This window comes from Glycine soja, chromosome 5 (assembly GCF_004193775.1).
Source record: "Glycine soja cultivar W05 chromosome 5, ASM419377v2, whole genome shotgun sequence".
NCBI lineage: Eukaryota > Viridiplantae > Streptophyta > Magnoliopsida > Fabales > Fabaceae > Glycine > Glycine soja.
Genome location: NC_041006.1, coordinates 8,000,263 through 8,053,015, shown reverse-complemented (window position 1 = coordinate 8,053,015; position 52,753 = coordinate 8,000,263). Strand labels below are relative to the sequence as shown.

Here is a 52,753-nt window from a genome sequence, read left to right as displayed (position 1 = left end):
AACCTTACCTACTCCCTTACCTACTGTGAAAGATGATAAAAGAAATGGGAGAGTGTGAACAAAATGATATGTGAGAGTGTTGAGTGAGGAAAAATAGAGAATAAGTGATGTGTGTATGTTAAAAGTGTTTATAGTGTTCATTTTTTGTGTGGTGTGTGTTAGAGGGGGGGGGGGGGGGGCATAATGTATATCGTGAGTGAAAAATTTTGGAGCGCATATGCAATGTGCATACGGTCTTGTAGTGTTGAACAAGGGGGAAAAAAGTAAAGACTCACAAAATGTTTGATTATTAAAAAATATTTTTATTCTTTAATATATTTATTTTATATCAATTATTAGTTAAAATTAAATATCATATTTGATGCTTAAATTTTTCGAGCTTGCAAATTTGTCACCTTATTCTTTTAGTTTATGTAAAAAAAATCATTTTTTGTTCCTAAATTCTTTTGTTTAGCTTCTTAAAAAAATTATTTTTGTGCTTTTACATTAATAATGAGTCTGCACTAATAACGTGACATTATTGCTAACATGGCACTAGTGGCGTGACATTATGCTAATGTGACATGGGCTGATATTATCATGACATGATTTATGCTAACGTGAAACATGAAGACATCGATGATTTAATTTTTTTTTAAAGTAGTTTGACAACATGGACTAAAAATGAATGGTTTAAAACTTTTAGGGACTATTCCAAAAACAAAAAATAAATAGGGACAAAAAATGATATAGTGCTAAATTGCATGGGCGAAAGTTATATTTAAGTCTTTTTTTATATTGGATATTTAATCTCTAACCGCTAATTAGAGATTAATTCGTCAGGACTATGAATTGAATCCCTATCAAGTCTAAGAAACCTAACTATCTATTAATTGTGTTAGATCTTGTTGGTTGTAATATAATTCTTTAAAAAATAGATAATAAATAGCTTATAAAAATAAATAATAAATAACTCTATTTAAAATTTTCTATATATTATTAAGAAAATTTGATTTATAAAGGAATATTTTTGTAAACAAAATTGAAATTCCTAATTAATAAATATTTAAGAATTTGATAAACTTATCAATAAAATATCTTATGATGTTATTACACACTTTTAAGAAATTAAATATTAAACAATGATGATAAAAAAATGTACTACTATATTTCAAAAGATTAGTATATTTTTATTTAAAAAATTAAATTAATTTAGTACAAAATTAAAAGTTAACGACAATTATTATATTGAGTTTTTTTAAAAAGGACATAAAAATATAAAAAATATTCAATAAAGTTATCATAAAAAAACTTATCACCAAAAATCTTAAAATAAATAAAAATTTGAAAAGAAATACTTTTAAAATCTTAAGGTTGTGTTTGTTTTAGGGTATAAAAATATTCCCAAAAAAAGTAAACTTGAACACATCAAGTTCTTATGCTTGTCACAAGTTTTGAAAAAAAAAATATTCATAAGAATCACTGATTACAAGAATACAAAATCTTCATATTTACCTTTCATATTATTCATAATGTGAAAACTTAATAATTTACATTTTTCATGAAAATGGAAGTTACTTTCTATAATAATTACCTTTTCCAACTTCACGATTCAACATTTCTTTTTTTCACTTTTTAATTAAATATTTTTTTTAAAATTACTAAATGCCTACCAAGTATATTCATGAAAATAATACTCTTAGGCCTAATATTTTTAAGAGCAAATTACAATAACACCCTCTATGTTTTTCTCAAATTACGCAAACATCCCTTCTTTTGAAACCTTTTCTTTAGCCCCCCCCCCCCCCCCCCTCCTCCTATAATGGCATAAACTTATGTTTAGTTTTGAAAGTTGAAACCTAAAATTACCACTGATTACACAATTACATACACAAAACATTTCATACATATTACAAATGCACCCTCTATGTTTTCAAACATTACACACAATAATCCTATCTCGTTTTAGATATGGATTATCAATTAATAGATCTACAAGTCCCTAGTATGAGTTGTAGCGCATCGATGTGCACTGATATAAGTTTGATCGTGCCTCAAATATCTCCAATGATGTTTTTGTGTTGGGGTTTAGAACTTGGATGGTTGTTGGAAAGGATTGTCGTGAGTCGAAGGTCCTTGATTTGAGTTGTAGAGGACCAATGTATATTGATTTGAGTGTTGTGTTTGGTGTTTAAATGTGTTTTATAAACCCCAATTCGTTGGGGCTTTTGCTTTTGGGAACATCGATTAGTTAGGGAGTGAGGAAGTGAAGAAAAATAGAGAAGGTAGAGGAGTGTTGGTGTTGGCGGTGTGGTTAGGGAAGATTAAGAAGAGAAGAGAAATTAGAGGAAGAGAACGGTTTGGTAGGGAAAGAGATAAGTCTCTTTGACCTGGAATAAAAGCTTTAAAAATTTTCATGGTTTGAGCTCATATTTGTTGGTGATTTGTGAAAATTTGTGGTGCCGAGTCTATACTCTCAGAAACAATGATAGTGCAAATTGACAATCCAGATCTGAAACAACATAGGGGTATTGAGTGTAATGTTTGAAAAACATAGAGGGTTTGTATGTAATTATGGAGATGGGGTGTTTTGGAAAAAATATTCTTTACAAATCACATAATAATCATGTGATCAAGGAAAATTAATGTTGTTTGGGACATAGGGAGTGTCTTTGTAATAAGAATGCAAAAGTTAGGAATTTTTTTTGTAGATTGAAAAATAAAAGGAGATCCGTGTGTAATTTGAGTAGAACACATGAGATGTTGTAACACCCCATTTTTTCATAAAATAAATTAAAAATATAAAAGGCACAGAGTACCCTAGCTATAAATAGAGATATATTAGGCCATTTTTCATACTGACGTCTCAAATTCGTTTTCCCTTCTCCCCTTCCCAAAACCCTTTCTCTTTTTCCTGCATATACTCAAACCTATCTTAGTAAAACAACGATCTCAGAAACGTTAACCGTTGGATTGTTGTTAATTTTGAACTTGAGGTTTGGAACTTATTTACGCACACACCCACCGTTGGTATTTTTAAGATAATGTCTATGGTGGAAGAAATGTCCCTCTTACTGAGCTTTTTCTTTTCCTGTATACACTCAAACTTGTCCTAGTAAAAAGAAGATCCCGAACTCCTTAACCGTTGGATCATCATGAAATTTTGACAACACCTTCACAACTCATGTTCTCACAGTCTTACCGTTGGGATTTGTGAAATAATGTCTTTTAGAGAGAAACTAGTCTCACACGTTGACAATGAAATGAAGGTTACAATCTCTTCTCCTTCTCTCTAACGCTTGAAAACCCTAACAGAGAAAATTGGGGAAAAACTTGAGAAATCTTAGGAAACAGTTAGAGATGTCATTATCACTGTTGGACTACACACGTGAGCCCTTTTAGAGGTAAGGGATGAGTTTATCGCAATTGGGGTTAGAATGAACATGTGTAGGGATCTTTAGAGGATTAAATTGAGATTTATTTTGAGATGTTTATTGAATTATAATTTTCCTTTACAATTATAAATACGATATTGTTGTGTTTGATGAACCAATTAATGTCTTGATGTGAATTGGTTGATAAACTTGAGTGCTCTTGGTGTTTTCATGTTTTTGACCTATGATTTTGATTCATTGATTTTAATATGATTGTGTGGAATTGTTTGAGGGAGTTTACTCCCCATGTTGTGAGAAGCATTTTGTATAAATTTTTATATTGAGATTGTGAAATGGTGATTCAAATTGTAAGTAAGTGATAGATTGAACCTGTGATGAATGGTAAGTACATGTGTATTAAGATGTTGTATGTATTGAGTTGTGAACTATGAACTGTGCAATCACACAGTTATAAGACCCTTTAAGGGTGACGAGTTTTTACGCGACGAGTATTGTGATGGGATCTACTGTGGAAACCCAACGAGTTGAATCACTTTGAGGCGCGATGAGTTAAAATGATTTTGAAAACAATTGAGTAGTTGTGTGTATTGCATAGTCATAGGTAAAGTGTATATGATTCATAAGGTGTGATAACATGTTAAATTGAGATTATATCATTGTGATTGAGACCGAGTGTATGTGATAAAATAAGTATGTATTGATTTATAATATATATGTGCATTGAGATGTATGTGATAAATTGAGTATGTATTGACTTGTTATATACCTGATTTTTTTAATTCAGTTTTTAGTCCTTGAATAATGCTTGACTGGTCAAGACCCCTCAATCTTTTTTTTTAAGCTTTTTAGTCCTTGAACAAAAGTTTGAACCCCATTGTTTTTAATTATTTAATGGGTTTTAGGGAATAAAAACTAAATTTTAAGAAATTTAGAGACCTTAACTGGTGAAACTTTTGTTCAAGAACTAAAAAAATTAACAGAAAAAAGTTGAGAACCAAGACCAATCAAACTTTTGTTCAAGGACTAAAAACGAATTTTGAAAAAGTTTAAGGACTAAAAACTTAGTTAATTCTTTTTATTATTTAAAACACACTCTTTGTTTAAAAGAAATTAAATACAAAGTTATGATATTGTCAAGCATGGGGATCAACGGATGCAAGCTAATCAATTCCCTAAATCTATGAACCCCTCCAACCAAATCTAATAATTATTTCAGATTAAACAGATATCTTAAGTTTTAGCCTTTGGTGTGTATTTATGCTAAATACCGAGGAAGGACTTTGTCTCCCATAATAGTCTTATCTGACTTGAATAAGATTACCTTACGAGGATACATGTAATTTCTACATAAAAAAGTTATGATATTATAGTATGTTCTACTATTTTTTTAAAACATTAATATATTTATTAAATAAAAGTAATTTATTTAAGAATGACTTTAAAAAATATTACATACTTTTAATTTTAAAATCTTTTTTTATTTAACTACCTACATTAATGTACCTTTTAATTTTTTTTTCAAAAATATCTTCTTATTCATATGTTTAATTTTCATTTTTTTAAAATAACACAATTCCTGAACATACATTAGAATTATAATAGTGATATATGTTCTCAAAAGAGTTAACATTTTAGTATACTTCTTGATCTAAGGTGGTGTAAGGAGGTATAGCACACTCAAATTAGACAATTCTTGATCTAAGGTTTGTTACCTATGACCTGTAAGTTTTCTTTCCTATTTTTTAAATGCAATAAGCATAGTTCAGTGAAACAAGAGATACCCAATGCACATGAGCCTTTTTCTTGCTAAGAATCACAAGGATTCAATCTAGGAACATGCCTTAGGAATTTCTACACATTTCTTGAATTATTATAACCCAAGGATTTATAGGACATAAAGGATTTCCCCATATAAAGCTTTGCAAAAAGACCCTTCACAAATGTGACACCCTTTATCCCACACATATATGTACTAATAATAAAAGGAATAAGAAATCATAATTAATTAAAAGTTTTTAAAACACATTTAAATAAAAGCATTTTAAAAGGGTAAAAGGCTCACATTCACAACACTATTACCAAGTAAAACTTGTTAGAAACATTTTTGGCTCAAAAGATCATGTAATTAAACAAAACTCATGCCTCAATGTCACATCCTATCAGAGCATTGTGTCCCGACGTCCTTCAACACAAGGTTCCTTAAAGCAATTTACCTAGTCATATGCTTCAATGAACACAAAGTTCAAGATCATCATAGGATCCAAACACAAAAAAACACACGGGGAGTGAGTTATCATATTCCTAACTACTAGAGAGAAACAAGACAACATGTAGATATACATATCATATAAATGAAATATAACTTACTTAAACATAGCTCACGTCATTCCACCACTTTTTCGCATAACATCACATCATAACACAACACGTCTCATTCATTTTCACATCATTCATGTACTCAAGGATCAAAACACAATATCACTAAATCAATCAATATCGATCAATACACAAGTGTTATGCAACAGATACACAAACACTAAATCCTATATGCAATGTGGTATCGTGTCAATGAAAACCCTCGTCGAACACCTAGGAGTACATGACAAAACAAACTACACACTAGTAAGTCAGGTCACTCTCACTAGGTAAAATCATAGGGAGACCAGTCAGGATCACGCTGTTTTACGAGAATGTTTCAACCATGTGGGTTTGGCACAGGCTTAAAAGAGCATTCAAACTGGGTGTATTTACCCCCAAGGCCTAGACTCCAAAGAGTCTGTTAGGGTCTCTCCCTCTTGATTTAGGTCCAACCTAGAAAATACTTTAGCACACATTTTATCTATGAACTATACAAAACACACGAATCGTCAAATTGTTCTCTAAATAATTTTATTTCGTCGTGCTTGTGATTAAACTCGTCGGGTCCCCACAGTGGTTCCCATCACAATACCATCGCGCAAAAACTCGTCGCCCTTAAAGGGTCTTACAATTGTGTGATTGCACAGTTCATAGCTCACACAACTCAACATATAACATCTCAATACGCATGTATCTCACCATTCATCATAGGTTCAATTTGTCACTTAGAATTTGAATCACCATTTCATAATCTCAATAAAACAATTTATACAAAATGCTTCTCACAACATGGGGAGTAAAATCCCTCAAACAATTCCACACAATCATATTAAAATCAATGAGTCAAAATATAAGTCAAAAACATGAAAACACCAAGAGCACTCAAGTTTATCAACCAATTCGCATCAGGGCATCAATTGGTCCATCAAACACAACAATATCGTATTTATAATTGTAAAGGAAAATTGTAATTCAATAAACATCCCAAAATAAACCTCAATTTAATCCTCTAAGGATCCCTACACATGTTCATTCTAACCCCAATTGCGATAAACTCATCCTTTACCTCTAAGCGGGCTCATGTGTGTATTTCAGCAGTGATAGTGACATCTCTAGCGGTTTCTTGAGATTCATCAAGCTTTTTCTCTGGGTTCTCTGCTAGGGTTTCCAAGCGTTAAAGAGAAGGAAAAGAGATTGAAGGTTTCATTCCACTTTCTGTGTGAGATGAGTGTTTCTACCTCCTCAGACATTAATTTAAAAATCCCAACAGTGAAGATGTGCATAAATGGATTCCAAAGGCGGTGTCCAAATGTTATAATGATCCAACGGTTAATGAGTCTGAGATCATAGTTTTACTGGGACAGGTTTTGGGTCTCTGTGGGAAAAGAGAAAGCTACGATGCGAATGGCATTTCTCTGTGGGAAAAGAGAAAGCTACGATGCTTCATAAATTCTGATGGTGAGAATGTTCGGAAATGAGTTCTGAACCTGGTGCCCAAATTTCATGACGATCCAACGGTTAACGAGCATGAGATTGTTGTTTTACTGAGACGGGTTTGAGTATATGCGGGAAAAAGAGAGGGTTTTGGGAGGGGGAGAAGAGAAAACAAATTTGAGATGAAGAGAAAGCGTGAAGATGTATCGTTAGTCTAAAAACCGGTCTAATATATCTTTATTTATAACTAGGATACTCTCAGTCTATTATTTACTCTATTTATTTATTTGTTTTATAAGAAAGAACTCTATTTTATTTCTTATCAAATGAATAAATAAAATATCTTTTTTCTGTTTTCTTCCAAATCACTGTTTTAGTTAATAAAGTTATTTCTCCTTATTTATTTAATTATAAAAACCTTAGCATTTCACAGTAGAGATATAACAATGTTCACATCCTTATCAAAACTACTTCTCATTTAGAAGCAAGAAAGACATACTTATGTTCTCCACATTTATAAGTGCCGACTAAAATGCTTTGAATTTTTGGCTTTTATGTTTCTTGATCACTCTTAGTGAAAAATTTCACTTCAATGAGTATTTCCACAAACTCAGATTACTCCCCCCGAGTTTTCTAAGAAAGTGTCTCTTTCTCTCAATTTCCTGAACATTAGAAAGTGGTTCCTAATGACTTAATTTGAATACCATGAGTTTTGAACATCTGAGCAAATGATCATATATGGACATTTTGTTCTAAAGGCCATGTATGAGAACGGTTTCACATGCTATAAGTGTATGCAAATAATCTTGAACAAAGTCAAGGATATATATATATATATATATATATATATATATATATATATATATATTCTAGCATATATGCACAGTATAATCCAGATTGTTCCAAAACTCAAATGATAGACATGAAAAACAACAATGGAACATCTTAATACAGTCATGTATGATATGGTTCAATATTTGAAAATGATGTGGTTTAGAATATATAAAAACACAAGTCATAGAGAGACTTCAAGACAAAAACATGATGTGCACATCTAAGAGATACAACATTTAAAACCCACATGGAAGAACAAAAACAAGTAATGAAGAATCTCAGTTTGCATGTAATTTATGTTTTCACAAACACATCAAAGTTGCCAATCTTGCCATGAATGGTCCACACACAATGCAAGCTTGCTTAATTCTTTTCAAAAAGGAGTTCAAGCTTTATATTCACTTTCACAAACAAGTTTGAAAACAAGTAACTTGAAAAACAAGACAACTTGTATGTTTGCAAACCAAATTTTCTCTTTCCAAATATGATACCAACTTCTCTTATTAGAATGAGAATGGGCAGAACCAAGGGTTGTGTTTATGCAGCAAATAGAAACACCCTTGAATAAGTTTTTGGCAAACAAGTCTTGAAAACCAATTAAGTTTTAGTTTCTCAAGGAGAATGATCTCACCAAAAAGTTTTCAAAACCTTTTCTTTTTGGACCAAAAACAAGCTATATGAATATGCACTTTCAAACATAAGTTAAAAATACCATATTCAAATACAAGCTAATAAAAAAAATATAACAATGAGAGAAGCATCACATTTATCAAAAAATGAACTATATTCTGAGCACCCAACCCTCATCAAACAAGTAAATATTCAAGAGATGTTAAGTTTGCATAGTACCTCATTGAGTATTGAACATATTTGTAGCATTTATGAGCAGTGGACTATAATTGATTTAAGTTCAGCTTCTAAAGTTAAGGTGTAAGTTCATAACTCTTTTCTTTTTGTAGAATCTCCATGAGCCTTTGCAACTTATAGCCATGCTCTTTATCTTTAACTTCTCCTTTAATCTTTTTGAATGAGGATATTCATATCTTTTCATTGATACCTCCAAGTATGATGTCATACATAGGATTTCATAGTCAGAAGATGTTTCTTCTGAACCTTTCTGAGCGGTGTAGTGACCATCCTTTTCTCTTAAGCACAAACTTAGAATGCTTTTAAATGAATCTAAGTAGTTTACACACATAGATTATTTTATTCACATGACTATACATGAAAGCATTCTTGATCTTCAAATGAAAGAGCTTGATGCCTTTATAAGCAGCTAAAATGAGTCAAAAATTGATTGCAATAATATACTACAACTTTTCATTCAATGTGCTTCTAAAGGCTCTTCACACTTGAGTAACGTGTTTATCTTTCAGTATAGGAGCCTGAGATTTTTCTTGGCTCTTCTAAATGATCTTCTTGAGGATAGAGAGTGAGTCTCACATTCATAGTGACCCATTCTTCAAAATATAGAAGCCTTTTCCAATTAGTATTCATGGAATTTTGTGGTAGCTATTGTTACTCTCATCAACATGCCAAACCATACTCTTAGATATCTTTGAAGACATGAACAATCTTTTCAACTTGGGAATCAATGGAAAATATCACAAAATTTTTGTGGGTAGTTTCGTTGGTGGCTTGGTAGGAGTTGAACCATGACCACTTTCAACTTGTTTATCATTTTGTTGCCACCTAGATGTTTTGCATACTTTGCATTCTTCTTTATCTTCATCTTCCCCCCAATATAACATACAATCTTAAGGGCATGAATGTATCTTGGTGTAGCCAAGACCAAGCTTGTTAATGAGTTTCTTTGCCTCATAACTTGATGCTCGAATTTCAACATGTTCAAAGGCATCATGCAACAACTCAATGATCATTGATATTGTTTTGCCACTAACTTGACACAAAACTTTGTGTGATAGAACTTCACTAAGAAATATAATTTTGAGTACTTAGTGCATCTATCATACAATGGTTTCTATCCGTTTTTAAGTAAATCATAAAATTCTTTAGCATCACCAGTCGTTCTATTATGAAATTCTAGCTTACCTCTTTTATTACTATCTCTATGTTTGGTTAAGGATGGAATGGGAGCTTCATTGCCACACATTGTAGAGAATCCACATGCAGCATTTATCATATCTTGCATAGCATCTTCATTTGTTATCGTCGGCATACAATTTTCATTTGCCATGCTCTCTAGAATCATAGAAGGTCAGACAATTGGTTCTTATAATAATGTTTCCCCATGACGATACCAAAATATGTATCCTTGTGGAAATGGTTTACATAATAAGTGATCATACACTTCTTCTTGAGTCATCCACTTCCTAAAACTACATTTACTACATGGACATATTATTGTACCAACACTTGAGCTACATTGGAAAGAAAAATCTAAAAAGCCATTCAATCCAACCAAATACTAAGGTGAATTGCATGACATTTTAATCCATGATTTATCCATATGTGAACACAAATATGTGTAACCAATTAGCTTAAGACATTTTTATCACTAATAAATGACTTCATGTCGATGAATAGTACATGGAAATCAACTAGTGGTATAGACCTAATATCAAATAAAAATGTACAAGTCAACTTATTCTTGAAAATGTTAATTTAATTAATAAATAGTTTGCCTAAACTTTTAATGAAAATTGGTACTAAATGACAAGTAAACACATTTTGAAATTTGAAGAGCTAAAAGATAATGTGTAGTTGATTTCTTTATATTCCTTTCTTTTTATTTCTATATTTGAGCATAGAACATATGGTAAAACATAGGAAGTACAAACTGACAAAAATTTATACATTACTAATAGCTTTTGTGGGTAATCCAACACAATGCTTATTGAGTACCAACCATAACACAAGATGTGGCAAAAATAGAGAACAAGGACCAGTCTACATCAATATCTAAAAAACCATTTAAAAATTATATTTTAATTAAAAATAATTTTCTATTTTTTAAAAAAAACACACAAACAAAGCTTCCTTTTCTAGAGAACAATCTGAGACCATTATCTATGCTCATAATTCTCTTCATAATCATATCAATTACCTACCAAACTAAGACCACTATGTTTATCCCATTTAATTGTTTTCTTTACTTGTTACTATATTGACAATTTGAAACATACAATCAACACCAGGTCAGTATAACAACTACATATGAATTGCAAGCTAGCTTCCACATCCTCTAGCATATTTTATACTTTCAAATAGGTCATCTAATGTGTACCAAATATTGAACATTGAACTTAATTAGCAATGTCTTTTAGAGAAGGGGGTATTAGCAAACAACCAAACATAGACATGCGTTGAATAAATGAAAATCAAAATGTAAAGTGTTAATGGTAGTTGAAAATGAAAAAGCTGGTTGGTGGGGTCACACATGTCTTAAAACATAATTTTATGAAAAGGAAAATACTAAAGTAATATTATCTAAAGGTCCACAACATGGAAAATAGGGGAAACATGCTAACATTGTCAGGGGATCAAAAGCACATAGGAATCAACTTAACCCAAAAAATATAAAGTTTAGTTCATTGTTCATATGATGCTATGACACTCATTTTGTCATCACACCACTATATTCCCTCAATATCAAGCTGCACATTGTGAAAAAAATGGTGAAGACCACTTACATCAATATTCCTTCAATTTTGTAAGCACCACTTCCCCCATTGCACCACCATCGTACCACTTCCTTCTCTCCCTCATATCCACTTCCCGCACTGCAACACTTCACTCTCTCCCTCGCAACCACTTTCCCTACCACACCATCTGCAAGGTGGCACTGTCATGGTTCCCTAATTAGAAGAACTTTGGCTTGTGCACCCAATTCTCCATGTTACGACACTCTCCGTAGCGCTATCGAAGGCCTTCACACTTTTGTTTAATTGTTCTGCACACCACCGACGCTCCTTAGACACCATGTTACTTGCTCTTGCACACGTGTCAATGCTTTAAATTGCATTCCCAAAGCAATTATCCCCGAACTTGAGCTCCATGCGTGGGCAAACATTCATTGCCATTCGAAATGTCATTTCTTATGACCCCTCGAGATTTCACACCTTCGTCATGCAGAGTCGCCTTGTCACCACCAAGGCAAAACTAAGCCATTGATCTTACTAGAAACAAAATTGAGCCACCCTTTTTCATTCGCCTAGTACCCAAATCGTACCCCAAACTCAAAATTGGAAAATATAAATATGAAAGGAGAAAGAGAAAATGCACTTATCAATTTAACTAAGCAAAATGACAAAATGGTGGAATTCTAAACCCGCCAATATTCATTGCTCGTCATTATTATTCAATAATCCCCATGTAGAAATTTCTCAAAGAAGGATATTTTAATCTTCTTTATTTGAGTTCCCCTTCCTTCAACCATCATCAAATTCGATCTAATATGTACAGATTTGAATATCTAATTTCAAAATCCACAACACTTTCTCGAGGCCATCATTCGCGGCCACCACACCAGCCTCCTCATCAACGTCTATTACAACAAACTACAATTGTCAAACCCTCACCAACATTAATATGCACCTTGTTGCCATCGAGTACATACCTTACCTCCCAAATGGTCAATTTTTTTCAATTCACACTCTCCCCTATCCATCATCACTGTGTACGGTGCGCAAGTTGGAGGTGGCAATTAGGGTTTTCAGTGATGTTGATGAAGAGGGGAAGATGATGAAGGAGTTCATACATCTCAAGTTTTCGCGACAACAATTTGGTAATCGCGACCATTGGGATGCAATTGAAGGTTGGAGAATATGATTTACGTTAATGGGAAGTGTTGATGAATTGATAGTGTGTGATGGTGTTAATCATTGAGGAAGGTGTCAATCATTGAGAATGACATGAGGTATGCAAATATAAGACTCATGAATAATGTTCATTATGATAGTGTTATAGGATTTGCTTTATAATTTAATATTATTTTTTATTTTAATTTAATATTTTAAATACATTAAAAAAAGTTTTTTTAATGTTGATTATTTAATTGTCATGTCATTACTTAATTGACAACAAGGATCTCAAACAAAATTTTTAATGTATCAGGGATCAATCATAAACACAAATTATTTGGGACTAAAAAAATTTGCTTGTTTATCAAGGATTCAAAACATATTTTAGCTTATTTTTATTTAAATTAAAATAAGAGAAAATTTTATCTAAAAACAAATAAAGAATAAGGGCGATTTGTAACCACCAACTAATTTCTAACCCAAATTGATTTAAGCTACTATGAAAAATGTGAAAATTTTAAAATTATTCTCCAATAATACAATCAGTTTAAACTATCATTAATATTTAATCCTTTTTTATTTTTTAAGCTAAAAAGAAATGAAAAAATTCTAACAAAATATAATGGTTGTTGCAACCGCCACTACTTATTATGTATACCAATTTCTTAATCTCCATTTAAAATTGTGTAAAATTAATCTCTTTCTAAAATATAAAAAGAAACTTAAAATATCCTTAAAAATAGTATAGGCGGCCACAACAACCACTATTAATTATGTCTTAATTATTTAATCTATAAAATATAAAAAAATAAACTAAAAAATGCTCAAAAATGTTAGAGGAGGTTACACCTGCCACTATTTATTATGCATTTCAATTAATTCATCTTTAATATTGAAAAAGAAACATAATTTTGTTTTTGGAGGTGGATGTAACACCTTTTTTCGTAAAATAAATTAGAAAGAGTTTTATTAAAAAATTAATAGAGTTTTAGAAAAATAATGATGTTTTTATAATTAAATAAACATGGAGAAATAATTTTATTAATTAAAATAATAGTTTTAAGATAATAAAATGAATATGTGTTTTTAGAAAATAAAAATGATATTTTATTTATTCATTGACAGGGAGTACAATAGAGTTTATTTTTATAAAATAATAAAATAAAGAAAAATAGAGTAAACAATAGGTTCAGAGTACCCTAGCTATAATTAAGTCAGCTTTAACATTTATGATATGTTCTTACTTTCTCTTCCTCCCAAATTTGTTCTCCCTTTTTCTTCTTAAAAAATCATCTCTTTTTTCCGCATACATCCAAACCTGTCTCAGTAAAACTCGAATTTCAGACTCATTAACCGGTGGATCATCTTGAAATTGTAACACCACCTTCGGAACTTATTTTCTCGCATCTCTACCATTGGGATTTGGGAAATAATATCTACAAAGAGAGAATTTCCCTTGCACAGAAAAAGTAAAATTGAGGCTTCAATCCCTTCTTCTTCTCTTTAACACTTGGAAACCCTAGCAAAGCAACCAAAGGAAAAGCTTCATGAATCTTAGGAAACCTCTAGAAATACCGCTATCACTTCTTGACTACACATGTGAGCCTGCTTAGAGGTAAGGGATGAGTTTATTGCAATTGTGGTTATAATGGACATGTGTAGGAATACTTATAGGATTAAATTGAGGTTTGTTTTGAGATATTTCCTATATTTTAATTCTTCCTTTACGATTACAATTTTGGGATTGTTGTGTTTAGTGGACCAATTGATGCCTTGATGTGAATTAGTTGATAAAATTGAATGTTCTTGGTGTTTTCATATTTTTGACCTATGATTTTGATTTCTTTGATTTTGATATGATTATGTGAAATTATTTGAGGGGTTTAATCATATGAACATAACATATTGATATTATTACTATGTGACATATATATGATGCATGAGGTGTGATAACATTTTATCCTAGGATTATGGAAGTGTGATGAACTATGTGTAAGTAACAAGTTGAGTATGTGTTAAATTGCAAGATCACACATGTATTGAGATGTGTGCATTGAGTTGTGAGCTATGAATTATACAATCACACAATTGTAAGACCCTTTAAGGGCGATGAGTTTTGCGACGAGTATTGTGATAAGATCTACTATGAGAACCCGACTAGTTGAATCACTTCGAGGCACCACGAGTTAAAATGATTTTGAAAACAATTAAGTAGTTGTGTGTATTGCATAGTTCGTAGGTAAAGTCTGTATTTGTGCTATGTATATATTAATATTGTGTGATGTATATATGATTCATGGGGTGTGATAACATGTTGCTTGGGATTATAACATTGTGATTGAGATTGAGTGTATGTGATAAATCGAGTATGTGTTGAATTGTAAGATACATGTGTATTGAGATATTGTACGCATTGAGTTGTGAGTTATGAATTGTACAATCACACAACTGTAAGACCCTTTAAAAGCGACGAGTTAATGCGCGACGAGTATTGTGATGAGATCCACTGTGAGAACCCAACGAGTTTAATCACTTTGAAGTGCAGCGAGTTAAAATTATTTTGCGAATGGTTGAAGAGTTGTGTGGTTTGTATAGTTCATAGATAGAATTTGCATGTTAAAATGTTTTCTAGGTTGGACCTGAATCAGGAGGGAAAGGCTTGACAAACTCTTCAGAGTGTTGGCCTTGTGGGTAAATACACTCAATTTGAATGTTCCTTCAAGCTTATGTTGATCCCATATGATTGAAGCGTTCTTGCAAAACAAAGTGATCCTAACTGATCTCCCTATGATTTCACCTAGTGAGAGTGACCTGACTTCCAGTGTGTGGTTCGTCTTATCATGTACTCCCAAGCGCCTGACGAGGTTTTTCGTTGACATAGTATCACATTGCATATAGGATTATGTCTTAGTGTATCTATTGCATAACGCCTGTGTAATGATCATTGTGACTTGTTACGTGATGGTGAGTAATGAATTGTGTGAGTGTGAAATGTTGTGTTGTACTTGAGATGTGTTGTTTTGAACACATGATTAATGTGAAGGTGTGAAATGTGATTTTGTGATTAAATCCTTGGGACAAGTGATGTTACACAATGAGTGGTAAAATGATGTTAATTGTGCTAAGTTAAGCTTGTTATACTTGTATTATGTGTGTGTGTGTGTGTGTGTATATATATATCTATGTACATATATGAGCTTTCGTTTATCTCTATATGTTTAGGAATGCGATAACTCACTCCATTATGCTTTTTGTGTTAGGATCATGTGATGATCTCGAATCTTGTGTTCGTGCAAGCAAATGGTTTTAAAGAACCTCGTGTTAGAGGACGTTGGGACATAACGCCTTGATAAGATGGGACATTGGCATGAATGTATATCATGCAGGTTTTGATGATGCCAAAAGTTTACTTGATGAGCATGGATTGAATCAAGTCAAAGAACATGATTAAGAAAATCTAAGATAAGGACTTCGTAAATTTGTTAAAGGATTCTCAATTTGATTGCTATAGTTTGGCCTCAAAATCTTTACTGCCAAAATTCTTTTATTAAAGTTAAATTAGTTCATAAATCTCTTTTTGAACTAGTAATCGATTACTAAGTTTGTGTAATCGATTACTAGAGAGTTTGTGAAAATGACATATTAAAAATTTTGAACTGATGAACCAACGACACAAAATTATTTGAATTTTGATCTATGTAATCGATTACCAGCGAAGAGATTTCAGAAAAACTATTGAAAAGTCACAACCCTTCAAAGATATGACCGTGTAATCGATTACAAGTATCATGTAATCGATTACCAGTGAAAAAGTTTCAAAAAATCTTTTGAAAATACACATCTCTTCAAACTGTTTTGAACAGGCACAATGAACCTATATATATGTGTGTCCTTACTTCGAAAATAAGAGAATTCTTAGAGAACTTAACTTTCAAAACCTCTCTAAACATCTTTGGCCAAACTCTTGCAAATTATTGAGAATTCTTCTAGGAACTTCAAGTTGTATCATCGGCTCTAAAAGAGATATGTGAACCTTTTATCCACGTGAACCTTTTTATGCTTAGAAAATAAAATCTCTTTTATGTAATTCCACATTTCCATGTATTTTATTATATAAATATTTTATATCGGGGTGGAGGGTGTCACAGTGGCCACAACTGTCATTATTTATTATGTATATCAATTATTTTATCTATAAAATATAAAAAATAAACTAAAAAAATCCTCAAAATTATAGAGGCGGTTACAACTACCACTACTTATTATAAATTTCAATTATTTTATCTTTAAAATTGAAAATGAAACTTAAAAAATCCTCAAAAATATTAGAGGTGGTTCAAACTGGCATAAAGAGAAATTGCCTGCCACAAAACTTTGAAATTTAATGTTAGACTTGTCAGTTTGTAATTTAAGCTAAACATAGTGAAATTAAATGTTTGAAATTTACTTTGAAATTAAACGTTTGCTTTAGGGCGGATCCTTGGCAACCGTCACCAAATGTCAATTTTGGTGTAGTGATAGGAAGAAATCAATGAGAAAAAGTTTCACAGAAAGGTAAAATTGAAATTACTTCAATAAATCACAGGGTTAATGCCCAATCCCAAAAGAAAAAAAAAAGACTACTCACAGGTAGCCATGAAAACAAAGCAAACAAACAAAGAGAGAAGATTCAAACCACAAGAGGGAGAGTGATTAAGAACACCCAATCCATTGTCCTCCAAGCCATCTCAAAACTAAGTTGGAAACCCTAAAACAGACTCTAAAAAGCCTATTTAAAGAAGTGGGGCAAAAAGGGTTCAAGCCCAAATAAAGTAAAACAAAAATGCAAATACAAGTTCTATCACAGAGTTTGTTACACAATCGTGCAATTTTTTTGCATGGTCATGCGAATTATTGTCCACCAAAAAATCAACATATGAAAAATTTGGCATGGTTGTGCAGTTCTTCTAAGGGCTCCAATGAGCTTCATTTTGCCTCCATAAGACCTCCAAAGCTCCAAAAGTCAACCCGCATGATTCGTAATGCACCAAATCACTCTTGGGGCACCTCCAATCCTGAATTGGTGAAAAAAGACATATAAACATGCAAACACTAAGTCCTAAATGATAAATAAAGCATGAAATTTTAGCCAAAATGACACCTAATAATGACCTAAAATGAAATGCATCAAACATGTGAATAAATTGATAGGGCAAGTCATTGACCTTGAGGCTAAGAAGAATAAACTCTTAGAAGATTTAGAGAGTTCTCATTTGGTAGTTTCCAAAGAGATGAAATGAGATTGCCAAACTTGTGGCCAAGGTGGATGCCTTAGATAAAAGGTTGAGGGGTTCAAAACTCAAAAGAAGGACATTGATGATTTCCCTGTGAAGGTTGTGGTAGATTTGAGTAAGAAGTGTGAATTTGAGGTTGTGCACGTTTTAGGAGAGGTCAAAAGGAAGGATGAGAAGTGGGTCCTTACAGGAAAATCTTGTAACAATTTGAGATGACCTTAGCAAATGAGCAAGCTTGGTTAGGCATGACACATGACTCAATAATGGGTTACTAATTTAAGGTTAAGACGGTTGAGGTCAACCTATATGACACTTTGTGTTTAATGATGTAATTAGTTATGAGTCCCACAAAGAGAAATACATCTTGATTTACCCTTCAACAATTAATTTGCACAAAATCTTACCTAATATGTTGCCCAAGTTGCTTCTTTTTCCTTTTTTTTATTGTATTTTCTTAGAGGGGATAATTTTACAATTGACCTATATATATTTTTATATTTTAAATATGTTGTATGATTTTTCCATTGTTATTATATAAAAAATTAAGAACACAAGTGGTAAAGGGCTACTCAATTTGTTTAAGCTTTTTCTTACACTTTTTTTTTATAAATAAAATAAGAAGTTTTATGATTTTCTAATGTGTTTGTCTAAATTATTTTTACTTAAAATAAGTTATTTTCTTCTTTTTTAAGAGACAAATCCTATTTATTTCTTAAAAAAACTTATTTTAAAGTTTTATTTCCCTAAGTTTAAACAAACTCACTTAGTACCAATTTATTTTCTCTTTTATCTCTTATATCTTTTTAATTAAAAAGTTATTATATTGACCAATTTATTAAATTTTACCATAATTACCTAAAATATTATATCAACAATAAATTTTAATTAGTTGATTGAATAATTTTTTTATACTGAAAATATATAGATTAAACTTCTTATTATCTAAATTCATCACATTTTACATTACATATAAATATAATTATTTTCATATCTCATATTTAATTTTTTTTATATACTTATTTCAAAATATTTTCCTATATTTTTTTTAAAAAAGCCAACGTTATCTTAAAAGTTAAAAAAAATAAATTTTCCTTTTGACTCGGGGGAAAACCGGAAAAGTAAGGTTTAAGTTATCAAGTACAATAATGAATTTAATGAATAGGCAAACGACCAATAAACGACGACGCTTCATTCATTAGGCTAAGAGAATATCTTCATCTTCCTAACAAGACGAGAAGCTGACAGCGAATCATCTACAGAAGCTAATCAACCAAGATGTACGAAGAAAATGAAAAAATCCTTTGTTTCCGCACAACAAAACAAAAAATAAAATAAAATTCAACGCGTTGAAAATTCAACAAACACGCATTTCACATTCGTGTATAGTATGCACTAAGTACCAACTACACTCGCACTTTCCAGATTCGTTCCCACATTAATTATTACTTAATTAATTATAGAACCGTCATAATTATCATTATTATTTTTAACATAAATTGGTAATAAACTACACAATATACAAAATTCAACACCTTCCCTTCCTCCAATCCAATCCATCTAATCTCATATCATTATTTTTGTTTATTCAAAACTTCGAATTTTGACTTCAGCATTGCAAGCTCAGCATGGGGGTGAGATCAGAGTCATGAGGTGAAATTCCGATCTTTGAGGTGATACCCATTTGGTTTCTGACCCTGAAATTGAGCTTGGATGGGGAAAGTTTGGATTTTGATGGTGTTTGTGTTGGTGGGTGTGGTTGGCATTGTTGAAGGGGCAAGGAAGCACCCATCATCAGGGAGGAGGATCCACACTCTGTTCTCTGTGGAATGTCAGAACTACTTCGACTGGCAAACAGTGGGGCTGATGAACAGTTACAGGAAGGCCAAGCATCCTGGACCAATCACAAGGCTCCTCAGTTGCACTGATGAGGAGAAGAATAAGTACAAAGGGATGCATTTGGCACCAACCTTTGAGGTGCCCTCAATGAGTAGACACCCCAAAACTGGTGACTGGTAACAAAGATTTAATAGTTATAGTAATCAATGTTGCAAAGTTGATTTTTTTGGGGCGGGTGTGGGGATAGTTGGAAGGACAAATGTTAGATGCAGTTTCGTAGGTGTTTTTGCCTTTGTGGTGTTGTTCTCGAATTGCAAGTGGAGTTCCTTTGGTAATTCGTGTAATAAAGGTTTGTATTAAAGGTCAACATAGATTACTGAGGCGAAGCTTCGATTCTGATTGGAAATCGGCACCAAAAACACCTATGAAACTTCATTTATGTTTTGTTCCTTTTGGAATTTGGAGTGTGGAATGTGGATTGGTTTGTGTGGTTTGTTGTGGAGTGAGGTCAATGACATTGGCTTTGGTTCTGGTTGTCCAATTGTATGTTGGTTAGTTACTAGGACAGTTTTTAACTCAGCATGATGTGTTGTTGTGTAGCAATTGCTGCTGTTGATCTTTTCTTAGGCATGTCCAGGGGCAGGATCTGTGAGTTCTTGAAACTGTGTAGATATTGAGGGTTGATGTGGTAGCTGAATTCTTTCTGTGAATTTTGCTGTAGCTTTGTGTGGTACTACAGTTGTGATTGCTATTTTGACTTGTGAGGTTGAAAATAAGTTTTCTGATGTCAACAATATTCAGTTTTTCCTTATACACAAGACCATTGAGCTTGTACTTATCACTAGTTACAGTGCAGAGTAATGGATGAGTAATTTTGATGCTCTTGCTTCATTATGAAAAGATTTCTGCTAGTACTTATTGTGTAAGGGGCTGCTTGATTTGAGAAAATGTTTTTAGTTTTCATTTTTACTTTCTTTCCAATTTTCAAATGTTTGTATAGGAAACACTGAATCAAACTTTTTTATTGATTTTTGTTCTCCCTTTTTTTCGCATAAACTTTATATCATGATTTCAAAAGTTTATGCAGAAAAAAGTGAGAACAAAAAAATTAAAACAAAAATCAATAAAAAATTTTGATTCAGTGTTTCGTATACAAACATTTGAAAATTGGAAACAAAGTAAAAACAAAAGTTGGAAACAGAAAATGTTTTCTCAAACCACAAATGCTGCTAAATGTTTGTTCCTTCCCATATCATATCACCCCTCTTAGAGTGTTTTGAATTTTAAAACGTCCCTTTGACAAATACAACACGTGCCTATCTTATTACAAAAAGCAGAACCATTTGCTGAAGATTACAGGACGAAAAATAAATCTTCTATCTACTATGCAGGTACCCTGCAATAAACAAACCTGCTGGGGTTGTACACTGGCTTAAACATAGTAAGGAGGCAAAAAATGTTGACTGGGTTGTCATTCTGGATGCAGACATGATAATTCGAGGGCCCATTATCCCTTGGGAACTTGGTGCAGAGAAAGGAAGGCCTGTTGCAGCATATTATGGGTATTCACTTTGTTCACTCCTTTTCTTTTAATGATTTAGTGTTAGCCGCTAGATATTTACCATAACTTCCATTTCAGATATTTTTGGAAGGAGGCTAATCGACTAATACAGCTTACATTTGGCTATTAACAATTTATAACAATATGGAAGTTCTGGAAGCCTTAGCATTTTACATTTACCTTGGTCTTAATGCATTCACATGACGATATGAATCAGGGAATAGGGGCTTTTTAATACACAAGCTAGAGAGCTTTTCTTGAAGTTATGAAACTTGATTAAATCTCTTAAAAGGAGTACTTATATCTTGTATTTTATATTAGTGTTTCTTTCTTTGGCTCACCATTGAAACTTGGTATATATCTTGTATTATTTCTCCAGGTACTTAATAGGTTGTGACAATATTTTGGCTAAACTGCACACAAAACACCCAGAACTGTGTGACAAAGTTGGTGGGCTTTTGGCCTTTCATATAGATGACCTGCGAGTTTTTGCCCCCTTGTGGCTTTCAAAAACAGAAGAAGTACGGGAAGATACGGTTCACTGGGCGACAAACATAACTGGTGACATCTATGGGAAAGGATGGATCAGTGAGATGTACGGATACTCTTTTGGTGCTGCAGAAGTGAGCTCTATGCCTTAACATGATTTTTTATTTCCAGCATTATAAACTATATACTCACTATATCTCTGCGCCAACTGTCCAGCACTTCATTGCAGTGTTAAACTATTACTTTTCACTAATTATTTTGCTTGTTGCCTTCTGTCCTCCCATTTGGGTTCCCTCTTCTTCTTCACAGGTTGGACTTCGGCACAAAATCAATGATAACTTAATGATCTACCCAGGTTATGTTCCTCGCGAGGGAATTGAGCCAATTCTTCTTCACTATGGGTTGCCATTTAGTGTTGGGAATTGGTCATTCAATAAACTGGCTCACCATGATGACGGAATTGTATATGAATGTAACCAGCTCTTTCCAGAACCTCCTTACCCAAAAGAGGTATGTAAGCAATTATACTTGTTTAAGGAAACTAGTGGTATAAAAGAACAGGTTTTTTCCCCTCATGGTGTGCTCGTCTTGTGGGAGAATAAATTCCTGTGTTATCGAAAAGCATGTGTGTTACACTAATACTTTGTCATTTGTTAATAAGCAAGAATATATTCCCATGACCTATGCATTTATAATACTCAACATTTTAACTTCATCTTTTAATCCAAATATACTGAATTTATACAAATAAATAAGGCATCAGGATTTTCCAGTTTTGCTGAAATTGGAAAGCATTTATTGCAGGTAAGACAGTTGGAACTTGATCCTAATCGAAGGCGAGGACTATTTCTAAGTTTAGAGTGCATAAACATTATAAATGAGGGTCTTTTATTACAACATGCAGCAAATGGTTGCCCTAAACCAACATGGTCTAAATACTTGAGCTTTTTGAAAAGCAAAGCTTATGCAGAACTAACTCAGCCAAAATATGTGAATCCTGCTACTTTACAAATGATGGAGGATATCAAAGAAGAACATGTCGATGATGGTGCTGGAAAGCCACATCCCAAAATCCATACCATTTTTTCCACGGAATGCACCCCGTACTTTGATTGGCAGACTGTAGGACTTATGCACAGTTTCCGTAGAAGTGGACAGCCTGGAAATATCACTAGACTTCTCAGCTGCTCTGATGAGGACTTACGTCAGTATAAAGGCCATGATCTGGCTCCCACACATTATGTCCCTTCTATGAGTCGACATCCATTAACAGGAGATTGGTATTTTTTTTTTTTTTGGTCGGTTTCTTTCAATTTTCAATCCCATTATGTGAACTATTCAGTTATTGCTTGTTATTTCTGCACTGACATTTAGTGCATGATTAGGACAACTTTATGGAATGATCATAAATTGTGCTTGATTTGATGTCTTAAAATTAAGGTTCTGGGTTTAGTCTATCAATGTTATGATTTCAAAATAAATTGTGAAACTCGAATTTAAGTTATTTTTTTAATACTGTAAAACTTCTGAGCTTTGCCTTATGTTTGCTATAATATACAAGATACCTCATGCTTCAACCCGTATCCTGCAGTTATTGAGAGCCTACATCTTTTCAATGCTTCATGTGGCTGCATGATTTAGACTATAGGTTAAAAAACATGATAGCCTGTCTGTTTTATTTTAGGTACCCAGCAATTAATAAACCTGCTGCAGTCCTTCACTGGCTTAATCATGTAAATATTGATGCTGAATTCATAGTGATTCTTGATGCTGATATGATCTTGAGAGGCCCAATAACACCATGGGAGTTCAAAGCTGCTCGTAGTCATCCTGTTTCGACTCCCTATGAGTAAGCCTAGTGAATTTGATTTATTTTTATGAGACTTGTTATTGTTGATATTAATGCAATGTTGTTGACAGCAATTGGCATGTACAGTACATACATGTTTCTGCTGATGTCTGTTTTATCTTGTGTATTCAGCATGATGACTCATTTATATGTTTTATTCTTTATATACTAGCTACCTTATCGGCTGTGATAATGAGCTTGCAAAATTGCATACTAGCCATCCCGAGGCTTGTGACAAGGTTGGTGGTGTTATCATTATGCATATTGATGATCTCCGGAAATTCGCTATGCTATGGCTGCATAAAACTGAGGAGGTCCGAGCTGATAGAGCTCATTATGCAAGAAATATAACAGGAGACATATATGAATCTGGGTGGATTAGTGAGATGTATGGTTACTCATTTGGTGCAGCTGAGGTATTTTGTTTTTACATTCTTACCAATGCATACTGAGCTTACATGTTTATATGATTATGGGTGTTATAGTATAGTATTAGAGATATAACTTCTTTCAGTTCCAGACCTGGCCTTTGCAACCTTTTCAATTAATGCTGACCTTTTGGCTCTTTGATGGGAGGTGGTGTCCTATTGTCATTTGCTAGCTACATGCTCACCAACTTGTTCTACCCTTCAAAGAGCCAGGACAAATATGAGTATGAACCCTTTGGCTTTCAGTCGAATGGCTATCACATCTATTCTAGGAACAAATCAAATCCCAATTTTCAATTATAGCTATTTAAGTCATTTCACTTTTTTGATTATGAATTTTTTGTTTTACCACACGCAAGTGAATCACACTAATGTAATAAGACAAACACACAAATTGAACATAGGTTAGTTTTTTTGGATGGCAAAAACTCGAATCATCATCATCTTATATATATATATATATATGTCAGATTACATTATCTTGTATTTATTATTATATAGAAACTTATGATTCTGATAGATATGTAATTACCTAATGATCAGTAATTGATTGATATGTAATCAATACTGATTCTGATTTCTCCATTATAAATAAAGATGAGATGTGGTCATCTAAGACACAACTTACAACAGTACAACACTGTTATATGTATCAGAGCTTGTTATTCTTGGTTGAGGTATCACAAAAATCGTGTCTCACCAGGGACCCACTGTCCCCGGTGGGTCCTCTACTCATCATCTCTTTCCAGCGACATGTTTAAGCTTTTTCGGTGAACTTTCTGGCCAACAACCTACGGATCTGAACTACCTTCCACTGATCTACGTCACGCCATTGACGGTGTCTTGAAACAACCACCAACGTGCTCTCACGCACATCCTTTTGCTGTGCCAAACAATCCCTGTTCCCGGTATGTCTGGTCACCAATCCGACTGTCTTTTGCAGACCAGGCTCACTGGACAGAGGAATCCTCGCAGCCCCTCTTTGTGGTGAAAAGTACCACATGACTGCTCTGCCCTAGTTTGACAGCCTTCCCAACGCGCTTTCGTCAGTGCCTACCTGTGACCACTGTCACTTGTCTCCAGCAACCCTGACGTCACAATTGTGTCGCCGTCTGCTGCCACATGCACCCCCATGCACTTGCATCTCACGCTCTTAGTGCATGCTCTTTTCACAGATGAACAGTACCCTTCACAACTGCAGACCTCCATTGGATGCCGCCGAGCCATCATTTATGCGGCACGACCACACGGCTAGAATCGCCTTTTGTTTCTATTGAGTTTACCATATTTGTAAGAAGCTTGGGGCATATGGCATATATGCTCCAACTTGAGGGGAGTGTTAAAAGATATGATTAGATCTTTAAGTAAATATGGAAATAGAGAATAACATAATCTTACCTTAATTACACTAGATATTACTCACCTTAATTGTATCATTATTCTCATTATAAAAAAGGCTTAGCGTGATCATCCATGACAACACACAATAGTAAATAATTCTTATCATATATATATATATATATATATGTTGTAGAAAACATGATATGTTCAAACACATAAAAATAATTTTATTTGGATATATTAGAAGGATAGGAATAGATTTCCCAAAAATAAAGCCTTAAATTAAACATAAAACTGTTGTGGGGTAAATGGAACTTTATTTTAATCTTGTAGGAAGAGCTAAACTTCATGTATTTAGGGTATGGTTTGCTATAGCATCTTAAACAATAAGCCCCTTCCTAAAGGAGGAAGCAACAACTTATAAATCACAAATGTCTTTCAAGATTACCAGGGTTCTGTGCTCCCAAAAAGACTACCAGGGTTCTGTGCTGTTGTGCCTTCTTGCTATCAATGTTTTGAATACCTTAAACAAATTGATAGTCTTTCAACAGTAGTTGGACCTGTCCCCCTTTGCCAAATAAAGAAAGAAGCATATCATTTATTGGTGTAGGGTATGTAAAGCAGGGAAAAAGTGCTATAGTTTTTTATGGGTATTGCTACATGGCTTAATCTTAATCATTTTATCTAGAATAAGAGACAGTAATAGAAACATCAAAGGAGAGTACTCCAGAAATAAACAGTGCCCTTCGTGTTCTTTCTTAATTGATGGAGCAGTTTGTTGCTTGATAGCTTGAACATGGATCGAATACAAACCCATGAGATATGTAATTACTTACATACTCAACATGTTGTGTCATACCCTAACTAGTCTATCATTAATAGTATTATAAAAACTGTCCAGCCATTGCCACGTGTCGGCTGGACAGTTTTTTAAGTTTTTTTTTTTACTCTGTTATTCTTTTTTCACTTTCTTTTGCTCAAAATCTGTGCAATGCACGGGTTTCAATGCTAGTTATTTCTTACTTGTCTTTTAGGGGTTTCAATGATAGAACTTACCTTGGTCAATCGTCAATTAACAATAGCTACATCCTAGCATAGGCAATTGAAGTAAAACCTTTAACGCTATTGCTTAAGAAAGGGTCAGACACTTTTCCCTACTTTTGGGAGCAGAACAAAATAATTTTCTTTTTAAGGGTAATGCTGACAATATCGAATCTTGATATTCTGACCAGATATTAAGGTTAGATCTACCTGAATTTCAAGTAGTCAAGTAGTTCCCTTGAGCATTTTAGATGTTCCATCTTTTCTCTAGTTTCCTATAGGTATACCACTGTGTCTGAATTTTGTCTTGCCACTAGGAATTGCAATTAAGCATGTTTTTGTTTTTAGTTCTCTATGTAATTTGGCCCGGAAGAGTCTGTGACAGAAAAGAGTTACTCGTGCATTGTAGAGTGGCTACTGTAACTGAGAAGTTTGCAGGGCTCATCTTGCATGCTTTTCTTAGATTGTCAAGCTATTTCCTTTCTTTTCGATAGCCAGATTCAATTACTTCAACAACATAGTTGTTGATCTTGAATGTTGCATGAATGACCTGCACTTCATTCATTGATTTCATTTTCTGAAACTGGTTTGAGTGGTTAAGACTTCATATTTGTAGGGCCTGCAGTATCTATTGGCCAAACAATATATTCATATGGAATATTTCTGCTGCTGGACAGTAAGTTCCATATGGCACTACCAAAGAGCTGCATAGGTGGTATATTGTTATCTTAGAATCATTGGAATTGGTTCACTTCGTATTATGGATGAATAAGTGTTTGGTGTATGTTAGGTACCCATAACCACTAATTAGTTAGTTACGTTAGGTACCTATAGCTGCATATTCAATAAAATTCATTTCTTTAGTTTCAAATCTAGTTTCTATTAATGGATATCAGAGCGAGAAACCAAACAGAATGCAAAGTGAATTTTATTGAATATTTGAGAATAATAATTCTGTTGTTCTATGATATGCAAACAGGAAGCTTTTCCAAGCACCAGTTTCTTCATTAATTAAAATACATAAATTAATAAATAGATAATAAATGCTTAGATGTAAGGGTATACAATGTGAATGATTGCAATTTTAAAGGCCTTGATCTAAATAAAATTAATGAAGCAAAGAAAATATCATCTTATCACTAGCTTGAAAATGCCATCTTTTCATGGCTTTCTATTTGTAAACAAAGCCAATTGTTCAGCCCATCTAAACAAGTGTAATTGGCAAAACCTAGTTTACCTTGAAAGTTTTCCTTCATTCAACCATCCAGGAAAAGTGTTTGATCCTCTTAAGCAAGGATACCATTTTGGTGCTTTGTTTTTGTGTTGATTGCATGTCTGATGTGTCTTCATGCTGATTCCAATTTATGTTTTGGGTTCCAAATTCCATCATAACAGGACACAGCATAGAAATGGCTAGGTCCCATGGTTGTTTAAAAGAAAATGAAAAACACAGGTTGTCAGTTTTAAACAATTTTGCAATTTTCAATAATAAAAAGGAGAATGCCTTAAAAAAAATAAAAAGGAGCAAGGTTGTCAAACTCGAGAGTTTAAGTAACTCCTGAGCTTCCGTAAACTCGACTTGTAGAGTTGACACAGTAGAAAAATAAGATTAAAAAAAGACCTATTAATGGCATATAGACTTAACAAAATACTCTTACAACAACAACAATTTAACATTTGAACTACATAATAAAGCCAAATAACAAGTCACAATAATAAAGTGTAATGGTACATTAGTACTAAATAATATCAAAGTACATAAATGACCAAATTATATATAAATTCATAAAAACATAAGTTATTAAAGTGAAAACATTTTTAAAAGGAGTTAATTTCTTCAAATAGTTTAAGTCATGGTAAAATATTGTTGTTGTGTGGTCTATGGGGGGTAAGAATTATACTTGATTTCAAACTCGTTGACTCATTATCTAACTTGAGAGTTTACTAGAGATTTAACTCGTTTTGTCTATGTAGAATTGTAAAATCGTAAGAGTTTAAGAGTTAACTCGAGAATTTGATAATCATAAAAAGGAGACTAAGATACGATTGCTTGAGCAATTCTTGTATGAGCACAATGTCTATAGGCATCGTCTATCAAAAGTTTAAGATGTATTAAAATAATATCAAAGTCTCATGAAGTTATGTTGAAGTTATTTTATTATCCTGATTTTTTTATTGATTGTACCAGTAGTTACACAAGAATTGTTTGAATTTCTTTTGTTATGTACCAATTTCATTTTCTCCTATATGAAAATATATTAAGGTATAGTAAATCTTTAAGCTTATACACACACAGACACACTGTATGTTGTGTTGCATGTCAATGTTCATGCTTCATAGGTTGATGCTTTCAGTTACCCAAAAGTGGTAGAGGCTGTACTTCAGTTGACTGCATTTGGATGAAGGCGAAGCTAATGTTAACTGTTGCATGATGACTGAACAGGGAGAGTTCTAGCTGATTACAAATAAGATAATAAAAGGCTAGTGAAACCAAAGTAGTCAGGATATGACAAAGCGTGTCTAATATATAAGTAAATACAAACCACATGTGGTTGTATTGATCTGTTATCAGTGATAATTGTTTCCTCTATTATGAAAGGACATTGAGGGCCTTATTTATTTGTAAGGGAAGTACTTTCTTCATTATGCGCATTCTATTATTGACTCTTATTCTCTAGGGAGTGAACAAAATTATGTATTATGGTGTTCACTTTCGGGTGATTGTTCTAGACACAGTTTTGGACTAGAATGAACATCAATTTTCATTCCCTAATCCCTTTCATGCTGCTATGTGTGTTTCTCTTTCATGGTGTATCACACTACATAGTTTCTTATTTCCTCTTTAAAGTATGAAAAATATTTCACTGCTGTAACCAGTTTTTTTATTGATGCAGTTGAAATTAAGGCATACCATAAACAATGAGATACTGATATACCCGGGTTATGTTCCTGTACCGAGTGTCAACTATAGAGTCTTTCATTACGGATTGCGATTCAGTGTTGGCAATTGGAGCTTTGACAAAGCAGACTGGCGCAACGTTGACATGGTCAACAAATGCTGGGCCAAGTTCCCAGACCCACCAGATTCCTCACCAATTGATCTGGCCAACAATGAGGATTTACAGCGAGACCTGCTCAGCATTGAATGTGCTAAGACGTTGAATGAAGCACTAAATCTGCACCATCAGAAAAGGTGTTCTAGTAATAATTCCTTGTCAACATCAAAAGAGGACAAAAAAGAGGAAAATGGAGTCTCAAGAGTCAACAGCATAGATGCAAATGATGATTCAGTAAGCAATAATATCTCAACAAATCAATCGGAGGAATCAGCGAATGCTCGGAAAGACGAGATGCCTAGTTCTTTCAGGTTTTGGGTGATATTCTTGTGGGCATTTTCTGGAGTAGGTTTCTTGGTTGTTATTTTTGTGGTGTATTCAGGTCATAGAAGAAGAGGAACAAGGTTAAAACACGGTAGAAGGAGAAGAAGCTTGCATACAGGATTCATGGAAACGAATAGCCGTGACCGGCATAGCCGTGGTGTCGATGTTCCTCTGTAGACAGTGCTCCTTTTCTTTTTTAATGGTGTAAAGCTGATGGTCAGAATTTTAAGACTTTCATGCGAAGATCACAAATTGAAGGTTAAAAGGCATGGAAACTTGAGTGAGCCTGTGTGACATCATTTATGCAAAGCAAGTTATTCTGACCCTCAAAGAGACTTCCCATTTTTTGATATTGTCAATGAACATTTAATGATTGAGAAATTTGCAAAGGGAAAATAATCTTCTGTTCTTTAATTTGAGATTGTTTGTAGTATTTTGTACCCAGAGAACATAAGATCTCAGCAATGTATAACAAGGGATTTGATTATCCTGCAGCATAGGTGAGGGAAATTCTGTATACTTCTCATTTTCATTTTTTTACCTTGTGATAGCAAAGACAATATCTGAGTGCTGACATATTTAGTCTTTGATGTAACTTTTTTATGGATCTTATCCCTCTCAACACTTGCTGTAAAGACTCACTTATATATTAAAATCAGGTTATGAAACTTGTGTTGAATTTAGACTTTGCCAACCAACTATTCTAGATTAATTGTTGTATGCATATGCTTGCATGGGTTTCTAGTCCATCCCAGAATACTAGGTAATCCCTTACAATCTAATGTTGATCTGGGAGAGAAATAATTAACGGTTATGTTTATTAATTATTTCAAAATTTAGGGAAATATCATATGGAGGTTGTTATTTTATTTTTTTAACATGGCAGAGACTGTTTCATCCGAGGTTTGCTTCGATTATCATTTTACAACAAGTTTCTACAAACTATTCTTTCATGAATTATTTTACGGGTATGTTTGGAGAAGATTTTTCTTATACTACCTTTGTGGTACTTTATATGAGAACCTTTTAAAAAGTTCGTTTTGATTTCTTTTACAAGATTTTCTTCAACTTATATGCTTTATTAATTTTTATTGATAACCCTTTTAGGCATTCCTTTATTCATTAAGAGCTCAAAAATTTATTTACAGCATTTAGTCACATTCTTCGCATTTATTAACATTTATTGAGCTACCTTTGTAAAACTTTAACATATATATAACATTAAATTTTCTTTTTGAGCATTTTTAAATTATTCTAGGACTGTGAAGTCGATCTTATAAAGGCTTGAACAAGATCATGAGATATATTAAGCTTGGAGATATTTGTACATTAATACTTCTGTGTTGAATGTGCGATAGAAGAATCAAATAGTGAAAATTCTTGGCTTAATTGCCAAAGACTATATATAATCTTAAGTTTATAAGGTGAATCTCGATATAAATTTGTGAGTCTTCTTTACCCTTTTATATTGTTCCAAAAAACACAAGGGTTTTTAAATTGATATTTTATATTTTAAAATATCTTATTTACAATTAAAGGTGTAGTTGATATATAGTTGAGTTTCTTTAAATATTGTTATAGGTTCATTTTGGTTATATATATATATATATATATGAAGAAAACTGTTAGAAGAGATAATTTATTTTGATAATTTCTAAGTATTGAAAGAAATTAGTTTTTGACTGTTAATTAGGAATATTTACTGCTACGGAAAGGACATTTTAAGTCAATTTTGTTGGACAAACGACATCGGTTGTGCACCATCGTCGTAGTGGGCGTCGTAAAAAGTCTAAGCGTCCACGACGACGGTTTCTCATCTGTCTTAGAATGTGACACATTCTAAGATGATTTTCGAAACGAGATCGTATTAGAATGTGACACATTCTAAGACGATTTTCGAAACAATACCGTCTTAGAATGCAACACATTCTAGGACGATTTTACGACAGAATCATCTTAGTAAGTTATTTTTTTTTTAAATGACCATCTTAGAATGCAACACATTCTAGGCTGGCTATTAAGGTTAACTTAATAGAAGGTAAAATGGTTGCAAATAGTTTTCTTCCACGAGAACGAGAAAATATTTGTAACAGGGAGGAGGAGGAAGATAGTATAAGTGTAACATCCCATTTTTCATAAAAAGAGTATTTTATTTACTCATTTGATATGAATAAAATAGAGTTGGTTTTTATAAAATAATAAAAATAAATAAATAGAGTAAATAATAGGTTGTGAGTACCTAGGTATAAATAGTGATATGTTAGGTCAGACGGTAGCTTTTATGATTGTTCATCCTCTTAATTTGTTTTTTCTCTCCTCCTCCCTCATAACCTTTTCTTTTTCCTGCAGTCCACCAAATTTGTCTCATTGTCTCAGTAAAAATGATGATCTCGAACTAATTAACCGTTGGATCGTCATGAAATTTAAGCACATGGTTTGCCACTCAGTTCTAATCAATCCCACCGTTAGAAATTTTGAAATCAAGTCGGAGCCGAGAGAAATACACTTCACATCGTAGTCTTTTCTTTTCCCGTAGAAACCCAAAACCATCTTAGTAAAACTATGATCTCGATTTCGTTAACCGTTGGATTTTTATGAAATTTTGATATGTGGTTCAAGATTAAATTCCGTGAGCCTTCACTGTTGGGATTTGTGAAATAATATTTTCAGAGAGCGAAAAAGGAATTGCACAAAGACAGTACATGTGGAGGCTTCAATCCCTTCTCCGTCTTTCTGACGTTTGGGAACTCTATGGGAGCAGTTGGAGGAAAAACTGGAAGAATCTCAGGGAACCGCTAGAGATGCCGCTATTGCTGTCAGAAGACACGTGAGTCTGCTTAGAGGTAAGGGATGAATTATTCACAATTGGGGATTAGTGAGGACATGTGTAGGGATCCTTAGAGTATCAATTGAAATGAGTTTTGGGTTGTTTCTGCAATTTTTATTCTATCCTTATGATTATAAGTGTGAATTATATACGTTTGATGACCTAGTTGATGTCCCAATGAGAAATTGCTATGAAATTGATGTGTCCTTGTGTTGAGTGTGAACCCTATAAATTGAACCTGTCTAATTAGCGTGAATTGATGAAATTAAATAACTAGAAATTTAGCGTAAGAGGGAGTGAGATATTGATTTTGTATTTTCTCCTTTTCATGTTTTTTTTTATAGTTTTTTTTATAGTTTAAAATTAATATTATATTTGAAATTGACCAAATATTTCTAGTAGACTATGTGTTGTATTCTTAGATAATATATATGAATTCATGTATACTTATATATACGGGAAATTGTTCATATAATTATTTAGAATTGGTACATTGAAAGCTTATTTGAAATTCATGATCCAATATGATGTATGTTGTTGGTCTTATATATATAGATTTAGCTATATATTTATTTATATTAATATTTTATGTAAATAATAATGTAGTGTTGTTATAGTGTGATTCCAAAAATTATTCAAGTGTTGGAGTTTGAGAATATTATGGTTAGATTTGAGGTACATGTGTATTGAGATGTGTGTATTGAGTTGTGAGTTGTGAATTATACAAGAACTCGACCAGTGTTGATGCACAGTGTTAAAAAAAAAGTGTAGGTTTCCTATTTAGGAACCAATGTTAAATTGTAGCGTAATGTGTTAAACGTGTTTGAAACACGAGTGTGAGATCGTGGGTATTGTATAATTCATGAGCAGTGCTTATAAATGGAATATGTGATGAATTGTGGAATAACATGTTGCCTTAAGATTATAGTACTGTTATTGAGATTAAGTATAAGTGCAAAGTTGAACATGTGTTAATTTGTGAGATACGTGTAGACATGTGATGGTGGATTGTGACACCATGAGATGTGAAATTGTGAATGAGTTTTGGCTGTGAAAAAGTGTGTGGTTAACACTTGATGTGACATTACTTATGTTGTAAGCTGTGAATTGTACAATAATCCGACCAGTGTTATCTTGAGAAAAGTGTTGATGCGCAGTGTTAAAGAGAAAGTGTACGTAGGTTTTCTATTTAGGAACCAATATTAAAGAGAAAATGTAAGTTTCCTATTCAGGAACCAGTGTTAAATTGTAGCACAATTGTGTTAAACGTGTTTAAAACACGAGTGTGAGGTCGTGGATATTGTATAATTCATGAGCAGTGTCTGCTTGCAAAAATGATTTTATGGGTTGGACTTGAATCACGAGGGAGAGACTCTGACAGACTCTTCGGAGTGTAGGCCTTGGGGGTCACCCGATTTGAGTGCTCCTTTAAGCCTGTGCCGATCACACATGGTTAGAGCAGTCTCGCAAAATAGCGTGACCCTGACTGGTCTCCCTATGATTTTACTTAGTGAGAGTAACCTGACATAGTCATTTTATGGTGTGTCTTGTTATGTACTCCTAAGTGCCCTAGGGTGGTTTTTCACTAACATGGTACCACATTGTATATAGGCTTGAGTCTTAGCATAATTGCTACATACACTTGCTAATTGTTTATTATGAAATTGATGTGTTATTATGTTTTGAATCAGAGTGTGTGATTTTTGTGTAACGTGATTGATGATTGAAAAGTGAAATTGATGATTGAGAAGTGAATTTTAAATGACAAAGTGATGGAATTACGTGAGTTATGTTTAAGTAAGTTTTATTTTATTTATATGATATGTATATCTAGTTGTCTTGTTTCTCTATTAGTTAGGAATGTGATAACTCACTCCCAGTGTTGTTTGTGTTTGGATCCTGTGATGATCTCGAATCTTATGTTCGTGGAAGCAGATGAATAGGTGGATGACTATGAAGAACCTCATGCTAGAGGACACGAGAACACAATGTTTTGATAGGATGTGACATTAGGGTATAGGTTCTATATTAATTGTATGAAGTTTTGGACGACCTTGTTTTGAGCCAAAGTGAATTTATTATTTATTTAGACAAGTTTTATTATGATGTTAGAATGGTGAATGTGAGCCTTTTACCCTTTTGAAAGGTTTGTATTTAAAAAAAATGTTTTAAATACTTTTAATTAATATTTGAATTTTTTATTCCTTTTATTATTAATACATATATGTATGGGGTAGAGGGTGTCACAATAAGCATATTATAGACCTTGTACTAGCTAGTTTTGGTAAACAGTAGAAATCATGTAGAACTTAAAAACACTTGGATAAGAGAAAATTCAACGCATTCAGAGTACTTGGGTGAATTTATATCAAAGTTAAGTTGATAATGCTTCACTCTAGAATCAAAGCAGATGTATTTAGGAACAGGGAACTGGAGAAACAAATGTTTAAAAACATTAAAAAGCATCTGAAATCAATGGTCATGTTTTGAGTGAATGGAGGAACCTCACTGAAAGCACACTCCTTTTTTCATTGGCTCTAGAGGCAGAACCAAGACTTTTAAAAAAGAAACAAAAAACATAAACTTTAAAGTGTTGATCATATAGTAATTATAAAAAGGTGTTCACAGTTGAAATGAAACATAATTAATCAAATGGTCATAGGTAAACTGGTAACATAAAGGTCCTATAGAGAAAAAATCAGTGTTTATAGTTCTTAACTTAAAAGAAGAATAATTGTATATATCTACCTGCTGGTCCTTAAGTATCTTTAGTACACACAAAAGTAATTTTAACAAATGACAATTTAGTACCTTTAGGCAAAGTTTGGCAGAAACATCCTGATCAAAAACGCCTAGAGCGATTATTGGAAGTGAAGTGAAGAAGACATTGTAAAATGACATGTACCAATCATTGTAAGGAGCTTGACCAGAGAAAGAAGCATATTCCTTAAACCAAAATAGGGTAAATCCAAATGTAATATTTTTATAGAAAAAATAGCATATCTGCATAAAAAATAAAACAAGTCATCAGTGACAATTTTTTGTGTGGATGAAGTGGCTTAAATTTTTTATCTGAACAGCCATGTAGTACTCTTAAAATGAAAACAGAAAATTATAAGATCATTTTCATCAGGAGTAACCAATCAACTCATAAGGGCTAAAAATGAGAAAAAAGAAAAAAAATCAACTATTTCATGGTCTTCATTTCAGAATATTAAGGGATCTAAAATTGGACCATGAAAGCATTTGAGTTTGTGAACACTAAATCTTTAGTGGTAAGACTTTGAGAAATAGATGGATGCATGATTTTACCATCATTGATGTATGTCAATGACACCGGTGGCCATGTACCAACAACAAACGCTCCAGAAACCAGAATTGAGCTATTGCAAAATCACTTGCCATCACAGCCTGTAGACAACATTTTTTTCAAAAGAAAAAAAACCATCAGAAACTGAAACACAGTCATTCAAACTTAATTCATCATTAGTTTATCAATACATACATTGCATATACATGACTACATGCAGAAAGAAAAAGGTACCGGAAAAATGCAGTGGAGAATCATCAATGCCAATATGATCGGGTAACACAATTATGTCCAGAAGCAAGTACAAAAGCTACATACATTACACAAGTAAAATACTGCAATGCTGCAACTCTTAAAATAAAATGAATGCTTTGTTATATAATTCCACTCAATTTTTAACATTTCAACTTATTAACCTCTGTTGGGTTTTATTTTAGATATCATAAGAGAAAAGGAAGGAATTGTATAGAAAGTCAGCTTAATTTAGTCACCCATAACTTGCCTTAATTGTTAATAATTCTAACAAATTACACATATAGCATGGTTTCAACTTAATAACCAATTAGACTAGCTTTATCCACATATAGCATTAGTAATAACTCTAACAAATTACACATTAGACCATGCTAATAATTGTTGGAAAGTCACCTTAATTGCGGTTACCCCTAACCCGCCTTAAGTGTGGCTTATCAGATTTGATTACTAGTGTCTTAGAAAGGGCTACCTATGAAGGGGTTGACCAGAAAAGCTGACTAAAGTGTCGTAATGTGAAGCCATCAGGAGGTCAACTCTCAAGGGTTGAGATCTCGCATCGATTAGAGATATAGTCAATGTAGTCCTTATAGAGTTTGAGCAATCCTCACCTTCCAAGTCAATTCTGTAAGGACAAGTTAGGCCCGAAACATAAAATGATATTAGAGTCTATCTCAGATCCATTGTAAGGCCACAAGCAATGCAACGCTCATGGACCATAGCCTTCAACGTGATGGGGGTGTTGGAAAGTTGCCTTAATTTCGATCACTACTAACCCTCCTTAATTGTGGCTTCTCGGAGTTGGTTATCAATGTCTCGGAAAGGACTACCTACAATGTTGCCTCTTTGGGGGTTGAGAACTCACATCAACTTGTAGTCTATAATGTTTGGGCAATCCTCATGTTAAAAATTGGTTTTGTAGGGATGAGTTAGGCCCAAAGTCTAAGAATAATATTTCCCAACATTCCTCCTCAAGGTAATGATAGATGTAAGTGTAACACATGTTTTAGAGTTCATAAAAAGTGCTCAACCAAAAAGGTTGAGTAATAAGATCATCACTCCACTGATCACCAAACCCAATATAGAAAATTACAATCAACTTTCTTCTCAGAAGGTTCAATATTCCAAGTTTAGGCACAATCTACATAGCAGCTTGACTCTCATTAAACGTCTTAATGGGTTTTTTCACTTGAACACGATTATTAATATAATGAATATAGTTTCTTAAAATCAGGTACTTATCCCAACAAAAATCAGCCTGATAGAAGCAGTTAATGGCTTTAATATCTGATACATATTATAGTTTTTATCTAAGAAAAGAGAAACAATTAATGAAAAAGATGGATTAGCATAGTCACTTCTAACAATTCTATTATGTACATAATAATATTACTAATAACCTATGTTGCATGCATATGGGTTTGAAAACTCTGTTGATTATGTATAATTCAATTTCTCCATAATTTAACATAATCTACCAAATACATGTTCACATATTAAAACCACATGTTAAAAGAGCACAAAAAGTTATGAGAAGATGAACATGGTTAGATTAAGGGTGAATTCAGGTCAAAAGCTTAACTAAGTAGTTATTCACTAGAGCTTATGCCATGAATTTGAAGCATAAAACTTATTGGAATAAGCTAAAAAGATCTTATTTTGATAAGCTTCTTAGAGCTTATTGAAATAAACTAAAAAGAACTTATAAGAGTCATAAGCTATTTCCATAAACTCAAACTCCCTACAAGCTCTTCCAAATGCCTCCTAAGTTGAATTAAAAATTCTCTTCAATTTCTTCATTTATTATGGGCTTGGAGAATATAAATCTTTTTAAGGACAGATAAAAGCACAACTCAAATAGGTATAATCAAATTTATCTTTAGACCTGCATCCCTTCAGCACCACTAATGCCAACTCCAATATCAGCCTCCTAAAGCATGCCAACATCATTTGCCCCATCTCCGATAGATAATGTTGTCTTCCCTGTTCCCAATTTCACCAATTTTGTAACCAACATATTTTTTTTGGCTGATGTGATTAAAATGTTTTCACACCCAAAGCAATGATGGTATACAAGGAACTTCTATTTTTATATGACAGAAATTCAAATTGCGCACCAATAGCACCCACGCGAGCTTTTTGTTTGGGTGAAGATTGGCAACATATGAAAGAAGCACAATTAATTGCCAGCTCAAAGAAGGACCTTTCCAAATTCTTGTTAAGAGAATAATCCAAGGACTTCCCATAAATCATGAAGCCAAACCCAGAAGAACTTCCTTTATTTGTATTAGAACTCTCTTTTGCAGACTTGATTTGTGAGATTCCTTCTCTAATTTGCTTCTTAATGCTTTCAAGAGAGGCCTAAGCAATTGTTATATCAAGGATCTATAATTCTGAGAGAAATTAAATTCCAAAAAACTTCCAATGTCATGTACCTTTGATAGAGCTTCCTTGTCCCCTTGTTTTTCCAATGATATATAGGATATCTGGTTAATCTAGAGTGATCACTATATGTTTCATGTCTTGTCTAAGTAAACTACATGCATACCTGTAAAAACAAAAGGCGAAAAAGACCAACTTAAATTGTATGCAACTTCCTTAGAAAATAATCTAGATCAAGCCTTGTTAACTTACCCTATGTTGACTGCAGTTTCCATCTTGTCTCCGATTAATATCCATAACTTGATTTTTGCCCAGGAGAGCTTTCAATACATTCAGGAACCTATACTTTCAAGTAAACATAATAAACTTTATTAACTAATCAAGAACATAACTAATGGTGCTAGTAACTAATTTTTTGGGGGTCAATTTTTCCCCACATTCAGTGGTCTATTTTCTGAAACGGAAGTTCATTTTTTTGTCAGAAACTTTTATTTTAGAATCACTATGTATGGAAGTCAATACTGGAGGCGAAATTGTAAAATGCACACTATTATATAGGCAAAAACTTACATAATTAGAAGTACAAAAATTAAAAGGTTTATACTTACCCCCTTTTGCAGTCTATCCTCAACTGCAGTAGCACCAAGAAGAATCAAATCCCTTTCCATCTTATCAACAACTGCATCCACCAACGCATCTCGGTCTTCTGTTACAGTAGTTTTGATCTTTTGAAAATTCATTGTCCCACAACTTATATTCTTCTTCATCAAGTTCACGGTATGTGATTACAAGGGTTCTTAAACCAGCCTCAGAATATCTTTTGATATGATCCCTGGTTTCAGCTTCAAACTGTCTTCCATGTTGCGAGATCCTTTCAAACATTACACTGAATATATGCATGGAAATGCACAATTCGACATCACTACATGTAACTTACTGCTAATAACGCATTATTTAAAAAGCATATGGATATTATTTGAAACTTGTCAGCACCCTTGCATAGTAGCAATAATTGATTTTCCTCATTCCTCACTATCACTGACATTCTTTTGCGGGAACTGTTGAAGTCGAAGACATGCAGAAGTTGGTACACTCTATTCATAAAAAATTAACCCAATGAACAATAAATTAAACACAAATTTTCAAAAGAATGAAACTGTGCCAAAATTATAATATGGATATATAAAGTCAAAGCATTTTAAATCACTTTCTCTCAGTACGGACCAAAGATATCAAACAGGTTCAAACCTACAAACTTAAAGTATACCACAATCGCAGTATATGAACCAAATAATTTATAAGATTTCAAGTTGAATTTTTTGTCATTGAGAGTTCAAGATGATTTTCATATAGTTGGAAATTCTTATGACATTTATTTGCTTCACTTTTTTAAGATCATGATCTTTATTTTCCTCATTTTTTAGCCCATATTCTTCACAACCTGAAAGGCTTTAAGCAAATAATTTTCTTCCTCTTAATTTTTCAACCTAAAACCAGATTTAAGAACACAGTGTTGCCCTACAGAACTTTCACAAGTTCTATGGACACATAAAGTGATATTGGAATTATAGATCCATACAACATAAGGGCAGCCAACAAATGAAGAAGAACAACAAGTGTTGCCCTTCTAGGATCATAAAACACAGTTGTATTGTCTGGACGAAGATACCATCTTCTATACCTGCCAGAACTAATATTCCTTTTGGTCTCAACACCAAAAAAGACAGAACCAATAAAGGATATCAAAACCAAGGTACTGAAGAGGATGTAGATTATCTTATCCATTTTTCTCTCAATTTTTCTTCCCTTGGATGGAGGATCAGCGGAGTTCTGCATGACTTTTGTATCATAGCCAGTAAAGATAACAATGCCATATATATAATCAGTGTTTTTCAGCTTAGAATCTCTTAACAGGATCTGCTGCAAGGAAAGAGGAGATTCTTTACCATCATATTGTAAAGTTCCAATAAACGAGTACAAATTTTCATTACGATCCTCACATTTAACCACGACCTTATACTTTTGCAGAGATTTTTCATCTTGAAGATGAATTGTCACCTCCAAGGCATGCTTTAATTTTAGATTAGTTTCTCCATCAAGATTCATAGTCTCGACATAACAAATCCCATCACCATAGCTTGATGAAAGCAGAAGAAGATCAGCAGGAAAGTATACATCCTTATACACTTTAATGATATCGCAGACACGGAGTTTCTTCCATCTAGTCTCCACAAATGTATAATTTCTACCATATACCTGAACCTTTCGGTTGTCTGCCTCTATATCCTGAAGAAGAAAAAAGAATTTTAGCAAGGAAAACTTCTAGTCCCCGAATGATATGTGGGATATATCAATGGGGAAAAAAAATAACTTTCCAGAATAAAAAGATTTAAAAGAAACATAATCAATATCATTCACACTCAGTAAAACTTAAACAATATCAAGTTTCCCAATATCATGGAGGGGAAAGTTGACACTTCTCATATATCTAGAAAAAACTTCATTTTTTTAGAGATACAATTGCACACATACTAGAATGAATTTAATGTCATTGAATGTGATTTCTATAAATGGAAGTTACGAAACATTTTCTATTTCGTTATTTGGTAGTTGAGCAATCCTTACCATCGAAGAAAGAAAATTAATCCACACTCCAATTGAAATTTGGAATTGTCACGCACCAACCACATTATAGTAAACATAAAAGCAATTGATTAGTTTAACATTTGACCAAAACATACAACAAGTATAAATAATTACACTAAACTATGGACTGTAGATGTGCTACCTGATTTTTGTGCTTAATTGTGAGATGCACAGTCAACAGGACTACCATAATCCGGATAACAAATATTAATTAAAAAAATATATTACTGTTGAATTAAATGTCATCTGACCATAATTGTTTATAATCTAAATGTGACACCCGCTATCCCGACATACATATAAATAAATAAAACATATAAAAATATTGATCAACAAATTCACGTGGATAAAAGGTTTACATTCACTTCACTATTACCAAATAAGACTTATTAAAAACATATTCGGCTCAAAACAAGGTCGTCAAAATTTACAAAAAATGTTTTGTTAAATCAGTGAGGTAAAATAAAATAAAATAACATCATGCAATTAAAGTAAAAACTCATCTCCAATGTCACATCCTATCAGAGCATTATGTCCAACGTTCTCTGACACAAGGTTCTTTAAAGTCATCCACCTAGTCATCTACTCCCACGAACACAAGGTTCGAGATCATCATAGGATCCAACCATAAATAGCACACAGGGAGTGAGTTATCACAAAAAAAACAAATAAACAAGATGTAATCAAAATAAATTATGGAAATATTTATAACATAACTCAACTTAATACAACCCACATCACTTCACCACTTTATCTTAAAATTCGTTTTTCAATCACTAATCACATTACACATGAATCACATACTCGAGTCAAGATGCAATAGCACTCATCAATTTCATAATAAACAATTAGCAAGCGTTATGCAACAATTATACTAAGACTCAAGCCTACATGTAATGTGGTACCATGTCAGTGAAAAACCACCTTGGGGCGCTTAGGAGTACATAACAAGACACACCACACAATGAGTATGACAGGTCACTCTCACTAAGTAAAATCATAATTTGACCAGTCAGGGTCACTCCGTTTTGCTAGAATGCTCCAACCATATAGGATCAACATAGGCTTAAGGGAGCACTTAAACCGAGTATTTTTACCCCCAAGGTCTAGACTCCGAAGTATCCGTTAGGGCCTCACCTTCCTGATTTAGGTCCAACCCCTAAAACAATTTTTGCAAGTAGACACTGCTCATGAATTATACAATAACCATGACCTCACACTCGTGTTTCAAACATGTTTAACACATTGTGCTACAATTTAACACTGGTTCCTAACTAGGAACCTACACTTTCTCTTTAACACTATGCATAAACACTTTTCTTAATATAAACACTGGTCGCGTTATTGTATAATTTATAGCTCACAACACAATTATTATCACATTAAGTGTTAAACACACACACTTATTCACAACCAAATATCATGCGCACAATTTAACATCTCATAATGTCATAATCCATCATCACAAGTTTACATGTATCTCACAAATTAACACATGTTCAACTTTATACTTATACTCGATTTCAACAATAATCATCCATAAAGGCCACCCCTAAATCGACCACAAAATCCACCCGATGCACATCCAAGACCAAACACCACCCCTAATACCAATCAAAACACCAACTAGGGAAGGAGCTTTCTAGGAAAAAAGCCTGTAGAATTCACCCCAATTCTAATGCCATATGCTGACTTACTCGCCTATCTGCTCGATAATGCAATGGCAATCATAAGCCCAACAAAGATTTCTCAACCTCCGTTTCCTAGAGGATACAACCCCGACATGACATGTGCTTATCATGGGGGAGTTCCGGGGCATTCCATTGAGCATTGTATGACCCTGAAACATAAGGTGCAAATTCTGATTGATGCAGGCTGGCTGAGATTCGAGAAGGAGGATCGCTTGTGAATTCTGATGTCGTAAGGCAATACTATGTATGATGCTTGGGGCAATTTGAAGGTTGTTGTTAGATATTCCCAAGGACTCATTAGGGTTTTCAGGTTTATGCCATTACTGTAAACAATAATCACAATGATAATAATATGGATAAATTTGATGTCCTTGTCTCTTATTCTCTCACAATTACATCTTTGCTTATTTAACTTTTACTTGAATGTGAATATAAGACGTTGGTTTGTTTGCTCAAGAGACCTGTGCTCCTGAGTTGATCTCCAAGTCTGTTCAATCAGAAATTGCTCGTTTGGTGGGGGTGTCGTAAGCGACGAGTATAGTTAAAAAAAAAACACATTTGATTGACTGTGTTTCAAATCAAAAAATAAGAAGTACAAGAATTCATGTGACCTCACTTTATCATTCTTAAAAGTTATCTTTCTGAGAGAAAATGAGTTGTGAAGAATGAGAGTCATTTGACTTAATCTATTAATGGAAAATCCTTTAAACATTTCTTGTCCTTGAAAATTCTTTTTTGAGAACCTGCACAGTTTCTTTCATTTTTCCTTGCTACAAGGTCATGACAGAAGACAACAATAGATACCTCAGAGCCCTACACTGGGGCAATGAGAGGCACCATGCATGAGCTTCAAGCAAACCTAGGGGCAGACAAGAAGTTCTCACCTGATAGGTTGAAAACCCAAAAGGGCGGCCTAGGCAAAAGTTAGGGAAATAACAAAAAAAAAAAATCAGGAGCGTGTTTATCAGGGTCATAAAGGTTAATCCAATGAGTCCTAAAATAACCTTTTGGTTTGACTACTAGTTAAGAGCATTTCATCGTAATCTTAGGTTTCTTCTCATCTAAAAAAAAACTTATGCCCAAGAAGAATTTAAAGTTATCTCTCACCTATAAGTAGCATACTCTAAGGGTCATTGTGACACCCTCTACCCCACACATACATGTACTAATAATAAAAGAAATAATTAAAAAAAATTAAACTTAATTCTAGTTTTTAAAACATATTTAAATACAAGTCTTTCAAGAGGGTAGCAGGCTCACATTCACCTTTCTAACATCATCATAAAACTTTCTAAATAAATAATAAATTCACTTCGGCTCAAAAAAGGCCGTCTATAAAACCCTATACCCCAATGCCACATCCTATCAGAGCGTTGTGTCCCGACGTCCTTCAACACATGGTTTCTTAAAGCAATTCACCTAGTCATCTGCTCCCCCGAACACAAAGTTCAAGATCATCACAGGATCCAAACACAAACAACACACGGGGAGTGAGTTATCACATTCCTAACTAATAGAGAAACAAGACAACTAGATATACATATCATATAAACCAAATAAAACTTAGTTACACGTACTTCACGTAATTTCACCACTTTGTCATTCAAAGTTCACTTTTCAATCATCAATCACATTACACAAGAATCACACACTCTGATCAAGACATAATAACACATCAATTTCAAAATAAACAATTAGCAAGCGCATGAGATAGTTATGCTAAGACTCAAGCCTATATGCAATGTGGTACCATGTCAGTGAAAAACCACCCTGGGGCGCTTAGGAGTACATAACAAGACACACCAAACAATGGGTTTGTCAGGTCACTCTCACTAAGTAAGATCATAGGGAGACTACTCAGGGTCACAATGTTTTGTGAGAATGCTCCAACCATATGGGATCAGCATAGGCTTAAAGGAGCACTCAAACCCGGTGACCCCAGAGGTCTACACTCTGAAAAGTCCGTCAGGGCCTCTCCCTCCTGATTCAGGTCCAACCCCTAAAATCATTTTAGCACACAGACACTGCTCGTGAATTATACAATACCCATGACCTCACACTCGTGTGTTAAACACGTACAACATATTGCGCTATAATTTAACACTGATTCCTAAATAGGAAACCTACACTTTCTCTTTAACACTGCGCATTTACACTTTTCTCAAGATAACACTGGTTAGGTTATTGTACAATTCACAGCTTACAACACAAATAATGTCGCATCAAAAGTTAATCACACACTTATTCACCACCAAAACTCATTCACAATTTCACATCTCATAATGTCAAAATCCACCATCACATGTTTTCACGTATCTCACAATTCAACACATGTTCTACTTTACACTTTTACTCAATCTCAATAACAATATTATAATCTCAAGGCAACATATTATTCCATAATTCATCACATATTTCATTTATAAACACTGCTCATGAATTATACAATACCACGACCTCACACTCATGTTTCAAACATGTTTAACACAATTGCGCTACAATTTAACACTGGTTCCTAACTAGGAACCTACACTTTCTCTTTAACATTGTGCATAAACACTGGTCGGGTTATTGTATAATTCATAGCTCACGATATAATTAATGTAACATCAAGTGTTAACACATCCACTTATTAACAATCGAATATCATGTCCACACTTTAACATCTCATAACATCACATCAACCATCTCATAACATTTCCAATGATATTCATAAGGTACAACATATACATGTTCATGAAATTTAACCATAATATTCTCAAACTCCAACACTTAATAACTTTTGGAATCATACTATAACACTCTACAATATTATTTACATAAATTATTAATATAAATAACTACCTCTATATCTATAAACTAGCATACATCATATTGAATCACAAATTTCAAAGTAAGTTTTCAATGCACAAATTTTAAATAATTATATGAACACTTTGGTCAGTTTCAATTATGATATTAATTTTTTTTAAATTATATATAAAAACCTAAACAGCACGAAAAAGAGAAAATACAAAATCAATATCTCTCTCTAAATTTCTCCTTACTTTATTTCATCAATTCATATTAATTAGAAAAATTACTCGATTTATAGGGTTCACGCTCAACACAATAGCATATCAATTTCATAAAAATTGGTCTGTCAAACATATATAATTCATTGTAATAATTATCAGGATAAAATGAAAATTGCAAAAACACCCCAAAACTCATTCCAATTGATATCTCTAAGGATCCCTACACATGTTCTCACTAATCCCCAATTGTGAATAACTCATCCCTTACCTCTAAGCGGACTCACGTGTCTTCCGACAGCGATAGCAGCATCTCTAGCGGTCCCCTGAGATTCCTTCAGTTATTCCTTCGACTGCTCCGATAGAATTCTCAAATGTCAGAGAGACGGAGAAGAGATTGAAACCTTCACTTATACTGTCTTCATGCGATTCCTTTTTCTCCATTCAAGAATATTATCTAGAAAATTCCAACGGTGGAAGTGTGCGAAATTGAATTTCAAACAACATATCCAAATTGCATGAAAATCCAACGGTTAATCAAATCGGGATCGTAATTTTACTAAAACCGTTTTGGGTTTCTGCGGGAAAGGAAAAGGATACAATGCAAAATGTATTTCTCTCATCTCAAAGATGATATCACAATTCCCAACGGTGAGAATGCTCGGAATTGGACTTCAAAAGTAGTGCTAAAATTTCACGACGATCCAACGGTGAACGAGTCCGAAATCGTCATTTTTCTGAGACAAGTTAGGTGGCCTGCGGGAAAAAGAGAGAGTTTTGGGAGAAGAGAAAAGAAACAAAATTGTGAGGCAAAAGAGGCTGAGGAGTCAGTTTGAAAACTCACCTAGCATGTTGCTATTTATAGCTAGGGGCATTTACGACCTATTATTTACTCTATTTATTTATTTATTATTTATCATTTTATAAGAACAAACTTTATTTTATTCTCTATCAAACAAATAAATAAAATACCCTTTTTATTTTCTCTCAAATCATTATTTTAATTAATAATTATATCTCCTTATTTATTTATTTATAAAATCTCATCATTTTTTTAAAACTCTATTTATTTATAAATAACAATCCTTTTTAATCTAGTTTACGAAAATTGGGATGTTATAGTCATCATCATCTAACTAAAATGTATAACAAAACTCTTAGCACGAAACATGATTCCCAAAAGTCTATAACAACTTTATGATACACACCATAATTCAACTTAACTGGAAACATACTAAACACTAATAATCGAAACCACAACAAGAGCTAACTCAGGGTGGGAGATCCTGCCACGCATTCCACGAACACACATGGGTATCAATCCTATTATGACATGACCAGGTACACATAGAGGTAACAATAGGTACTAAGGTATTTCTTGAAGTATCCACAAACTTTTTCCATATTAAGGTAAAAAGAACTAATATTTATCCCGCTAATCATACAACTATCATCAATAATCTTTTAGGTCACCTACCTTATGCAAGAATACTTACTCTTGAATCCTTCTATGCTTAACAATTAATGCCTTACTAACTACCTTACACTCTTCTTAAGGTTCCACATTAAACCTCTTAACTATTCTTCACAACGTTCTAATTACTCTATATTCTTAAACAACTCTTTACCAGTCATTTCTTAGGAACTAGGATTACAATTTTCTATGGGTACTACACTCATAAGATTTTCAATTTCGTACTTAGGTGGTAACTAAGCATATCCTCAAGGAACACAAGTACTTCACTTATTAAGTTTACTTTCATCTGTAAGTACAAGGATCATGCCTACTCAAGTATTTCCTCTCGAACGCCTTAATGTGATTAACAAGAGTGGAGTCTTTCTCTATTCGTAACAAAAATAACAACATCACAATATATCAAGCAGTTTAACAAGACATGATTGGAAGATGAATAACCAATAACAAGATGAGCACCCGACTAATTAGGAGACAATAATTTTAAATAAGGATTACTCATCCAGAATCCACCATAGATATTCCAAATGAATTCTATAAATGAAAACATGATGACAATGTACACCCATATGAAGACGTTAGCAATCATTTGATTATGTAAGAAACATTAGTAATCAAAAACTATTTGACGTAGGCTCATAACACAAGGAATGAATTATACTCAAGCTTGCAAGTGTAATCAAGTTACTTGACTTTAACACATAACACAAGAGAATGGGTTGTACTAGAATTGGAAGTTATCGTCAAAATAGTATTCCTTATGAAATATATTTCGATATGAGTCGTCAAACTATAGGGTGTTAGCGTCAATAAGAACAAGAAATCACAAACAATCATACTATTTATGCAATTAAGGCAAAACACCCTATTAAAAGCATACATAGAATTATAAGGTTCCTATAACAAAATGTAGCATACACGTAAGAATAAATAATCAAATAGTCACTAAGGATGTATCTAGGAATCACAAACTTCAATAACTACATTCACGACTACACACAAAATAAAGGGAGTTTAGTAGTCATGTGTTTACACATCAAGAAAGACATACTCGTCCACAACATATGTATACTGTTCAAAAGGTTTTCACAACACTAACCCACACATGAGAGAAATAAGCTTATTAATGACATACACGCAGGAAGATGAGAGCTCCTTAAGGCATCATCCATCAATATCAAGACTATCTAGATCACTTAATGGCTTGCCATAATGTCCAACCGCACTTCGCAAATTATAGAGATGGCCAGTCTCATAACTCATGACTCAACAGTGGATTTATGGTATATTAAACATTAAGGATGCAAGGTACATACAAGCATTATTAATAAGTCTCATTTGATTATGCAAAAAAATAAAAATAAAAAACACAATTAATAATTCAAGCATAATCAACAAAAGTACTCATCAGTGACCATACAGAGTGCACATCAGAATATGATAAGCAGATAACACACTGGCCAAAAGGTTCGACCTACTCTGATACCACTAAATGTGACACCCTCTACCCCTCACTATATACTAACAAAGGAATAAAATTTCAAATATTAAATAAAAGTATTTTTAAAACATTTTTAAATACAAGCCTTTCAAAGGGGTAAAAGGCTCACATTCACTTTCTTCTACATCATATTCAAACTTGTCCAAATAAATAATAAAGTCATCTTGGCTCAAACAAGGCCGTCAAAGCTTCATACAATTAATATAGAACATATATCCTAATGTCACATCCTATCAGAATGTTGTATTCCCGTGTCCTCTAGCATGAGGTTCTTCATAGTCATCCACCTATCCATCTGCTCCCCCGAACACAAAGTTCAAGATCATCACATGATCCAAACACAAACAGCAAACCGGGAGTGAGTTATCACATTCCTAACTACTAGAGAGAAACAAGACAACATATAGTAGCCAAATACAATTTACTTAGCACATCTCACATTATTTCATCACTTTGTCATTCAAAATTTACTTTTCAATCATCAATCACACCTTTCAATCATCAATCACAATACACAAGAATCACAAACTTCGATCAAGACATAATAACACATCAATTTCATAATAAACAATTAGCAAGCGTATGAAGCAGTTATGCTAAGATTCAAGCCTATATGCAATGTGGTACCATGTCAGTGAAAAACCTCGTTCGAACGCCTAGGAGTACATGACAAGACAAACAACACACTAGCAAGTCAAGTCACTCTCACTAGGTAATATCATAGGGAGACCAGTCAGGGTCACAGTGTTTTGCGAGAATGCTCCAATCATATGGGATCAACATAGGCTTAAAGGAGCACTCAAACCGTGTGACCCCCAAGGCCTACACTCCGAAGAGTCCGTCAGGACCTCTCCCTCCTGATTCAGGTCCAACCCAGAAAACATTTTAGCACACAGACTCTATCTATGAACTGTACAAAACACACGACACCTCAATTATTCTCAAAATAGTTTTAACTCATCACCCTAAAAGGGACTTAACATTAACTCGTCGCCCTTAAAGGGACTTAACATTAACTCGTCGCCATTAAAGGCACTTAACATTAACTCGTCGCCCAAAAAGGGACTTAACATTAACTCGTCGCCCTTAAAGGGACTTAGCATTAACTCGTCACCCTTAAAGGGACTTATAGTCGTGTGATTGTACAATTCATAGTTCATACTCAATGCACACAACATCTCAATTACATACATACACAATTTATCACATACACTCGATCTCAATCACAATGGTATAATCTCAAAATAGCATGTTATCACACCTCATGAATCATATTCACTTTACCCATCACAATACTCGTCGCCCTTAAAGGGTCTTACAATTATGTGATTGCACAGTTCATAGTTCACAACTCAATACACACATCTCATCTCAATACACATGTATTTCATCATCCGTCACATGTTCAATTTATCACATAATCACAGTTTGAATCATCATTTCATAACCTCAACATAAAAATTTATACAAAATATTTTATCACAACATGGGGTGTAAAACCCCTGAAATAGTTTCGCACAATTATATCAAAATCAATTAATCAAATTCATGGGTTAACACAAAGACATCAAGAGCACTCAAGTTTATCAATCAATTCTCATCAGGACATCAATTGGTACATAAAACACAATAATATTGTATTTATAATCATAAAGAGAAAATTATAATTCAATAAGCATCCCAAAATAAACCCAAATTTAGTTATCTAAGGATCCCTACACATGTTCATTCTAACCCTCAATTGCGATAAACTCATCCCTTACCTCTGAGCGGACTCACGTGTCTTCCGACAGCGAGAGTGGCATTTCTAGTGGTTTCCTGAGATTCCTCCAGTTATTCCTCCGACTGCTCCGATAGAATTCCCAAACATTAGAGAGACGGAGAAGAGATTGAAGCCTCCACTTGTACTGTCTTCATGCGATTCCTTTTTCTCCCTATAAAAATATTATCTCACAAATCCCAAATGGTGAAAGTGTGAGAAATTGAATTTCGAACAACATATCCAAATTTCATGAAAATCCAACGGTTAATGAAACAGGGATTGTAGTTTTACTGAGACCATTTTGGGTTTCTGTGGGAAAAGAGAAAGCTACGGTGCGAAGGGTATTTCTATTAGCTTTAACATGTTTTTGCAATTCCCAATGGTGAGAATTCTTGAAATTGGGTTGCAAACATGGTACTCAAATTTCACGATGATCCAACGGTAAATGAGTCCGAGATCATTGTTCGTCTGAGATAGGTTTTGTGGGCTGTGGGAAAAGAAAGGGTTTTGGAGAGGAGAAAAGAGAAAACGAAAATGAGGGAAAGAAGAGGCATCGTCAGTCTAAAACTGACCTAACATCGCTATTTATACCTAGGGTACACACAACTTATTATTACTTTATTTATTTATATTTAATATTTTATAAAAAGAAATTCTATTTTATTCCCTATCAAATGAATAAATCAAATATCTTTTTTTTTCTTCAAACCATTATTTCTCATTATTTATTTCTTTATAAAAACATGATCATTTTTTTTAAACTCTATTTATTTAAATTAGTTTATGAAAAATGGGATGTTACATGTTTCAACATCCCAAACACTAATTTATCCCTTGCTACCCCTCCAAGCCAAAGCATATTTGTTTCTAAAAGCAAAACAACAACAAAAAACCCTAAGTAGGAACCACCGCTAAACTGGCAGAAAGAGAAATGCAAGAAACACATGCATGAGGTTTACCAAGCTCTAGGTTGGGCAACAATGATGTTAAGAAAAAAAGGAAAAAGAAAAGAAATCAAATCTGCCAAAGACGAGTGAAAGAGAGACAAAAGATTTCCAAATTTTACAAGGAAGACACAAAAGTGAAATAAGGATTAATGTATAAGACAAAAGGAGTAGAGCCCAACCCAAAAGTTGAAATGATTAAAGTACAAGCAACGCTCTCGAGGTTCTTACTCAATATAACTCTTAAACACTCTTTGAGCCTCTTTGATCCTTTCTTTCATAGCCCTCTTACCCCTGACCACGTTACAAGCCCAATAAAGCCCATGTGGATCAAGGAATGACTAATATTGCTATTAAGTTTGGATTCTGGGCTGGAACCCGTACATGCTTGTGATTGTTGAATATATATATATATATATACACATATAAAAGAAGAATCCTTAAGGTTTCGCACTTGCACATTTGAGAAGGAAACTCATTCGACCAAGAGCTCGTGAAAAATGCCCAAAGACAATTGTGATAGTGGGATACACTTGATGTTAGTCGCTCATGCAAAACTCTTTAGGATTCCTTTCGAATCAAAAGGTAGCCTTTGCTATATAAATTTTTTCAGGATCAATCCATGTCATCAAGTTTCAGTGGGATCGACAGACCCTTGACATCACTCTATAATCTTAAATCAAGAAAGTTTCACTTGGTCATCCACCAAAGTGTAACAATCCGTTGCCATCCTTCCATGGTGCATGTGATCTGTCCCAAAGCCTTATTTGTTCTTGCTGTGCAAAATCGTCAAGGTTTTAAACAAAAGAACAGGGGAAAACCCTAGGATCAATATTTTAGTTGATTGATTAAATGTCAAACGGCTCCATTGCCGTCACTCCAAAATTGTCAAGTGACTAAATCAAACAAAACATACACTTTGAAGGAGTCCCCGAAGAGATTTGCAAAAAGATAGGATGAGGTCTCATAAGTTATCACGTCTTTCAGAA

The 52,753-nt window shown here is 33.5% G+C and overlaps 1 protein-coding gene and 1 pseudogene across 1 annotated transcript; one reads left to right on the top strand and one right to left on the bottom strand.

Moving 5' to 3' along the window:
• Nucleotides 1-19,543: 19,543 nt before the first annotated feature.
• On the top strand, nucleotides 19,544-30,644 carry LOC114412268 (peptidyl serine alpha-galactosyltransferase-like). Its single transcript, XM_028376092.1, has 8 exons — nucleotides 19,544-20,048; nucleotides 21,264-21,434; nucleotides 21,813-22,056; nucleotides 22,232-22,432; nucleotides 22,727-23,202; nucleotides 23,607-23,771; nucleotides 23,944-24,187; nucleotides 29,476-30,644. Exons 1-8 carry the CDS (start codon nucleotides 19,747-19,749, stop codon nucleotides 30,136-30,138), a joined length of 2,466 nt encoding a protein of 821 aa, XP_028231893.1. The 5' UTR covers nucleotides 19,544-19,746; the 3' UTR covers nucleotides 30,139-30,644.
• A 4,442-nt stretch (nucleotides 30,645-35,086) lies between these two features.
• LOC114411102 lies at nucleotides 35,087-41,568 on the bottom strand (annotated as a pseudogene).
• Nucleotides 41,569-52,753: the final 11,185 nt, after the last annotated feature.

Coding starts and splice junctions, on each gene's coding strand:
- LOC114412268 (XM_028376092.1), top strand. CDS start 19,747: ATGGGGAAAGTTTGGATTTTGATGGTGTTTGTGTTGGTGGGTGTGGTT. Junction 23,772..23,943: donor CCTGTTTCGACTCCCTATGA/GTAAGCCTAGTG, acceptor TTTATATACTAG/CTACCTTATCGGCTGTGATA. Junction 24,188..29,475: donor ACTCATTTGGTGCAGCTGAG/GTATTTTGTTTT, acceptor TTATTGATGCAG/TTGAAATTAAGGCATACCAT.